This window comes from Miscanthus floridulus, chromosome 7 (genome assembly GCF_019320115.1).
Source record: "Miscanthus floridulus cultivar M001 chromosome 7, ASM1932011v1, whole genome shotgun sequence".
NCBI classification, from domain to species: Eukaryota; Viridiplantae; Streptophyta; class Magnoliopsida; order Poales; family Poaceae; genus Miscanthus; species Miscanthus floridulus.
This window is the reverse complement of record NC_089586.1, coordinates 21,184,897-21,256,265: the sequence shown is the minus strand read 5'-3', so window position 1 is coordinate 21,256,265 and position 71,369 is coordinate 21,184,897. Positions and strand designations below refer to the sequence as shown.

At 45.1% G+C, this 71,369-nt stretch overlaps 4 protein-coding genes across 16 annotated transcripts in view; 3 read left to right on the top strand and 1 right to left on the bottom strand.

Moving 5' to 3' along the window:
• LOC136462779 (14-3-3-like protein GF14-D) overlaps window positions 1-1,246 on the top strand; it is a 4,353-nt gene extending 3,107 nt beyond the window's left edge. For 7 of the 8 annotated variants that reach the window (XR_010760814.1, XR_010760812.1, XR_010760809.1 and 4 more), the window contains 2 exons: window positions 1-308; window positions 901-1,246. The exon at window positions 1-308 is cut by the window's left edge and continues 195 nt beyond it. The gene's annotated coding sequence lies outside the window, so the exon portion shown is untranslated. The remainder of the gene's footprint in view (window positions 309-900) is intronic. The other variant, XR_010760811.1, reaches the window with a different exon arrangement.
• Window positions 1,247-1,844: 598 nt separating this feature from the next.
• Window positions 1,845-6,924, bottom strand: LOC136466696 (glyceraldehyde-3-phosphate dehydrogenase GAPCP1, chloroplastic-like). The gene is made up of 14 exons (XM_066465191.1): window positions 6,458-6,924; window positions 5,902-5,972; window positions 5,747-5,805; window positions 5,612-5,650; window positions 5,108-5,208; window positions 4,354-4,466; window positions 3,761-3,860; window positions 3,510-3,656; window positions 3,312-3,372; window positions 3,112-3,209; window positions 2,895-3,037; window positions 2,406-2,489; window positions 2,231-2,320; window positions 1,845-2,141 (listed from the first exon to the last, which is right to left on the bottom strand). Exons 1-14 carry the CDS (start codon window positions 6,533-6,535, stop codon window positions 2,087-2,089), a joined length of 1,239 nt encoding a protein of 412 aa, XP_066321288.1. The 5' UTR covers window positions 6,536-6,924; the 3' UTR covers window positions 1,845-2,086.
• Window positions 6,925-23,623: 16,699 nt separating this feature from the next.
• On the top strand, window positions 23,624-42,232 carry LOC136466694 (uncharacterized). 6 transcript variants are annotated; one of them, XM_066465187.1, is made up of 11 exons: window positions 23,624-23,861; window positions 24,970-25,147; window positions 27,321-27,371; window positions 30,455-30,585; window positions 30,675-30,791; window positions 30,886-31,008; window positions 31,736-31,791; window positions 31,897-32,066; window positions 35,041-35,840; window positions 40,637-41,559; window positions 41,669-42,232. In XM_066465187.1, the coding sequence occupies exons 2-8, from the start codon at window positions 25,094-25,096 to the stop codon at window positions 31,905-31,907; spliced, it is 543 nt and encodes a 180-aa protein (XP_066321284.1). In that variant the 5' UTR covers window positions 23,624-23,861; window positions 24,970-25,093; the 3' UTR covers window positions 31,908-32,066; window positions 35,041-35,840; window positions 40,637-41,559; window positions 41,669-42,232. The 6 variants fall into 6 exon arrangements, 5 of the variants coding, with proteins under 5 accessions (XP_066321284.1, XP_066321285.1, XP_066321287.1 ...); XM_066465188.1 differs by lacking the exon at window positions 23,624-23,861 and having other exon boundaries at window positions 25,005-25,179; XM_066465190.1 differs by lacking the exons at window positions 23,624-23,861; window positions 27,321-27,371 and having other exon boundaries at window positions 25,005-25,179.
• Window positions 42,233-46,389: 4,157 nt separating this feature from the next.
• Window positions 46,390-47,034, top strand: LOC136462778 (uncharacterized). The gene has a single exon (XM_066461827.1). It carries the CDS (start codon window positions 46,480-46,482, stop codon window positions 46,870-46,872), a length of 393 nt encoding a protein of 130 aa, XP_066317924.1. The 5' UTR covers window positions 46,390-46,479; the 3' UTR covers window positions 46,873-47,034.
• Window positions 47,035-71,369: the final 24,335 nt, after the last annotated feature.

Sequence of the window (71,369 nt, the reverse complement as noted above, 5' to 3'; positions counted from 1 at the left end):
ATTTCATTTTTTTGAGCGAAGATGGCATGGTATGCCTTCCTCTGAGGGCCCCTCAGCCATGTCGATGATCTTTGGCATTCAGTTTTAGGTGTGGACTGCCATGAGGAGGAGCTATGGATTGACAGCTGGTTAGATGGCATGATGTGCCTTAAGATGCAGATAGGTTTGGAGGCGTATCATCATCTCAGGCGAGCCTTCGTTCATTTCTAAGAACCTATGTTGCAGATATCTATATGGATTGATAGCTGGTTGGATGGCATGATGAGCCTTCAGATGCAGATAGGTTTGGAGGCCTATCACCATCTCAGGCAAGCCTTCACTTCTTACAACCTATGTTGCAGATGTCTATATGTTATTAGTATTGTACTCCCTCCATCCCGTTTTACCACGCGCACACCCATTTTTCAGTTTTACCAATATAGGAGGCGAGCTAGGTTATCGAGGGTCATTTAATTACACGGATGTAAAAGCGAAGCGTTGCCTGTGTTGGTTACTCCGCGCATGCAGGTAGGCACTCCGTGCATGCAGGTAGGCAACGGAGAGAAAATGAGCGCCAATTAATTTTGGGAGTGAAAAAAAAAGCATAAAAGGTAGGCAACGGGGAGTTAATACATGGCTGAGTTAGTATCGTCTTGGTATCTGGTGTGATGCCTCTCGCCCTGGGTAAAACGGATTAGAGGGAGTATTATATATGTTCTCAGTTCTCCACTAATACTTGTATCAAGAAACAAACACATAAGGTTCTGTTAAAAAAAACTAATGTATCACACTTTCTTTATGATGCCAGTAAGAAATTAATTATATTTAATGATATCAGTCATTTATTGTTTTTCCTTTTGGGGGTCCTCCGATATGCATTTAAATATGCCATATCTTTATTTCTGTATTATTGATGTTCAGTGAATCTGAAGGTTGAGAGGAGCGGACTCCGGGCTGTGCAAGTGAAGTGTTTCTTGACGTGCTTTCCTCGAGCAAGTGGAGGCAGACCAATAGGCAATGTTGCAGGGCCATCACGGTGGAGGGAGAGTCGAGGCTGGGATGAGCGATGTAAAGTGGAGGACGAAGGGTGGCACGCCAAGCGGAGGCTAGACCCTATGAAAATTTTGATTATATATTTGCTATGAGCTCAACGATATGATAACTCATTTTCAAACATATTGTCTCTTTGTTTTACCGTTAGCACGTGGCTGTAGCTGCAGTAAAACGTTGAAATTATGATTGTATATGAAAAATGTCCATATGAAAATTGTCACAGGAATTTGATTGTGTTTTAGGTTTTACCGTAGCGTTAACACAGGCATTGCCTCGTGGCTTTACATGGTTAAGACTAAGACATAGTTTTTCGGATTATATACATGGTCATATATATTTGTGTGAAAGTTGAACTATGAAAAAAATATTGTCGTTTAGTTGTTTTCATGTGCATCTCTAAAGTAAAGCTGTGGTGTTAGCACGGGCACTATACCATTAGTTTCTAATGAGGTTGAGTTGGTAATTACTTCTCGATTTTAGCTGCTAGTTCGCAACTACACCTTAGTTTCAGCTGCTCTTGATTGTTGGTGTGCATGTCTATTTCATGCTGTTTTCCTTTTCGACACTTTGCAAATAAATAAACGTTCCATTTTCCCACCCTTTTCTGTAAAAAACTTCAGCTTAATTACTATGCATATTCTTGTCGACTTCAGGGCAACAGGCAGATGGTGTGCAAAGCAAGCCAAATACGGTGTAAGTGCATCTCCAAGAGTACCCAAGAGTCTCCCAATCTAGGAATTTTAGCAAGATTAAAAAAAATCATTAAAGGGCTAATTAATATCAACTCATTCAAGGGCTCACACAACATAACAAAACATCAAGTCGATGAACCATACGACTCATCAATCAACAATTCCGCATATAACGATGCCAGGGTACAACGGTGCAAATTTGCCCCCTTCTACAACTAAAATACAGGTCATGGAGCTGAGTCCATTTTTGCTCGAGTTGGAAGTGTTCCAACTTTATCTTATTCCAAACAACAGCTAAAGAAAATGGCCGTCAAAATTGCAGCCTTTTTCCTAGGCTACTACTGGAGGAACGAGTACGAACATCAGTGCTTGGCGCTGACAAGAGCCATGTGGGCGATCAGATCCAAAACCCGGTTGCTGTCAAAGCGAACAAAGAGCATGCATTCTTAGGAAAATGGAAGGTTTAACCTACAAATGACGCTATGAATTAAGTAGCAAACTCTTACCTGTAGCCCCACTCGTTGTCATACCAAGATACGAGCTTCATGAAAGAAGAGCTCAGTCCAATACCAGCCTTGGCATCAAAGATGCTTGACCTGATATACAAAGGCAATGATAGTGATTTCAGCTACCTTCCCAACCGACAGGACAAAGATTACATCACTGGATTGAAGTAGTCACCTAGAATCACCAACAAAATCATTGGAAACAACGTCCTCGTCTGTGTAGCCAAGAATACCTTTGAGTGCACCCTCTGATGCCGCCCTGGAATAAAGACATTGTGTGTAAGGTCCACTCTAGGTTGGCTGATAATGTGCACATGGTTCTCTCTGCACAAATCTTAGGAATACTGCAGTAGAACACACTTCAAATGAAGTTCACACAGAATTTCTAGTGTGGCCAGAGTAACATGAGCATGCAATTGAGATACCTACTGTCCAAGTGTGCAGCCTACAGTGAGCAAGATGCTGAACCGAGATATTTTGTTACCCCTCTCCAGATCTAACACATGCTACAACTACCTCTAGTTGATGCAAATAAAGTGCTATGACCATTATGTGGGCCTTCAAATTATTGATTACTAATTTATCAAGAAGTTGTGCTTTCACTCATCGGAATAACAAGCCAGAAGCTGAAACTAGACGGAAGTAACAAGGTACTTCTACATACTTGATTGCTGCTTTCACATCATCATAGGAGGCGTTTTTCTCAATCCGGCATGTCAAATCCACAACAGAGACATTTGGTGTTGGAACTCGGAAGGCCATGCCAGTGAGCTTTCCATTCAGCTCAGGTAGGACTTTCCCAACAGCCTGACAATAAAGCAAAACCAGTCAGTGCAAATTTGAGTTTAAAGTAAGCATGGTGTGCCTTTGGCTTCAGCTACCTTTGCTGCACCAGTGGAGCTAGGAATTATGTTTTGGCCAGCACCGCGTCCTCCTCTCCAATCCTTCATCGAAGGACCATCAACAGTCTTCTGGGTGGCTGAACATGGTAAAGTAACATTTTCATGACAATTATTTTGAAAATGCATGAAAATGGCAAATGACTTAACAGGTAGACACTGGAGGAAAGCCAGTAACCAACCTGTTGTGGCATGAACAGTTGTCATAAGCCCCTCCACGATGCCAAATTCCTCATGGACAACCTGCACACCGTGGTCAACAAATTAGTTGTTTGGAAAGGCAGAAAATATGAACCACAAGAGCCATTTATTGTGATTGTCAAGAACTGTTGTTGGCAGAAACTGGACACTGGTAAAATGAAAGCAATAAGAAAAATGACCTTGGCAAGTGGAGCAAGGCAGTTCGTGGTGCAACTTGCATTAGAAACAACATTCATCTTTGGATCATAGCTGTTCTCATTAACTCCAACTACAAACATGGGAGCATCTGCTGATGGTGCAGATATCACCACTTTCTTAGCGCCGCCCTGCAAACAAGACAGCAGAAACCTCAACATGTTTTCGATATGAAAAGATATGTAGTTAGTTAATTAGATGCCATGGTTAAAGACTGGTAGTCTGGTATACAAACCTTCAAGTGTGCTGATGCTTTATCAGTTGTTGTAAAGACACCAGAAGACTCAACAACATATTCAGCCCCGAAGCTACCCCATGGAATCTCTGCAGGATCTCTGGAATATTGAAGCAAAAAGTTGCGAGTTCTTAGACATATGTTGGAGTAAAAAATGGTAAAACTGCAGACCAAGAAATAGTAATGCAAAAACACAAGCAAATCATTATATGACTATGAGAAGCGCAAAAGATGGTAGTAGTGCAGTACTCCAGAAATACAACAGTGCCATGGCTGTGCTCCAAAAATAGCATAAGTAATTTTTTTTACAAACATTGTATGTTTACATAAAGTGCTGAACATTTTAACAGATCAAAGAAATTTGGCATACTGCATGGCAAGCTTACAAGTTATAAAGTGTGCTGAGTTGTGCCTTCGAAACAGGCTGAAATAAACATTTCTCAAGTGATTACAAGTAATCCAAGCACAATCCATCCATAGCACAGAAAGAGGTATCTACCCACAAGTATTTACCAAATCCAACCTTACTAGTACAACTGCAATATAACAATGCCATGTACAATAGGCAAATAAGATACTGATGTGACCTTTACCTTTTGCTTGTAATTGTCACCTTCTTCCCATTGATCTCCAGGGTTGAATCATCCACGACCCGAATAGAACCTTTAAATAGGCCATGAGTGGAGTCATACTTGAACATATAGGCCTGGAAAGGGGAAGATTATATAGAAACTAACATAAAAACACAAACAATACTAAACATCATGCATAGACAGAAACAGTTGTTAAACCAACAGTTCAGTAAGAAAATGTAACAGTAGAACTAAAAAATCTGCTAGATTTACATTAGCTGCAGTTCCAGAGGATAATGTGTATTTACTTGACATACAAAATTTGGAAGCCAGTTGGAAAAATAAATAACAATGCTTTTGTAAAAAAAAACATCATAAAGGATCAGTATAGCAGTTATCTTGTAAAGCCACCACTTACATATCATACTTAGGCCTTGTTTGGATGCTTATGTATCCACCTCCACACCTCAATCCATGGATTGAGGTGGATACATGGACATCCAAACAAGGCCTTAAGTTATGTGAAAGCACATGAAACATACATAAATGAGCAAACAGGAATTATGGTTTGCATCAGATTAAAGAGAATTATTTCAATTAATCTAGAGTTGTAGTCTGGACCGTAACTGTGTATCTCTGCCCAGGTAGAGCAGTTCTCGTATAACCAGAAGGAAAATGCAAACAAAACTCTTAATTAGCCCATTGCTGTTAAATGAAACGTCCAGAATCTGAAATTTGAAATATTAACCAAAATAATTTGAATTAGCTTCCTTACCATGTACTTAGCATCAACAAAAGGGTCATTCACAGCCACAACTTCAATATCGTGTATGCTGGTTGCAATTCGCAGGACCAACCTGCCAATCCGCCCAAACCCTACAGTATCAAGAAAAGGGGTAAGAATGAATCAGAAATACAATCTGATATAATTCACCTAGTTCATACTTGTACCGAAGTGCAAAGTAACTCAGAAAGCCAAGAATGGTTTATTTTTTAGAGTACCAAGAATGATCTATTTGCTAAATGCAGTTAGCTAAGTGCAACAAATACTCAACTGGGAGTCTTTGTAAAACCTTAAAACATGACATCTCAAGTGGCGTATTTGGTAGCAATGCACACTAGATATTAGTGAGAAAGGCCAGCCAAGCCTGAAGACAGAACGCATTGACCAGCCCAAGGTGGTCAATGATTGATGAGTTGATCTGTCTCATTCAGATTACAATACGATATTTTCATTCACGTCAATTTAGTTCCTACAATTGTACATAAAAGAACTCACCATTGATGCCAATCTTGGTCTTCTCCCCACTCGAATATTCTACAGAGAAACAAAGTAAGAACAAAATTATAAATCCACTACAGTCTGCGCAATTAACCTGAAAATGTTTGGTCGGTGAGTACAACAGCTACTTACGTGGCACAGCAGGGGGCGCCTGTGTAGCTATCGCCCTCAGCGGCTCGATGTTCCTCGCACTTCAATTCACAAGAAGTTAGACAGACTATACTAATGTCTGAAATTACATTTACACGGCAACAGGGACTAATAAGGCGTGAAAAGTGAGAACTTACGCCGAAGAGGCCGTTATGGAGGGGAAGGCGCAGCCAAAGTGAGCCGAGCCAGTGCTCCTCACGCACGAGACCTACAGTGTATCAGCCAAATCGTGTCAGTGGGGGCACTGCAATGTGCTAGGAATCACAGATCACTGCATCAGGGGTGAGGACAATGCAAACAATCAAACAGGAAACTGATGTCCTCCCGTGGGGCACCTGGAAAGAACTTGGAACTTGGGACAAAACTCCGACCCCAGAATTTTTAAAATAAAATAGTACAGTGAAAAACTCTGATTCCCTGAAGCCTGCAATTTCACACCCAAACAAACGGCCGGAACGCAGTATTGCAATTTATTAGCCTAGCACAACACACGGTTGAGAGCTACATCGAACCACCACCAGACTAGGATCGGGACCAAATCTAGGCGCGGCAATGAATCCGAGAAAGGAATTCGCGACCCACCCGCACGCGAGGCGCGAGATGCTCCAGCGAATCGCCAACAACAATATCGGGGAAAGAAAAAACAGCATGCACGCCGGAGACGAAGAGAGCACGGGCTACGAGCAGGCATACCTTGACGGGGTCGGCCGCGGCGGTGCGGGATCCGGCGGCGACGGCCGCGGCGCGGAGGGGAACGGAGAGCGCCGCCATGTGTGGGGATGGGGAATGGGAGCGGGCGGGCCTGCGCGTACGTGTGCTAGGGTTTGACCGACGCCGCGAGGAGGGGACCGGGGCAGGAGCGAGGTTTTGCCTTTCGGGGGCGCGGAGGAGGCGAGCGGACAGCGGGGGGAAGAGGGGGGAAGGTGGCGGCGAGGCGGAAGCGTTCAGCGCGTGATCGTTCCTCGTTCGTATTATAAACAAGAAAAGAAGAGGAAAAAAAAAGGTGGCCGCGCAGCGCAACGGCCCGCCGGCCCGGGTGGGTAGGTGGCGCCGGCGGGTGCCCGTGCGATCGCCGCTGCGTTCGGCTCGATCGGGACCCCCTGCACGTTCTCCGCTCGCGTCCTGCTGGTGCAGTTTTTGCTTCGCCTACCACCACCAAACCCCCCAGACTCTGGGCTCTAATATACTCCTGACCACTCCGGTGAAGACAACGAGGGGGTCCCATCAGGCTGCGATTAAGAAAAGAGATCAATTGCCATTCGTCTGTAATTGTATGGCCCAATGCAGATCTTTGACTACATCGATTATGTTTCTCCCACCCAATTGATTTCGATTTTGCCTTCTCCTCCTCCTCTGATGTTGGGTGATTGCTTTTCTTTTTCTAATAAGTAGTCACCTAGGGTTTGGGCTCTGATCGTAAGCACCGACATCTTGGGCTGAGCTTGGAGCGCGTGAATTTCGACCCGTAAAAACGATGGGTAGGTGAGTTACTTTTGGAGTTACTTTTTCATGTTACTGTCGTGATGCTATTATAACAATTTTGAGATGCACAAGCGCCCTTGTGTAGTGATGCAAGTTTTTTAAAAAAAAAAAACTGAGTATGATCCCATTACTCAATTGCTAATAAATCGTTAGCAACAATTACATGATCACTTTCATGAATGGAATTGTTCCTCCCCAGGTTTACACAAATGACCCAACACGGCTAGCTTATGAAGGGCTTTGTTACAATCTCTACTCGTAAAAGAGCACTTGAAGCTAATAAAACAAGAAGACACTAGGGACTTTATCTCCGCAATTAAAACACCCACTGCAGTCGTATCATAATCATTTGTGGTTAGCACCTGAACCACCATCTTTGCATCTGTCTCCACAATTATCCGACCATTGACTGTTTTATTCACTGTTTTGTCTGTCTAGAATTTATATACTTCTATTAAAACATATTAATACCCCCCACTCCTATACATGGCGTTTTGGACAATTGAAACTAAGAGACCCTTTGACACAGTTCTAGCATTCTATAGTTGTAGTATTAAATTAACGAACTTGCTAGCGCTGATTCGGGTGTTAGCGTCGACTGGTGCTCCAGGGCCCGTGCATGATGCACCCAGCTCCCCCGTCCCGCACCCATCCCTGCTCCGGAGGTCGAACAGGCCCACACATGCGTGAAGATCTACTTTTAAAACATACAAATAAAAAAAAACTTGCAACATACGTCTGAAACAGATGAAACACTTGAAACATACGTTGTAGGATCTCTGGTTAGCCTAGAGGGGGTGAATAGGCATGTTAAAATAAACACTCAAAATTTCATCAAATTCAACCTGCGGCACTGCCACTCTGACCTCGCGGCACTGTCGGACAGCACCACTGTCGGGCCAGAACAGCGGCACTGCCGCACCTGTAGACAACTTCGAGTCGCAGTTCAAAATCAGTGAATGTAAACTTGAATTGGAGAAATTTTTTAGCTTCCTGTAGGTATGAGATTCACAGATCGAGAGCTAAAAGTGGTAGGATCGACCACAAACGTAGATCGACCACAAACCCTAGAAATCATCTCAACAACAATATGAAATGCAAATGATGTATATCAAGCATAAGGTGACACGATGATTTAACCCATGGTTCAGCTCGTCACCAAGGCTTGCCTACGTCCACGTTGTTGAGGTTAGCCACTAAGACTTAGGGCTTTGCAATCTTTCCTCATTCTCAAGTCAATAGACTTAACTTTTGAGATGAGGGGTGAGTTTACTAACTTCAAGAGGTGGTTACAAACCTTTTAGGGCTACCACATAAGTTGGCAAGCTCCACGGGCGATGCTCTAGCCAGCTAGGAGTAAAGCTCCAAGAGTAATAAACACAACCATCGGCCAAAACGTGAACCAAGTGCTCTTTTGAGTTGGGGAATCAAAGGATCTGCTCTCTAATTGAGTTTGGGACCTTTTTCTCTCAAGGATTGATGGGAAAATCAAGGAAGAATGCTTGAGAGCTCAAGGTCACCAATAGAGGAGAGAGAGAAGAGCACTCTTCTATTCTTGGATGAGCTGAATGAGTGGGAGAGAGAAAGAGATGTTGGGAGGAAGGGAAAAAGGTATAAGTACCCCCAGCCCCAACGGTCACTTAAGTCGCGGCAGTTCCGCGGCTCAAGTGCGGCAGTTCCTCTCTCCAGGTGTGGCACTGCCATATCAGGCAAGACAGCAAGGGTAAGAGTGAAATATTAGTTGTCTTGGCTGAGTAACTGAGGATGTATGTGTAAGTTTGAGTACTTGGTAGCACATGTTAGCTTAACCAATATGCCCCCCTTTATAGTATAGCTTTTCTTATACTCAAATTCAAAATATAAAAGAATTTAAATCTTCTTTAAGTTTGCAGCCATCAACATTTGTAATTGGGGGCTCCTCCGTTTCGTGTATCATCCTCAAACATAGATTCCCTGCTTGTTATCTCGATAAATCTCATTAGTTCTCTAATTGCGTGGTCATTATCACCAAAACCCACAATTAGAGCTTGATTGCACTTTTAATCTCCACATTTTTGGTGATTGATGATAACTCAATTAGAGCTTACAAAAGATACGAAATGAGTACTGAGATTTTCGAGCCATGAGTGTAGAGAATTGAATTCTCAAATTGGCATAAGAAACCAAGGTTCACATTTTAGTGAAAGTGATGGGGCTTCTGCTACATCCATGCTTCTGTGGGATGCTACATACTGTGTCAGGTATGTAGACGTGATGCAAATGACAGTTCATGCACAATAAATTTTCCTGTAACAACTGGGTGCGACATTGCCGCACTTACTGTAACAGCACAGATAAGAACATGCACCACATAGCATGTAATACATATAAAGATATACATTCTAGCATAATTTTATCACCAGCTACAGCACAGATTAATTCATGTCCATATCCCACACATATAAAGTACTTAGGTAGCATTATTACATAAATAGAGTTTCGAATCGTCTCTCAAACTCTCAATCCAACGAAGTCTACTCTAAACGGATAAGAACATGAAACTCCAGCTGCATCAACCTCCTCTCCATGGCATCGAAAAAAGTTCTTGACCCCTCTCTAATTTCTCCCTCTTTGGCATAAAGCACCAAAAAGAGAAGAAAAGAAGAAAGACCAACACTCACTCCTCATCTTCTTCGATGGTGTCCCAATTGACATCATCCCCACCAGCAGCTCCACTAGCACCTGCAACATCCTCCTTACCACCATCACCATCATCGTCGGAGGAGGAGGAAGAGGACACCACTGCCTTCCCTTGGCGATGGGTGGTAGAAATGTGACGCTCACGCCTGATGCTTCTCCTCATGGACTACAAGGTGGAGCTCAACCTCGTGTGAGGGTCAAGCTCTGGCTGCTCCTGCTCCTCCTCCTCATCATCAGCCTCTAAATCTATGTCGGAGATTCTAGGGAGGTTGTCAAACCTCGGCGGTGATTGTACTAGAGAAAGAGGTGGCAGCCCTGCATGCTCTCTAGCCTCTCGGTTGGCTTCACGGTTTTCCAACCGGTCCTCATATGCAGTCCTCGCTGCATAGGTGCAAGTGATGAAAATGGCCTTAAGCCATCTCCTAAACTTCTCCATCTTCTTTTCCTTGCAGAGCGAGAGGATTCAGGCACGTCCTCAACTGATGAAGAGCATCTCATTGCCCTGCTAGCACCTGAGGCTTGGGTCTTCTCAATCTTGTAGACGGTGTGGAGACCATCTTTATCAAACTTGTAACCAGTGACCCTCTCAATCATGAACATGAGATAAAGAGCATATGGCATCTCCTTTCTCCCATCCTCCATGGCATTCCTTAGCTCACACCACATGAAGCGAGGGACATTGAACCTATCACCTCCAGGAGCAAACCTAGCAAGCACATTCCTCACATAGCTATTAAGATCTGAAGCTGCTCCATCCTTGGGATTTATTGTGTGCCTGATTAGATTGTTCATAATGTAGTAGTAGCTCTTCAAGCCACTGACCTTACCATCTACACTTCTCCTATCAATCCACATATATGCAATGTCGTGGATCTCAGCTCTAGTCTCATCATGAATATAAGTGAAGCCCCGCTCCTCCTCTCCAAAACCAAGGATCCGGCTGAAAGTCACAAAGTCAATCCTATAATGTCGTCCCTCAGTCATCTAGTGAATCTCATCAGTGTAGATGTCATAGAAGAAGGTGGCATGAAACTAGGCTAGCACTTCCTCATTCCAATTGTACCGGAAGCTCATGATATCAGTGAGGCCAAACAGCTCACAAGCCTTGATCTCTTTGTTGAACTCAGGCTCATTCTTCCCCTTCATCTCCTCCTAGTCAACATACTGCATCTTGACAATCTTTGACTTTTTGGAGTTGAAAATCACTAAGGCATAAAAGTTGGAATGAAACTCATTCCAAAACCTGTAGTCCACCCTCAAATCCTTTGGCTGCTTATAAGGATTGTTCTCACGTGCTTCTTCCACCATCTTTAGCTTTCCCGCATAGTTGAGCACGGGATGAGCACGTGTGTCAATGGGACGCCTCATGATCACTTCCTCAGAATACGCTCTGATGTAACCTCTGTCAAACTCCTCAAGGTGAGGTGGAGTATCTAGACAAGCACCTAGAGGAATGGTGCGGCTAGCCCTCTCTAAGTTCTCCTCCTCCTAGATCAACTGATCCCTTCTCCCCCTATCACTAGCATCCCCTCTGCCTACTGCACTGCTGCTTCCTCCTATGGTTCTGCCACGACCACGATGAGGCATCTGCTTATCATGAGGCTCGGTCATCTTCCTCTTTTCCCTCCGGTCATCATCACCTCTGGAAGCCATCTATGCAAACAAATATAGGTCCAAATAAGAAATTGTACATAAGTGGTACAAAAGAACACTTGTAAAACATTCTGGATAGATGAAATGATTCAAATCTCGAGTTAGGAAAGCACCCTGAACCAAACTGGTCAGAGGGTGCGGCACTGCCGCACCTAGTGCTTCACCTCTCCCATGATTTATTTCTTCTCAACTATTCAGACTATTTCTCAACCATTCTCCTAAACAACTAGACAATCTCAGAATGAGTAGACCTAAACAAATACATGGAATTGTCTACAATGTAGGTAAAGTAGCTACATGTTTAGGATAGAAATAAATCTAGTGCACAAATCCAACTAAAATAGAGAGTCATCGATAGAACAACATCTGTATTTGCACATTCATTCTGTTGAGTGAGGCACTGCCATGGGTACAGATGAGGCTCAACCCATGAATCTTTATTTTGATTCAATTCATCCATCAAACTAGTTTCTACCCTAATCATGCAGTCACTAGAAACCATCTTCCAACAAAAATAGAACTCCATGACATAGATCGGGATTAGGTTAGGGTTTCACCTTGATTCTCATGGATTGAGGAAGAAAGGAAGAGAATGGCTCCATCCATGACTACAGCGGCTGCTAGCGACGCGGAGAAGAACCAGCAGCACAGCACGACAGTGCCAGACGGCGGTGGCGGCGCGCGCATGAGAGAAGAGGGAGAGAGGTGGCGGCAGGTGAAGAGTGAGAGAGTTGCCCTAGGGCTAGGTAAAATAGGTAGAAAAGTAGGCCCCACGGTAACTGGCTGTTGTGGGCCGAATTCTAGTTGAAATTCAAAGTGTGGCACTGCCGCACTCCCTAGAACAACAAGAATTAGCTACTAACTAAATAGCTATATACATATAGGATATGGACACATATCTCAAGCACACTATGATCAGCAGCAAATAATCAAAATAAACAATGATCATAATGCACTTGTTTCTTATGATAAATCATTTTGAAGCATAATATTTAAACCTTTCCAATTCATTTCTCCTATTCATGCTAGTTCATCAATAAAGGTGTGCTATAGTTCAAACCACGTTACAAGAATCAAGTATATTTAGCTCACTACACAAATCACAAAACCTTGACTCATCGAGCGACTTAGTGAAGATATCGGCTAGTTGCTTTTCGGTGCTCACATGGCGAATTTTGATATCTCCTTTGGCTTTGTGGTCTCTCAAGAAATGATATCGGATGTCTATGTGCTTAGTTCTTGAGTGACTTATAGGATTGTTGGCGAGCTTTATGGAACTTTTGTTGTCACATAAGAGTGGGATTTTGGTGATGTGACATCCAAAATCTTGAAGGGTTTGCCTCATCCAAAGTAGTTGAGCACAACATGCACCGACTGCAACATACTTGGCTTCGGTGGTGGAAAGGGCTATACAATTTTGCTTCTTAGAACTCCAAGACACTAGGGACCGTCCAAGGAATTGACATGTCACTGAGTTGCTTTTTTTATCTACTTTACAACCGGCGTAATCGGAATCCGAATACCCAAGTAGGTCAAACTTAGAGCCCTTAGGATACCACAAGCCAAGGTTAGGAGTATGTACTAAATATCTCAAGATTCTCTTAACTGCCACTAAGTGACACTCTTTTGGGTTAGCTTGAAATCTAGCACACATGCACACACTAAGCATAATATCGGGCCTAGATGCGTACAAATAAAGTAGAGAGCCGATCATGGAGCGATATACCTTAGTATCTACGGCTTTTTCTTCATCATTGAGATCTAGATGTCCATTGGTTGACATGGGAGTTTTGATAGGCTTGGCATTCACCATGTCAAACTTCTTGAGTATATCATGGGTGTACTTTGTTTGGCTAATGAAAGTTCCATCCTTCACTTGCTTGATTTGAAATCCGAGGAAGAACTTTAATTCACCCATCATGGACATCTCAAATCTCTTGGTCATTATCCTACTAAATTCCTCACAAAAAGAATGATTAGTACTACCAAATATTATGTCATCGACATATATTCGGCACACAAATATATCTTTGTCGACTTTGTGAGTGAAAAGAGTATGATCGGCTTTGCCTATTTCAAAGCCTTGTTTAAGCAAGAATTTCTTAAGGCATTCATACCATGCTCTTGGTGCTTGCTTAAGCCCATAGAGCGCCTTTTGGAGTTTGTAGACATGGTTGGGAAACTTGTGATCCTCAAAGCCCGGTGGTTGCTCAACATGGACAAGTTCTTGAATAGGGCCGTTGAGAAATGCACTCTTCACATCCATTTTATATAGCTTGAAGTTGTGATGAGCGGCATAGGCTAGAAGCATTTGGATTGCTTTAAGCCTTGCCACCGGTGCATATGTTTCTTCAAAGTCCAAGCCCTCTACTTGAATGAAACCTTGAGCAACCAATCTTGCTTTGTTCCTTGTCATCACTCTATTCTCATCTTGCTTGTTGTGGAAGACCCACTTGGTACCAATGACATTGGTATTGGGTCGTTCCACCAAGGTCCACACTTGATTTCTTTTGAAGTTGTTGAGCTCTTCTTGCACGGCCATCACCCAATCCGGGTCTCCAAGTGCTTGTTATACCTTAAGAGGTTTTAAAGAGGAAACAAACAAGTAATATTAGCAAAAATTTGCTAAATATAAATGAGTTGTTATCCCCTTTCGAAGACTCCCAATGATGTTGTCAAAGGGATGATCCCATTGTATTATTTGCCTTAGCCTTGGATGCTCAAAGGCCTCTTGTTCATCTTCTGGGCCTTCATCATTTTCTTGCTCAAATATGGGTTGTAGGTCTTGTCTACGAGCTGGAGTCGAATCAATTGCTGCTGACTGTGTAGGTGTGGCACTGCCTCTCTCAAGTGTGGCACTACCGCATGCAGGTGTTGCAGCAGGTGTCTGCTACTGTTTAGCATCAGGTATGTCAGCGGAAATAGGTGCAGCAGCAACTTGAGGAACCTCCACTTCAGTGACTTCATCTTCTTGTGGTCTAATATCACCAATGGCCAATTGCTTGATTGCTTCACATGGTAGATCCTCCTTTTCTACAACACTTGAATCAACTTACTCCACTTGAGAGCCATTAGATTCATCAAATGTCACGTCTATCGCAATCTCAACTTTCTCGGAGGTTTTGTTGAAGACACGGTAGGCATGCTTATTTGATCCATAACCAAGAAGAACACCTTCATCAACTTTAGGTGCAAACTTAGAGGTTTTGGGTTTCTTGTTAAGTATGAAACACTTGCACCCAAACACTCTAAAGTAAGACACCTTAGGCTTGTTACCGGTTAGAAGCTCATATGAAGTTTTCTTCAACTTCTTGTGTAGGTAGAGGAGGTTGATGGCATGGCAAGCGGAGTTGGCGGCCTCGCACCAAAAGATATCTGGCGTCTTGTACTCATCTAGCATTGTTCTTGTCATGTCAATGAGTATATGATTCTTCCTCTCTACTACACTATTTTGTTGAGGGGTGTATGGAGTTGAAAACTCATGCTTGATGCCCTCTTCATCAAGAAATTCCCCAACTAAAGTATTCTTAAATTTGGCCCCATTGTCACTTCTCACTTTCTTGATAGGAAGACCGAACTCCATATGTATTAGCTCCAATGGTTGCTTGGTGGTCATGATGCCCTTTGGTGGGTAAGGTACGTCAACTTGCTTTCTGGCTTGACAAGTGCTACAAATCATATCTTTCTCAAAGTGAACATTTGTTAGTCCAAGGATGTGTTCATCTTTTAGAAGTTTGGCCAAGTTCCTTATCCCAACATGAGCTAGTCGACAGTGCCAAAGCCAACCCATGCTAGATTTTACCACTAAACAAGTCTCAAGCTTAGCTTTACTTTTGTTGAAATCAACTAAGTAAAGCTTGTTCTTTAATCGACCCATAAGAACAATAGAGGAATCCTACCTTCTAAAGACTTCCACACCCTTATCCATAAAGAGACAATTGTAGCCCATCTCACACAATTGAGAAACGGACAACAAGTTGTAACTTAACGAATTAACATGTAATACATTTTGTAATTGAATGCTCAAGGGTTATAGCAACTTTACCGAGACCAATCACATCCCCCTTTGAATTGTCTCCAAAGACAATATTTTTATTTGAGTGCGTCATGGGGGAATATGATGAGAACATACTCCTTTCTCTGGTCATGTGATTTGTACATCCGCTATCAAGCACCTAACTTGATCCACCGGAGGAATATGTCTACAAAACAAGTTTAGTTGCTAGATTTAGGTCCCCAATTTGACTTGGGGCCTTACATGTTAGTCACAAGAAACTTAGGAACACAAATAGAAGTATTCCTATATATGTTGATTTCCTTTCCAACATATTTAGCAACCATTTTTCCACTGTTGTTGCTCTTCAAAACAAAGCATGATGTCAAGCTTTGTCGAGGTGCATAGATCTTTGGTTGATAGGCATACGTATTCTTGTTGCCCCACATTGATTCCTTAGGCTTCTAAAAAACATGTTTCTGCTAGAACACCTTCTTCTTGGGCTTAGTTTGATCAGAAATAGAATTGGTAGCCTTCCCATTTTTACGGGGTGCGGCACTGCTACGGTCTGTGTAGGCTGATCTATACCAATTTTGCCCCTTCTCTCAAACTGCACACACTCATAGCCATTCACTATCCTTCTTCCATTTGTCTTGGCTCCTTTTATGTGTCTAAGCCCATGCTTGATTGAGGGATACCTTCCTTGCTTGAATTGTGGCCCTTTTGATTCATCATTTTTCTTATCATTAGATTGCGTGTCACCCATCCACCCTTTTTCCAATGATTTTATTGAGCCTCGCAATCTCCTTTCTCATAGCCTTTATATTTGCAAGGTTAGTGGAATAGGCATTCAAATCAAGATTAAAACATTTTCCACAACCCTGACTAGTGGAGAGAGTAGAGGTTTCTTTTGCCTTAGGGAGATGTGAGTTGCTATCCCAAAGAATGCCATATTGCATCTCAAGTTCTTTGTGCTTCTCATCCAAGTCACAATACCTTTTCTTGAGAGCTTTATTTGCTTTCTTTGTAATAGCATGGTCCTCTTGCTCTTTGGCCAAAGCCTTGTGTAAGGATTCCACCTTACTTCTCTCTAATGCAAGAGCTTCTTTGCTACCAATGTAGAGATTCTCTTGTTGGATAAGAGTCTCTTCTCTAGATTCTAGCTCGGCTTGGACACTCTCTAAATCCTCCATTAGCTTAGTGATGAATAATTTGGTATTTCCATCTAAATTTTTAGTTATTATGTTTATTTCTTCATCACTAGATTCATCATCACTAGAGCTATCACTAATATCACTACAAGAGATATCACTAGGAGGTGGAGGAGATTTGGCCTTCGATTTGGATTTTACCTTCTCACGCTTTGCCATGAGACAAATTTGAGGGGAGTAATAGTCATCATCGGACATGTTGTTGAAGAGCCTTGGAGTAGGGGATGACTTGTGAATAGCAATGGTTGCAACCTTCTCGTCCTCCTTACTTGTGCTCTCTCTAGTTGAGTCCCATTCATGTCCAATATGAGCCTATCCCATGTACTTCTTGCTCTTTCTATGGTCGGTCTTCTCCTCTTTCTTGTCCTTCTTGTATTTGTTATCCTTGATCTCATATGGACACTTGGCAATAAAGTGATCGGTGCTACCACAATTGTAGCATGTCCTCTTTTTTTGTTTGGAAAGTTTCTCTTCACTACCTTGTAGCCTTGCTTCTTTAGCCCCTTGTGAAACCTCTTCATAAAGAGAGCAACATCATCAACCTTCTCATATTGATCATCATCATTTTCACTTTCACTTGAAGATGATATGATTTTTACTCTTTCTTGGACTTGCTTGATTGCTTTAGGCTTGCTAGTTGAAGCTTGCTTGTTGATCTTGGACTTGCTTGTAGAGCCTTGCTTACTTGATTTGTTGGCCTTGAGAACTACATCCTTGATCTTGATGTCTTCTAGCTTTGCTTGCAATTCACCAAGCTTATTCCTCTCATTTGCTTCTTCTCTTTGCATGTCAAAGGTCAAGATCCTCCCAAGTACATCATTTGGTGTGAAGTACTCAAACTTCTTCTTGTCTCTAATTAGAGTCACTATGGTCTTATTTCTAGGTAAATAAGCCTCCAACATAATCTTGACAACTTTGTGATCATCTAGCTCATCACAACCATAGCCTCTAATCTTGCCCACCATTGTCATCAACCTATCAAACATTTTTTGTGGCCCCTCTCCATCCAAGATTACAAACCGGTTGAGCTTTGACATCAACAAATTAATTCTTGCCTTTCTCACTTTGTCAACCCCTTCATGTGCTAGGTGCAAAGTGTCCCATATTTTCTTGGCAACATCAACCCCAATCACTCTATTGTACTCATCACCATCCAAAGCACTACGCAACACACTTGTGGCTTGGCCATTGAGGTGAATGATTCTCATCTCCTCTAGTGTTGGGTTCTTGGGATCAACTGGTGGCTCAAATTCATTGTAAACAATCTCCCAAATGTCGGGGTGAAGACCTATAAGATAGGCTCTCATCAAGTGCTTCCACTTGGCAAAGTTAGTTCTATTGAAATAAGGTAGCTTGCCCACGGGCACATTGATGAAAGACCTCCAATCATGGTTAGTCATAGGTATAGAAGAATAGTTAAAGGATATGGCGGCATATTTGTTGTTGTTGGCTTTGCCCTTTCCTCTCTTCTCCTTCTTGTCCTCCTTCGACACTTGGTAGGACTCATCATCATCTACATTTTTGGAACTACATGATATGTCACTTGATGATACATTTGTTGCCTTCTCTTCTTCTTCCTTCTTCTTCCTAGCTTCTCTCCTCCTTCTTCTTGCTTCTCTTATGAGCTTTCTTTCTTCTTTTCTTTGCTCCTTGTCTTCTAACCGCTGCTTCTTCTTCTTCCTCTCTCTTGCTTCTCTTTTGAGCTTTCTTGCCTCCTTCCTTCTTCTCTCATTGTCATTGAGAGCTCTTTAGGCATCGGTAGCCTCAAGATGTGGTAGCGTGGTGTTGCTTGCTATTGATGCACTCAATTCGCTGCTGTCCATGTCAATATCTATTGGCTTCACGCCACTAGTTTCTCCTCCGGGCTCCATACCTCACGTGGTGAAGCACTCACGAGGTAACCAGCTCTGATACCACTTGTAGGATCTCTGGTTAGCCTAGAGGGGGGGGTGAATAGGCCTGTTAAAACAAACACTCAAACTTTTATCAAATTTAACCTATGGCACTGCCGCTCTAACCTCATGGCACTGTTGGACAGCGGCACTGCCGCACCTGCAGACAACTTCGAGTCACAGTTCAAAATCAGTGAATGTAAACTTGAATCAGAGAAATTTCTTAGCTTCCTGTAGGTATAAGATTCACAGATCGAGAGCTAGAAGTGGTAGGAACACAACACACAAGTAGATCGACCACAAAACCATAGAAAGCACCTCAACAACAATATGAAATGCACATGATGTACATCAAGCACAAGATGACACGATGATTTAACCTATGGTTCAGCTCACCACCAAGGCTTGCCTACGTCCACGTTGTTGAGGTTAGCCACTAAGGCTTAGAGCTTTGCAACCCTTCCTTGTTCTCAAGTCAAGATACTTAACTCTTGAGATAATGGGTGAGTTTACTAGCTTCAAGAGGTGGTTACAAACCTCCCAGGGCTGCCACACAAGTTGGCAAGCTCCTTGGGCGATGCTCTAGCCGGCTAGGAGCAAAGCTCCAAGAGTAATAAACACCCGCTGGCCAAAACATGAACCAAGTGCTCTTTTGAGTTGGAGAATCAAAGGATCTGCTCTCTAATTGAGTTTGGGACCTTTTTCTCTCAAGGATTGATGGGAAAATCAAGGAAGGATGCTTGGGAGCTCAAGGTATCCAATGGAGGAGAGTGAAGGACACTCTTCTGTTCTTGGACGAGCTGAATGAGTGGGAAAGAGAAGAGAGACATTGGGGAGGAAGGGGAAAGGTATAAGTACCCCTAGCCCCAACGATCACTTAAGTCATGGCAGTGCCGCGGCTCAAGTACGGTAGTGGCGCACTGCGACAGTGCCTCTCTCCAGGTGCGGCACTACCGTACCAGGTAAGACAGCAAGGGTAAGAGTGAAGTATTGGCCGTCATGGCTGAGTAACTGAGGATGTATGTGTAAGATTAAGCACTTGGTAGCACATGTTAGCTTAACCATTGTGCCCCCTTATAGTATGGCTTTTCTTATACTCAAATTCAAAATATAAAAGAATTTAAATCTCCTTTGAGTTTGTAGCCATCAACATTTGTAACTGGGGGCTCCTCCATTTCATGTAACATCTTCGAATATAGATTCTCTGCTTGTCATCTCGATAAATCTTATTAGTTCTCTAATTGCATGGTCATTATCACCAAAACCCACAATTAGGGCTTGATTGCACTTTCATACGTGTATAACCATGGCAACATGTGCAACACCAGATCTGCTTTTGAAACATCCAGATGAAACATTTGCAACATATGTCTGAAATAGATGAAACACTTGAAACATGCGCTTGAAATATGAGTGTATAGCCATTGCAACATATGTAACACACCAAGATCTATTTTTGAAACATTCAGATAAAACATTTGCAACATACGTTTGAAACACTTGAGACATAGGCTTGCAACATGCGCATTTTGTTATTGCAACATGTGCAATATCCCGATCTATTTTTGCAACACCCCGATATACTTTTGCCATATCGATATAAAACACTTGCAACAAACCTCTGAAACACCTTGAACACTTGAAATATACGTTGCAACATGCTCTTTCAGCGTAAACATCTTCTTGTTGCTTCACAAATGGAGGCTCGTCGGCGCATGGAGGTCACCTGTGTGCTCGCTGGCGGTGCGCGTAGAGGGCGGGTGGGTGGCGCATGGAGGTCATCAGTGAGCTTGTCGGCAACGCGGAGCTAGGCGGCGGCGCACAGAGGGCCAGGTGGGGCCGGCGGCGGCGGCGCAGAGTACGGGTGGGGCGGCGCGGGTGACGCAGAGAGTCGGTGTAGCGTTCGGATGTTAGACGCTCGGGTTAGAGCGTTTCCGTTAAACTAAAGTTTTTAAAGATTTTATATTTATATCTAATATAAAGTACTCCCTCAGTGCAAAAGAACAGAATTCTCGCTTTCTGAGAAGCCAATCACAACAAATATAAATAAAATTACTTAAATTTACGATGTGTGATGAGTATCACTAAATTAATTATGGGATATATTTTCATAATAAACTTATTTAAAGATATAAATGTTGATGTTTATTTTCGGTAGACCTAGAATTGTTTGAGTCATAAGGAAATGAGATTTATATTCCTTTTAGGATAGAGGAAGTATATGAACAAAACGAATCAATTCAATCATTTGCCAACTTTAGATGAAAGACTCTGGAGCTATGCCATACGAGACCAAAATAAACTAATTTATTTTGCCACAAAGTCATATGTTTGACTTGAGGTAGTATGTAATACTCTGTGTAGTTCCACATTTTTTTTGTTGTTTCATTCACACAAAGATATTTACTTTGAAGACACTGAGACAATATGTTTAACTGTAACTTTGACTATTAATAACTCAACTTGAGGTAGCGCAGCTCTCAAAATTTGCTTTAATAAAATTGTATATTCTTTGATTTTTTTATACATTGTAACTGAAATAGCCAAAGTTACATTTTTTATAGATAATCTAAAACGTCAAGAATTGTAGACTAGTGGAGTAATATAGTGTGATCAAGGTACTAAAGCAGTACTCTTCAGAAAAAAAAAGATACTTGTTGTTGTTGGTTATTCACCCTCTAAGTTGGAATGCGAATTTAGCACTTTGGAAGCATAACGTGCAACCGAAGGTCACCTTCAACGAACGGAAGCAGACAGGCAACTTTAGTGCAGAACAAATTCGTGGTTGGTTGCCCACGCATAGCATTTCCTTTTCCATCCATGCTAGACATCACAACATATATATAGCTAAAAAATAAGGCAAGCATTAGCACCATCGGTCGCCATTGTTCTTCAGAAAACAGGACACGAAAGGCAGATTCGATTCCCACTCGTTCTCTACCAGAAGGTTTCGTTCACTTCGCTGAAAAAACAAGCTAAAACATCATTCCAGCTGATTTGGTGTAAGAGAAAAACACTGTTTCAGCTAAAAAAACAAGCTGAAAAAGACGGATTATAAAAGAAGCAAACGGGACCGACAAGTGCTCCACATATGCCGCTCGATCGGTCGATCCAGACTATGAGCCACCAGGACAGGGCAATAATAATAATAATTAGCAACAGGATTGTCTTCATCGAAGATGGGAGCAAGCTAATTTTCGCCATCACAGCCCAATCAGAGCCGTGCGGCTTCGGAAATGGGCCGAAAAGGGCCTAGAAACCTCCGTCCGGCCCTCCGGCGCATTCTGCGACGGGCTTCAGTGACGTCGAAACGTGCCTTTCCAGGAATGAAAATTTCTGAACAATGCACCGAGCCACCGACCAAAGAAATGCTCGTCAGGTTTCAGTCATCGTCAGTTCGAATTGATGGGGGCAGAGTAGCTTTCCTCACTGCTTACTCTACTACCCAATGTTTCTGATTTTGAGTTTGCCCAACAAGCGCCAAGGGCTAGACAGATGCAGCAACATACTATATTTATATAACCAAAAAAAAAACCGAAAGATGTTGCAAGGTCTCGCTTTTTACCTTGTTCGGCCTGTTCGTGGTTGGTTTCTGGGCTGATTTGGGCTGACTGGTGCTGGTTTGTTGTGAGAGAAAAATACTATTGGCTGGCTGGTTTGGGCTGGCTGAAACCAACAAGCGAACAGGCTGGTTGTCTCATCTAACCCATCGCACTCAACGGTTTCGTTGGACACAACGTATCATAAGGCGCCATCAGCGGTTCATGTGGGCAAATTAATGGGTCTGTTTACTTCATGTTCCCATATGCCAAGTCAAGATTTGGCCATGACTAGTTTTAGGCAATGCTAGATTTTGATCCAGTACGAGATGTTTGGATTGGAACACTCAACTTGCTCGCTGCAGCTACTTCAGGTTGCGGCTGCGAGGAAACAACTACTACGTACTGTAGCTGCGATAAGCTGCAGCCGCCGCGAGCAAGGGCCTGCTGCAGCGCTGAAAAAAAGCCAGCCGCGCAGGCATTGTTTCACGATATTTTGAAACCGCGACTCCCGAATCTAGATTAGGGAACTGATAAAGTGATCATGTCATATTACACATCCCCAAAAAATCGCAGCAGGCTGATCTATCATTGCAGCCTCCAACGAACAACATCCCGTATATGGCCTTGTTTAGTTCCCTTCAAAATTTCAGTTTTTTCACTCTTTTTCTATCACATCAATTTTTAGCTGTTTGCATGGAGTATTAAATGTAGGTAAAAAAAATAACTAATTACACAGTTTAGTTGGAAATCACGAGATGAATCTTTTGAGCCTAGTTGGTCCACGATTGGACAATATTTATCAAATAAGACGAAAGTGGTACTATTCATCAGGTTGAAAAAACTTTCAATCTAAACGTGGCCTATGGCCTTGTTTAGTTTCCATCAAAATTCCAAGTTTTTTCACTCTCCCTCCATCACATCAATTTTTGGACGCTTGCATGGAGTATTAAATATATGTAAAAAAAATAACTAATTACACAGTTTAGTTGAAAATCACGAGATGAATCTTTTGAGCCTAGTTGATCCACGATTGGACAATATTTGCCAAATAAAACGAAAATGGTACTATTTATCAGGTTGAAAAAACTTTCGATCTAAACAAGGCCTATGTCGCCAAACTACAAAGCAAGCTAGGCTGCACATGCGAAGGGCATGACGGTTTTGTGCAGCGCAGGCGTCGTGCAAGTCTGGCGCACCGCCAATGCTTTAAGCACCAGCACGGAGCACCGCAGCGCCACGCTTTTGTTGATGTTTCAGCTGTGGAGGATCCAACGTCGCTTGGACGTGACAGCTGGTGCTGTCATCACTATTCACTGGTCACTGGAGCGATCAGATGGCTTCCCTCCGAAGGCAGGCGGTTGCGCCGATCAGAAAGACAGAGGCACCCACCAGCAGTGCGCTGAATCGCTCCTTCCCGCCAAGTGTCCCCGCGTCCTGCTCGCCACCCATCCCTGCCCCTCTTCTTCCAATTCATTCACGCGCCTCTCTCTACCTCCCTACCCGGCTCCCTCCCCCGATTCGGTCGGCGATTCCCCGTCCCACCAAACCGTCGCGCCTCCCAAATTCCCGTCGAATCCGAGCTCCTCAAGGCACCCGAGGCGGGGGCTCCCCAATCGCATCCCGACCCCGCGCGCCTGCGCACCGGTGAGCTCGATTCGCGACGTCGCCTCGATTTTATTTCCATTTTCCGTTAGCTTCGTCGATCTAGCGAGAGAGGGCGCGAGGTGCTTGTTTTGTTCCAATCCCCCCATTTTTGTGCGTGTCTTCGTGGTGGTGGTGGGTGTTAGTTGGTGTATAGATTTTTGTGGTTAGATTAGAATCGCGAGGTGCGCTGCCGCACGGGGGATGCTTGCCGCCTGCGCGTTGCTTCTGTTTGGTGGTGCCAATGTTTGGCTTGCCGCTGATGTTCTGGTGGTCTTACTGTTCGGCGGCGTGCGCGTGACGTAAGGTGTGGTGGGTATGATACTATCAGCCTGTTCGGGAGGCCGTATCGTATCGTGGATTATTTACTGCTGGGTGGTTTGGTGTGAGAGAAAAACACGGTTCTCGGCTGGAAATTTACGATCGTTTACGAGCGAGCGAACAGGATAGTCTTTTTTGTTTGTGCGTTTGTCGATGTCGCGAAGGTTTGGTGATGAATGTTCTGTTGTGGTCTGAGTCATTGATTACGAGGTGTCATGTGCATATCGAGCCATTTTGTTTTGGCCTAGTAGGACACCAATTCAAATTGAGGAGGCTGACCAGTTTACCATAGCTAGCATTGTCTCTGCATAGGTAGGCCAAATTTAGCGTGTAGCCCCGCTCCCTCTAATTGTTCAGGTTTCTGCGTGCCTCGCTAATTCTGCATGTTTTTGTTCCATAAGGGTGAGTTGAAATTTCGGTGTCATTTGTGTTCCTCCTGTATCTCTGGTTTTCCTAACTGTCAATTGATCGGTATCATGTTATGTTTATATATGTTTGTCGGATGATACCAACGAGTGTTTTCATCTGCAAGTGAATGCATGTTTTTTTTCTGGAGAAACGTGATTGCGCTGGATATCTGTTGATGAAATGATTGGATATTCTTTATATGTACAACTTGACATCAATAGTTTCCTGCTGAACATGTAAAACCCTTTTTCACCTTATATGTAAGTCCAGGACATAATGCAGATTGGGGCATGGGGTTTTGCTGTTTCACTTTTCCTAAATAATAAAGTAGGACCATATCTCATCTAAATTTCATTGTCTTTTCTGTTTTTCTTCCCAACAGCGAAGAAAACAAAGAACTACTGATAAGTACAAAATGGCTATAAGCTTCAAATACTGGGACGATTGCTTGGATCCAGAGGATATGAAATTAATGTAGCAGGATCCTATTGTAAGTAAAGAGTGGAATGATGCTGGGGAAGAGCAAGGACAGAAGGTTCATCTATCACGGGACCCTGATGGTGAGGCATATCTTACACAAACTGAAATGATGGTGAGTAGCTCTAGAATAATGAAATCACACTGAAACCTGCTAAATAAATGACCACTTTCCAACATGTTATTCCGCCTTTTCAACATTTCAAGTCTGTATCTGTTTGTTACTTGGTTCATTTGACCAAAACCAATAATTGTAATTGTGTAATGGCACTCAAAATTCCTCAAGAAGGCTATCTGTATCAGCCACCGAAATTTCACTCAAGTTTGCCGAACGTAAAGAAACTATCAACACTGTAAATTGAGTTGCCAGCCATATTGTAGTATTTTGCTATAGAGTTAAATGCACCAGCGGCCCTCGAACTTATAAGGGTGTGTCACATAGGTCCACGAACTCGGAAAATACACTTTTGGGTCCTTAAACTTGTGAAGTGGTGGATTGCAGGTCCATATAATACACGTAGGCATTTCTAGTTGACATGGCAAGACAGCGTGTCATGTGTTTTTACATTTAACCCCTCTAATTTTCTCTTCTTGTCACGTCATAGCCCATGACCAGCACGGCGTGGTTCAAAGACGTCCCGCAGGCCTAGTGAAGACACTGGGCGCTGCTGTGGCGTGCAAGCAAAGCTCGGCCTCAACAAGTTCTTCGACTTGACTGTGGACGAGTTCACCGGCACCTTGCCCGAAGTCGACGACCAGCAGGACGTCGCCGGTAGCCTCGCCAGTGGCAGCACGTCCAGGTCCAATAAACAGCCGCCTGTCCCGCCAGGGGCGTGCTCTCCGCATGTGTGAATGAGTCATTCAAAGACGCGTTCGAATACACCATCAACCAGGTGTTAATCGTAGACTAGTGCGGCAAGGCTCCGAACTACCCTAGCTACGTTGCCAGGCAGGAGTCATGCAGATTCGCATGCGTGCATCCATGCATCAAGCACTGCGTTGTTTGCGCTGTTCTTCGTGATTGTGCATGCACTTGCACTGCCGGTGGTGAAGATCGACGACAAGTACCAGGGCAAGTGGGCAACTAGGATGACAAGGCCGCGCTGATGATGGAGCACTCTCTGCACGAGTGCTCCTGCTCCTGGACAGTGCGTGCAGCTGGTACAGCATGGCCTGATCGCTGGAGGCATGGAGCCCAGCAGGTTCGTGTTGTCTGACACTGTTCTTGCAGACACTGTGGCGAGCGGCAGCGCCGGAGGCGTCCACACCATAGAGGCGCTAGATCGCTAAGACGACGAAAGTCGTGGCCATGCCGAGCGTACAGGTGAAGCGTTGCTCGACGAGCACCTGCACAACCAATGAGTGCGCGTGCGGCCACGAGGCCAGCGTCGGCACATAGGACGCTGTCGAGCGTGGCTAGCGCCTTCTCGCTCGTGGCCCAGTCAGCTTCGACGAGGACCTCCAAGAGGATTGGCATCGCGCGCGGAACTCAGCTCCACGAATGTTGACAAGCATGTCGCACATGCCCAAGGTCCTAAGATGTGTGTCCATTGACTGATGACGCGAGCTCGCCAAGCATGACAGCGCGCTTTCCTACCGCTGGAAGCTCGCCGTGGGACTGGGACATGACCGAGAGATGCAAGCGGGGTGGGCCGCGGACAGCCCGTACCACGTCGTGCTGGCTGCCAATATTTTTTTGTGGGTTGTGCGCTGACGAGGTCGCCCTGATGATGGAGCAGGGGGTGCTCGGGTAGCCGGTGTCCGTCCGCATCAACGCCGGCAGCAGCGCCGTCTAGGGTTCAAGGGCCTGCGGGACGTCTCTGAACCACGCCGTGTTGGTCATGGGCTAAGATGTGAGAGGAAGAGAAAATTAGAGGGGTTAAATATAAAAACACATGTCACGCTGTCATACCACGTCAGCTAGAAGTGCCTACGTGTATTATATGGACCTGCGGTGCACCATTTGACAAATTTAGGGACCTAAAAGTGTATTTTCGAGTTCGTGGACCTAAGTGACACACCCTTACAAGTTCGAGGGCCGTCGGTGCATTTAACTCTTTGCTATATTTAACAAAGTGGTTACCGATTAAATCACTAGTTAGGAGTATTTAGTGCAAATCTACTTGAATTAAGTTTGCTAAGGCACTAAGCTATGAAAATAGACAGTAAAGGTTCTTCTATATTCTAAGTTCTGTCTGTTGTTTATGCAGCTGTGGCTTTGAATTGATTCTTTTGTGCATCCATTGATTCTTTCAGGCAGTGGCGGCAATTACCGTTCATAGACATTTCAAATCTCAGCTAGACCCGGTATGCAGTATTAGTTCTATTTCTTTATGTTCAACAAGTAGTTGCACTTCCCTTTTTTCTCTGTAGTCTCACGTCCAACAGTGAGTACAACTTCATGTTAACTTATTGTCATGATGCTGTGATGGTTCTCTAGAGTCTGAAGATAATACTAAACAAATAATGTGAAGCAAAGTGGTGATAGTTAGGAGGCGTGTAAATATCTTATGCGTCTAAGAGACTAAATGGAAGGGGCAGAAGGCGAAGGAGGTGGACAATACCGGCTTCAAGCTCTGGTACACATGGACAACTTCAAATAAAAATAGAGTAGGAGTTTTGATTGATAAGAGCCTCAAGGATGGTGTGGTGGACGTGAGAAGGCAAGGAGATAGGATCATCTTAGTTAAACTTGTCATTAGTGATATGGTCTTAAACGTAATTAGTGCGTAGGCCCCCAAGTAGGCCATAATGAGAGTGCTAAGTGGCTTTTCTGGGAAGACTTAGATCGCTTGATTAGAGCTGTCCCTAATAGCGAGAAGCTCTTTTAGGAGGTGATCTTAATGGACATGTAGGTACATCAAGTGCAGGTTTCGAGGCGGTTTATGGAAGTTTCGGATATGGTAGTAGGAACCAGAAGGGAGAGGAAGTCTTAGACTTCGCCATAGCTTTTGATCTGGTGATAGCTAACACTTTCTTCCGTAAGAGGCAGTCCCATTTAGTGACCTTTAGTAGCAGCCAGTACTCTAGTCAAATCGACTTTGTCCTTACAAGGAGGGATAAACAAACATGCGTGGACCGTAAGGTGATACCTGAAGAATGTGTGGTCACTCAACACAAGCTGGTGGTGGCTGACTTCCGCTTTTAGGTGCAAGCTCGTGGGAACAAACAAGATAGGGTTGCTAGAACGAAGTGGTGGAAGTTAGAAGGGGAGGCATCAAAGGTCTTTAAGGAAAAGGTCATTGGAGAGGGCCCTTGGAATGATGAAGGCGATGCAAACAACATGTGGGAGAAGATGGCAACATGCGTTCGGAAGGTTGCTTCAGAGGTGCTTGAAGTGACCAAAGAGAGCGGATGCGACTCGAAAGACACTTGGTGGTGGAATGAAGATGTGCAAAGGCTACTAAGGAAAAGAAGGAGTACTATAAGCGCTTGTATCATGACAGGTGTGCAAACAACATAGAGAAGTACAAGGTGGCAAAGAAGACTGCAAAACGAGCGGTGAGTGAGGCAAAGGAGCGGGCCTATGAGGACCTTTACCGACGTTTGAGTATGAAGGAAGGAGAGAAGGATATTTATAGGATGACTAGGGCTCGCGATAGGAAGACAAGGGACTTCAACCAAGTCAAGTGCATAAAGGATGAGAGAGAGCAACTCTTGGTGAAGGAGGATAAGACCAGACATAGATGGCAAGAGTATTTTAATAAATTGTTCAATGGTGAGAACGAGAACACCACCGTTCAGCTGGACAACTCATTTGATGACACTAACAGGCGTTTTGTGTGGAGGATTCAAGAATCGAAGGTCAGGGAAGCCTTCAAAAGGTTGAAAGGGGGCAAAGCGATGGGCCCTAATGATATCCCAATCAAGGTGTTGAGATGTCTCGGGGATATAGCTATAGTATGGCTAACTAAGATGTTCAACAATATCTTTCGATCGAACAAGATGCCTGATGAGTGTAAAAGAAGCATATTGGTACCAATCTACAAGAACAAGTGAGATATCCAAAGTTGTACTAATTATCAGAGAATTAAGTTGATGCGCCACACTATGAAGTTATGGGAGAGAGTCATCGAGCAGTGCCTGCGAGGAACGACGCAGATATCAACAAATCAATTTAGTTTCATGTCTGGAAGGTCAACCACAGAAGCAATCTTCTTAATAAGACATGTTAAGGAGAGATTTAGAGAGTAGAAGAAGGACCTCCACTTGCTTTTCATTGACTTGGAGAAGGCTTATGACAAGATACCAAGAAATATTATGTGGTGGTCTTTGGACAAACATAAAGTCCCATCAAACTACGTGACCCTCATTAAGGACATGTACAATAATGTTGTGACTAGTGTTCGAATAAATGATGGTACCACATATTACTTCCCGATTAAAATTGGACTTCATCAAGGGTCAGCCTTAAACCCGTATCTCTTCGCCTTGGTAATGGATGAGGTTACCAGGAACATACAAGGGAATATCCCTTGGTGTATGTTGTTCGCTGATGATGTAGTGTTAGTGGACGAAAGCCAGGCGGGAGTAAATAGAAAACTAGAGTTATGGCGGCAGACCCTTGAGTCTAAAGGTTTTAGATTGAGCAGAACTAAAACCGAATACATGAGATGCGACTTTGGTGGAGTTGTACAGGAGGAGGGAGATGTGAGTTTGGAAGATCAAGTAGTGCCTAAGAAGGATACCTTTCGATATCTGGGATCAATGCTACAGAGGGATGGAGATATTGATGCAGACGTTAGCCATAGAATCAAAGCAGGGTGGATCAAGTAGCGACAAGCTTCTCACATTCTCTGTGACAAGAGGGTACCACAAAAGCTAAAAGGCAAGTTCTATAGAACGTCGATTATACCGGCTATGTTGTATGGAGCAGAATATTGGCCTACAAAGATTCGACATGTTCAACAACCGAGTGTTGCAGAAATGCGTATGTTGCGATGGATTTGCGGTCACACAAGAATGGACCGAGTTCGAAATGATGATATACATCATCACGTAGAGGTAGCACCAATTGAAGAAAAGCTTATCCAACATCGGTTGAGGTATTTTGGCCATGTCCAAAGGAGACCTCCAGAGGCATCAATGCATTGTGGAGTTCTAAGCCAAGCTAATAATATGAGGAGAGGTAGAGAAAGACCGAAATTGACATGAGGGAGGCAATAAAAAAGATATTTAAAAGCTTGGGATATACCTAGAGATATATGTTTGAATAGGAGTACTTAGAAAGCAGATATTGAAGTGCCTAAACCGTGACTTGGGGCTCTTGGTGGGTTTCAACTCTAGCCTACCCCAACTTGCTTGGGACTGAAGTGGTGATATGTTCACCAATCTTGTTATCGGTAGGTATCATTGTGGACTTGCTGAGTATGGTCTTGCTTCTTGTGCAGTATATGAGAAGTGCACTTGCTGAAATTGCAAGTGGAAGGGGACTCTTTGTAGATACTTATGATCGTAAGACTAAAGAAACCAAAGTTGGCATAATGCAGGTGGCACCTGAAGTTGCTCAATGGCTTGGAAGGTAATCATGAAACCTTATTAGCACAATTTAGCAACTATCTTTGTCTTCTATGTTCTGAAGCTACATTTATCATTTTCCATGTTTTCAAGGGAACTAGGTTACAAGAGTTATGACATCGAAGATAATACTAATTTTCTGTACTGGCCTCTTGTAAATGTCTACTTTGGAGCTGCTTATGCAAAATGGCTCTTCTCTTGTGATGACAAGTATGCATTTTTACTTGGCACTGTATGTTTTACTGATATTATCATCTCTGATATTTCAGCAGTTAATAAACAATTATATTACAAAATGCTGCAGACAAAGAACTGAAGAATTTGTTGTTAGAGCATATAAGGGTGGCAAAAAGAAGGCTGCTCACAAATCAACTTCCCCTATCTTCCAGCGTTATCTTTATGTGAAAGAGAACTTGTTGTCTATGAGGTTTCTTTCTTAATACTTTAGTTCTATATCACGTATCTAACTCACTTATGGTTTTCAGTAATGTTCCTTACCTAAATTTATTTCTCTTAGCACTTGTGGCATGTGGAGGAGGAGTACCTGTTTTACAGAGCTTGATTTATTATGAGATTAGTAAACTCAAGCTGGGAGAAGATCCCTCGATCATCCAACATAGCTGGGGCCTAAGCAAAAATCTGACATGGTTGACAGGGTTTAAGAATTAAGAGTGCAGTAGGATTCATGTCCAAGTTCAAACTATTATAATATTTGAGTTCATAAAAAACAATTGCACTTAAGCATTAATGCTGCTATCTAACTAGACATCAAGATCATTTCTGTACATCTGACATGCTAAAGTATTAATCTAATGAACTAAGCAGTTTTGTAAGAAGCAACTTCTGTTTTTGCGATGACTGTATGGTGACTACTAACATATTCAGAACATCAGCCTCCATTCTACATGGACTGTATGCCATCTAAAATCTTCCTTTATGGCCATAAAACTCCCTACATCTCATTACATATTCATTCAGGTCAACACAATAGAAACTACACAGCAAATTAAAGTCCAGATGCTGTTCTTTTGCAGATAAAGATATGTTTTCTTTTTGAAGTTTGAACCTATACCTCAAATTCATCTGTGCACTTTCATACATTTCCTTTGGAAGTTTGCCCCAGTTGAAATATTGTTTCTCACTTTTTTTTGCAGACAACCAGAAATTTGCCACGAGCTTACTCCTGACCTAGAAAATTTGTCAAGCGCAGGTTAGATTTTGCTTTTTTGCTATTTATATTTTCTATATTTTCTTGACTGAGATGCACCCCACTTAAAAAAGAACAGCTTATAACTTGACATGATTTTTGAGTCAGAAGCACAGTAGATATATTGGGATTCCAAGGTATCAGAGGCTGATATGGATGCAATGTGGAAACATCCGGATGTATATAAGGAGTGGATAAAATCTTGTGAGAGACGTGGAAATGTACGATTCTCCCATGATGCAAAGCACAGGCCTTACCTTTCTCGCGTGGAGGTGAAGGTAAATAGGATTATAAATATTTGCAATAGCTTCTCTACTTATGTTCTAAAATCTTGAGTATCATATGTTCTTCTATAAATAGCATATGTTTTTGCATAGAGTTACAGCCTTCTGCTTGTACATACATTTCCCCCTTTTTTGGTCTGAAAAGAAAAGAAAAACTCTTGGGAGTAGAGCTTCCATACCAGTTGAGGGTTGCAACTACCAACTCCTGCACAGCTTCTTTTGATTACGCTACTAACAATCAATGTTTCAAAAACCGCTAGTTGCTAGCCAGGCTGTTAGATTCCACCTAGCGCCCAGGCATTCTAGGCAGCTGTTGTATTCTTTTCAGTTCAGTTGAAGTCCCTTAAATAAAGGGATATGAAATATTACAACTAATTTGTCATTTATCATGCACCTATGAGTTCCATGACCATAAGTTTTTTATCGTAAAATACAGCAGGGGAAACCCCCACTGTGAGATTTTATAAATATAAAAGGGTAAGAATTGTACAGGGAAACAAGCACAACAAAAACCACCCAAGAGGCTGGGAGAGCCACTTGACAACCAGAAAATGAAGAAAAGGCATCTATACAAAGGAGTAAAGAGGAGCGTTTGTCCTCAGACATCCTAAGAGCTTGCAGTCTAGCCTCGTCTAAGAAGGAGCATTTCCAGGAGGAGAAAGAAGGCCATCCTCTGTCAAAAATAAAGTTGTTTCGCTGCTTCCATATGTGCTAGGAAGCAATGATGAAGATCTCCATGAAGAAGGGATTCTAGTATTGTTGTTTTGACTGCATCATCATTTGGAAGAAATCACTTTGGAAGTTCCTGTGCATATTCAAGTGATGCCAGCAGGCCTGACTGAAAGGGCAACTGAAGAAGAGATGAAAAGCAGTTTCCTCAACATTGTGATTACAGAGAACACAGTTGTAGTTGTTGCCCTCTGAAAGCATCTAGGCCCCTAGTTGGGTTTCGGTGATTAATGACAATACTTGATTACTGTGACTAACGTGTGTTTTACAGAAACAATTGAGTTAGGTCATGGTAATGGAGATCGATTGGGCAATCATGGTTGTCATGCCCCTACGATGAAAATTGTTTCGGTTTTCAAAGGATGGACGACAAGGTTAAGGATGAACTAGTTCTAAGTGTCGATTGGAGTTGGAGAGGCACTTAAAGTAGTTTAGGACTTTATTTTTCCTTTGGCCGTACTATTAAGGGGGGTATGAACGGGTAGCTTGACCTAGGTGAGTCTAGTGAGTTAGGTGTGGTGCACACTTGTTAAAACTAGCACTAGATAGCTCCACAACAGCCCTTTGATCCAATGGAGCAAACTTCATTCACATATGTTTGAGAGTTGAAAGTGAATGGAGGGTCAAATACTGACCGAACGCTGGCTCCGGTGTGACCGGACGTTGGCTCAGGGTCCGGTCAGTTCATTTGACCAAGGTGAAAGTGTCTGGAAGTGACCGGACGCTGCGAGGTCATGGTACCGGACGCTGAGGGCCAGCGTCCGGTCGACTCTAGTAAGGTCCCAAAGAGGGAGAATCTTGATCGGACGCGTCCGGTCAATGCTGACCGGACGCTGATCAGGTTTCAGCTACTGATCGGACGCTGCTCAGCAAGTGACCGGACTCTAGGGGTCCAGCGTCCGGTCGACATCATTAAGGTTCCAGTGAGGGGGAAACGTGACCGGACGCGTCCGGTCAACTCATAACCACTGGAGCTCAGGGTATACTGATCGGTGCGTCCGGTCAACATGACCGGCGCGTCCGGTCACCCCGCAGAGACATATAACGGTTCGTTTTTCAGCCGGTGTTATAAATACAACCTCCACTCGTGTGTGGAGGTACTTTTGCTCATTCTAACAGTTGAGAAACACCTTAGAGAGTGCCAAGAAGAGCAAGGTCCTTGTGAGGTGATTGAGATTTGAGAATCCCAAAGAAAGCCCTCATTAGTGAAGATCAAGAGTAGCAAAGTGTGCATCCACCTTCTTATTAGGCTTGTCGTGGTCAAGTGAGAGTTCGTGCTTGTTACTCTTGGTGATCGCCATCACCTAGATGGCTTGGTGGTGATTAGGAGTTTGGTGATCACCCGGCGGAGCTTGTGGGTGACCCAACTCACATTGTGAGCGGTTGTGGGTGATTCACCACGACGGAGTGTCGAAGAATCAACCCATAGAGAGCACTTGATCCTTGCGCGGATCAAGGGGGAGCCACACCCTTGCGCGGGTGCTCCAACGAGGACTAGTGGGGAGTGGTGACTCTCCGATACCTCGGCGAAACATCGCCGTGTTTCTCCCTTTTTATTTACTTTGAGCAATTCAATTTATGTCTTTACATTCTTAGAATTGCCATTATAGATTAGGATTGGAACTTAAGTTGCAAGTCTTTTGTGTGGTAGAACAATTAGAAACACTTTCTAGGCACAAGGGGTTAATTGGGCTAACCATAGGATTTAATTATTGCAAAGAAATTTAGAATCAGTCCAATTCACCCCCTCTTGGGCATCTTGATCCTTTCAATTGGTATCAAAGCCTCGTGCTCACGTATTTAGGCTTAACCGCCTAGAGCAAGATGTCTCACGGGGATGGACCTCCTCCTATCTTTGAGGAAGATGACTTTCCTTATTAGAAAATTCACATGGAGGCGTATCTAGAGGCTCTAGATGTTGGTATACTTAGAGCCGCCTCACAAGGCTTCCCAAAACCTCGGGATGCTACTAACCTACAAGGCGATGAGGTAAATTACAAGAAGTGGAATACAAAGGCTCGAAACACCATCTTTAGAGGCCTTTGCAAAGATGTGTTCAATCGGGTAAGGAACCACAAAGACGCCCACACACTATGGTCGGACGTTTGTGCGCTCCATGAGGGAACTAAGAGTGAGCGTGAGGAACGCTATCATCTTGTCATGACAAAGCTCAACTGTTTTGAAATGCTTTCTAAAGAATGTGCTAATGAAATGTATTCACGTTTGAATGTTCTTGTAGAGGAAGTCAATGGGCTTGGACTCACTCAAATGCAACCATCCGATGTTCTAAGAAAGATCTTGAGTGTCCTCCCCATTGACAAATATGGGCATATTGTGACCGTGCTACATCAAGGTGATCTTTCCACCGCTACACCGACACAAATCTTGGGAAAGATCAATGCTCATGAGATGTACATGCACATCACACCACAAGATGTCTCATCCTCTACCAAGAAGAAAGATAAGGACTTAGCATTCAAAGCTAGTCAAGAGAAGGGCAAGGCAAGACTTGAGTATGAGAGCTCAAGTGATGATGAAGTTGATGATGAAAGTCTTGCTCTCATGGTGAAGAAGATCGTCAAGATGCTAAAGAAGCTCAACAAGAGTGACATCAAGTTTGATGGCAAGAAGAAGTTCTTCACTAGCTCTAGAAGGAAGCCAATCTCCGAAATGCATTGCTACAACTGTGGAGAACTTGGTCATCTAGCTCACCAATGCACAAAGCCCAAGAAAGACAAGTTCAAGAACAAGAACAAGGGCAAGAAAGATGACTCAAGCAATGAAGAGGATGATGAGAAGAAAAAGAACAAGCCATACAAAAAGAGAGATGGCAAGAAGAACTTCCACAAGAAGAAGAAGAGTGGAAAGGCTTACATTGTCGGTGATTGGCTCACGGACATTGATTCATCTAGTGGATCATCCGATGATGATAGTGACAACGAGAAGGTGGCCGCCATTGCTATTGACTCATCATCTTCACCGCCACCACCGCCATCATCTTCTACACATCTATGCCTTATGGCCAAAGGTGAACGAAAGGTATCTCATGATGATGATAGTAGTGGTGGTGATCATGCTCATAATGATGATAGTGATAGTGATAGCGATGATGATGAATATGAGTCACCTACTTATGATGATCTTGCTAAATTGCTAAAGAAATACACTAAGATCATTATAAAAACTAGAGCTAAAAATGAAAAGCTTGAGATTAAGAATGATTCTCTTTTAGCTAAATGTGAGATAGCCGAAAAGGCTAGTGTTAAGCTTAGAGGAGCAAATGATGCTATGTCATCCAAACTCAAGGAGCTCAAATCTTCTAAAAAAAAGCTTAAAGATAAACATGATAAACTTGAGTGGGTGCACAAAAAGCTCATCACTAGTCATAATAAGCTAAAAGATGAATATACTACTCTCAAGATTAATCATGACAATCTTGTTATTGCTCAAGAATTTTTACCCAATGAGCCACATGATGCTACTAACAATGTTGTTAAGATTGATATAGCTACATCATGTGATGATTTAATTGATGAGAGCATTGAGCAAGGATCTAGTGGCAAAGGCAAGCAAGTGATTGAGTGCAATGACTATGATGAGTATGTCAAGCTCAAGCATGACAATGAAAAGCTAAAGAAAGAGTTTGAAGAGTTCAAAATCCACAACACCATTATGCTAGAAAATCTTGATCATGATGGTGACTTATTCTTGAGAATGAGAAGCTAAAAGAAGAAAACCAGAAACTCAAGGAAGAGAGAAACAATGTTGCACTCAAGGAAGATAAAAGTAGTGATGCACTCAAGGAAGAGAACAAGAAGCTCAAGTTGGAAAAAGAGCATCTTAAGATTGGATTGAGCAAGTTCATTAGAGGCAAGTATCTTCAAAGTGAGCTTCTAATGAACACCGCCATGAAGATGGATAGAAGTGGCATTGGGTACATGGCAAACAAAGAGAAGAAGGCTCAAGCTCAACAGCAACAATCAAAGCCAAAGCCAAAGCCAAAGAGATGTTTTGAGTGTGGACAAGAAGGTCACTTTGCTCATGAGTGTCAAACTCCACCACCACAACCCTTGCCCAAGCATGCTAGACCCTTTGCCTTCAATGCTCACTACATGCTTAGAAAGAATTCTAGTGAAAAGATGAAAGTGATGTTCTTAGGTCCTTCCAACAAGAATAGGCCTAAGAAAATTTGGGTTGCAAAGTCACTTGTTGAGAAGGTGAAGGGTCCTCAACAAGTTTGGGTTCCTAAAGCTTGATCTCTTGTGTGTAGGTGAACTACAAGACCGGTGGAAGTCATTGGGTTATTGATAGTGGTTGCACACAACATATGACCGGTGATCCTCGTATGTTCATCTCACTAGATGAAGAAGTAGATGGGCAAGAAAGAATCACATTTGGAGATAACTCAAAGGGCAAGGTTAAAGGATTGGGCAAAGTGGTAATATCAAATGGTCATTCCGTCTCCAATGTGCTATATGTTGCTTCATTGAGTTTTAACTTGCTATCCGTTGGACAATTGTGTGATCTTAGCTTTCAATGCTTGTTTACCGAGAAGGAGGTTGTTGTATCCAAGAAAGATGATGATCATATGATATTTAAAGGATTTAGATACAACAACCTATATCTAGTGGACTTCGCCTCCAAATATGCAAACTTGAAGATATGCCTATTCACCAAAACAACACTTGGGTGGCTATGGCATAGAAGACTTGCTCATGTTGGGATGAGCTCACTCAAGAAGCTTATGAAGAATGATTTGGTGAGAGGGTTGAAGGATGTGAAGTTTAAGAAGGACAAGCTTTGTAGTGCATGTCAAGCCGACAAGCAAGTTACAAATACCCATCCAACTAAAGCTTTCATGTCAACCACAAGAGTGCTAGAACTTCTTCACATGGATTTATTTGGACCAACAATATATAAGAGTTTGGGAGAAAATCTTTATTGTCTTGTGATTGTTGATGATTATTCAAGGTATACATGGGTATTCTTCCTTCATGACAAATCCAAAGTTGCATCTTGTTTCAAGAAGTTTGCCAAGAGAGCACAAAATGAATTTGAAGTGAAGCTCAAGAAGATAAGAAGTGACAATAGGAAATAATTTGACAACACAAACATAGAAGCTTATTATGATGAAGTTGGAATTAAACATGAGGTCTCCGTAACATATACTCCTTAACAAAATGGTGTAGTTGAGAGGAAGAACCGGACATTGATCACTCTTACAAGAACAATGCTTGATGAGTACAACACCCCCGAAGCTCTATGGGCGGAAGCAATCAACACCACATGCTATGCATCAAACCGCTTATTCCTTCAAAAGTTTCTTGGCAAGACATCTTATGAGTTGCTCAATGGGAAGAAGCCGGACGTCTCCTTCTTTAGGGTGTTTGGTTGCAAATGCTACATCTACAAGAAGCAGCAACACCTAGGGAAGTTTCAAAGACGTTGTGATATTGATTTTCTTGTTGGTTACTCATCAAAGTCCAAAACATATAGAGTATTTAATCATGCCACCGGCTTGGTTGAAGAAACATATGATGTGGAATTTGATGAATCTAACGGCTCCTAAGGAGCACATGAGAATCTTGATGGTGTAGGTGATGAACCATTGAGGGAGGCTATAAAGAACATTCCGGTTGGAGACATCAAGCCTAAAGATGATGTATAAGTGATTGATCCAACTTCTTCATCAAGTATGCCATAAGATGGTGAAAAGGATGGGAGAGTAGAAAATGAAGACACTCATGTCTCCCATGAACAAATGGTGGTACAAGCACAAGATGTTGATGCTCCATAACCTCCCCCTCAAGTGGTCCATAGAAGAAATACACCTCTACTTCAAGATCATCCACAAGATCTCATCATAGGGAGTCCATTAAAGGGTGTAATGACTCGATCTCAAAAACTTGCTTCATTTATTGCTCATCACTCTTTTGTCTCTTGCTTTGGGCCTACTAAGGTAGAAGAAGCTCTTCAACATCTGGATTGGATAAATGACATGCATGAAGAGTTGAACAACTTCACTCGCAATGAAGTTTGGACTCTTAAAGAGCGGCCAAAAGGTGCAAGAGTCATTGGAACAAAGTGGGTGTTCCGAAACAAGCAAGATGATCAAGGTGTTGTTGTGAGAAACAAGGCAAGACTAGTTGCAAAGGGGTTCTCTTAAGTTGAAGGTTTGGATTTTGGAGAGACCTTTGCCCCGGTTGTAAGATTAGAAGCCATTCGTATCCTCCTTACATATGCATCACATCATGAAATAAAACTTTATCAAATGGATGTGAAAAGTGCATTTTTAAATGGCTTTATTAATAAACTAGTCTATGTTGATCAACCTCCCGGGTTTAAAGACCCTTGATATCCTAATCATATTTATAGGTTGTCCAAGGCACTATATGGGCTTAAGCAAGCCCCAAGAGCTTGGTATGAGCGCCTTCGGGACTTCCTCATTGAGAAGGGTTTTACCATTGGGAAGGTCGACACAACACTATTTATCAAGAAGCTTGATGGGTATATCTTCATTTGTCAAGTGTATGTTGATGATATCATCTTTGGATCATCAAATAAAGATTCATGCAAAGAATTTGGTGAATTGATGTCGAAGGAGATCGAGATGTCAATGATTGGAGAGCTTATATTCTTTCTTGGTTTTCAAGTCAAGCAAATGAGAGAAGGGATTTTCATCTCTCAAGAGAAATATACTAATGATCTTCTCAAGAGATTCAAGATGGATGAATGTAAGCCAATTAAGACTCTAATGCCAACTAATGGACATCTCAACCTAGATGAGGGAGGTAACCCGGTTGATCAAACTCTCTATCGTTATATGATTGGTAGCTTGTTATATTTGACCGCATCTAGGCTCGACATCATGTTTAGTGTGTGTATGTGTGCTAGATTTCAAGCTAATCCTAAGGAAACTCATTTAATTGCCGTAAAAAGAATCCTTAGGTTCTTAAGCACACACCAAGCATTGGCCTTTGGTATCCCAAAGGAGCTATATTTGAATTAGTTGGCTATTTCGATTTGGATTATGCCGGTTGCAAAGTTGATAGAAAGAGCACATCCGGAGGGTGCCATTTGCTTGGTAGATCACTTGTGTCTTGGTCCTCCAAGAAATAAAATAGTGTGGCTTTGTCCACCGCCGAAGCGGAATACATTGCCGTGGGTGCTTGTTGTGCACAAATACTTTACATGAAACAAACTTTGCTAGACTATGGTGTAGTTCTAGATAAAGTACCACTTTGTGCGACAATGAAAGTGCGGTAAAATTTGCAAATAATCCGGTTCAACACTCTCGCACCAAGCACATAGATATCCGCCATCACTTTCTTAGAGATCATGTTGCTAAAAATAATATATCACTAGAAGGTGTAAGGACCGAGGATCAATTGGCGGATATCTTCACTAAACCGCTAGATGAGGCAATATTTTGTAGATTGCGGAATGAACTCAATGTGCTTGACTTTAGTAACTTCACTAAAAATTGAGCTTGTGTTGTCCTTTGCATTGCATTGTAATATACAACATGTTTAATGCTTTATAATGCATATAGGGCTTGTCTAACATGGTTAAGATAACCGCCGTAAAGCGTGTGAAGAAGCTTAACCTTGGATCAAACTTGACAAGCAACTAGATTTACTTTCACGTATTGCATTGCATATGCATGATTGTTGTTTGTCGTTTGTCTTCAAATTGCCCTCTTATTGTCTAATTTCTTAAAAAGAATTATAGCCTAAGGCAAAATATTTTGAAAAACTTGAGGGTTTGAGAGAGGTCACTTACATCAGTCCCAATTGGTGTTTATTTGGATCTTATTTGAGTTGGGACTTGATTAGGAACAGGCAGCGCGAAGGACTTTGAAGATTCGCTGAAGAAAAAGTGACCGGACGCTGCATCGGACTTTGATGTCCAGCGTCCGGTCAGTTCACAGGAGGTGAACAGCTGCCGAGCAGGAGTGACCAGACACTGAAACCGTGTTTTCCAGCGTCCGGTCAGAAGGAGCTTCAGCGTCCGATCGATCATGAAGACATCAAGGCTAGGTGACCGGACTCTGGCTGCGTCCGGTCGGTGTCCACCGGACGTGTCCGGTCGTGATTCCATAGGAATTGGACCTCTCTGGAATCGACCGGACGCTGGGTGGTAGCATCTGGTCGCTGCCACCGGAGCGTCCGGTCAGTATATTTCGTGTGGTTTCAGGACTCTTCTCTGTTTCCTTTTCTGATCCACTGGGGGACCCTCATATAATTCACGTGCGCGCCGTACCTTGACCTAATCCTCTCTCTCGCCGCGCTGACATCGCCGTTCCAATCGCCATGCCCTGCCCGCGCCACCTCCAGAGCTCGCCTCCATCGCCGTGCTTCACGCTCCCGAGCGTCACTGCGCCCTTGCCTTCCACGCCGTCGCATCGCCCTGCCCGCGCATCGCCGCCGCGCCTTGCGCGCTGTCCGTGCTCGGTGCTACGCCCTACTCGCCGCCCGTAGCTTCCAGCGCCGCCGTCTGTAGCTGTCCCCCACGTCGAGCCAGAGCCACTGTGCTCCTCACCAGCGCCGCCGCCTGCAGCGCCTCCCCATGCCTCTCTGCTCCCCACTGTCGCGCAACCCTAACGCCGTCGTTGAGCCCCTGTTCCAGTGCCCTAGCTACTGCTACCCTCGGCCGTCGATTCACCGCATCGCATTGCCGATCCTCGCCGACCAGCAACCCTAGCCGATTCGATGTCCCCCGATCCGTTTCTCCTCTTGCTGTTTCGCCGGTTCGTCAGGTAGCAAGCCCCGTGTTTCAATTTCGTATCTAAATTGCTTGCTTCCTAGAGTTTCACATCTTTAGATATATTGTATTTATTTGTATATCCTTTCTATTCCATCGTGCAGCGAGCCGGTTCCGTTGAGGTGTTAGTGACAGTTGTCAGTCAACTCGGGGCCAAGCTCGCGAGTACGGAACGAGGCCAAGCCTCAAGTGTCAGCGACAATTGTTTCTTTGTCAGGGGCAGTTGATTCTTCTCTGATCTTTCAGATGGCTCGTACGAAGAATGTTGGAGGTGGTCCCGGTGATGAGGATCCGAGACCCCGCCTCGCCAGCCTGCAAACCTAAAGGCAAGGCAACCAAGAAGCTGACAGTCAGGAAGCGCAAGTATCCAGATGCAGATACAGCGAGAGCCGCCGCAGTTGCAGAGGCCGCAGAGCGTGCCGAGAGAGGAGGCGCTCGCAGTGGAGTCCGGATTGCCGACGTTGTCAAAACATGGACTAATTAGGCTTAAAAGATTCATGGACTAATTAGGCTTAAAAGATTCATCTCGCAAATTAGTCGTAAACTGTACAATTAATTATTTTTAGTCTATATTTAATACTCTATGCATGTGTCTAAACATTTGATGAGATATGGAGTAAACTTTAGGCGGAGGAACTAAACAAGCCTTAGGGTTTATTTATGTCAAATCATCTAAATGTGCTCCATAGTACAGTTGTGCACTGAACTGTGTGCTATATGTGCCTACATCAGCTGATAGGAAGTCGGATGGTGATTTGGTAATGCGCTTGAAACTGGGTCAGGCTGCCTTTCTTTCTTTAGATGACTGATTGAGTGCCCGTCGAACGCCCTTGACAGACCCTGATTACCTACCAAATCAAATCAATGACTGACTGGGATAGCAGTAGCAATAGTAAAATGAGATCTGACACCACTTTCCCCATCTATATCATCTGCTTATCGTTTTCACGAAAATGCAGTTTCTGTTGAGGATCATTTACGAATGCTCATCGACACGACACTCTTGCCATTTTCAGATTCCCTCCCAAGAGTTCCGGTATTGACAAGCAATTTTCGGGCTGGACTACACGAGGTACAGGGTAACAGGGGCTGTCAGTTCGTACATACATTTTGGTCGCTGGTGCCCTGCTCATGTTTAAACCATGATTCACTACTACACAAACGAATATGCGCAGCGTTGCACTTTTGCATTCCGTGATGGACACCTATTTTTGCCCGCTGCGGTAAATCCCACGATTTACCGCGGCGGGCATTTTTTATTTACCGCAGCGGGCACTTTTGCCCGTCACGGTAAATCAATTTACCGTGGCGGACAACGTTAAAAGCCCGCCACGGAAAAGGCCTAGGCCCATCAGGCCCAAGCTGGCCCGATATTCATCTACACGTATATATAGGTATACTTAGGTCCAGGTCAGGCTGCCCCACTCTCTTCCTCATCCGTCTCTTCCTCCCCACGCGCTCCAGGTCAGGCTGCCTCGACGGCGGCGGTGGAGGCCCCGACGACGCCCCTTCCTCTCCCTCCTTCGGCCGGCGGTGGAGGCTCCGACGGCGCCCCTTCCTCTCCCTCCTTTGGCCGGCGTGGAGGCCCCGGCGGTAGCTGCGGATCCGGCGCAAGGTGTGGAGCCCTCTTTCTTCTCTCTCAGATCAATGGTGGATCTTGTCCCTCTCACACTCGCACCCTTGCAGATCCCCGACGACGGTGGCGAGCAGCGGCGACGGGTGCTCCTCCGCGCACGTTGGCGAGCAGCGGCGTGGCCCGTCCGGCGTGGATCCACGGCGGGGCGACGCCAACCCGCCGCGACGGCACGGATCCACGGAGGGGCGGCCCCAACCCGTCGCGACGGCACGGATCCACGGAGGGGCGTCGTCTCCCTCCCACCCAATCGACGGCGGCGCAGATCCGGTGGGCGTGGCACCCACCCCGGCCCTTCCTCTCCCTCCGGCGGTGCGGCGGGTTGGGAGCTGCGGCGGATCCAATCGACGGCGGTGGATCGACGGCGGCGGCGGGATCTAGGTTCAGTGCGACCCGGATCCAAGCCCGTGTGGGCTTTTTTTCTTTTTTTTTGTTTTTCCTGAACGATTTGCCACGGCGGGCGTTCTTATGTGGCCGCCGCGGTAAATCGATTAACCGCGGCGGGCAAAGCTGTCCGCCGCAGGAAGCCACGATTTACCGTGGCCTTTGGGCGGCGGCGGACCGGTTTGCCCGCCGCGGGAAACCCAAAACGCCCGACACGGATAAATATTCTGTAGTAGTGATTGATCCTGTCTCAGTTCATAGAGCTGCCCCTTTTTGTTCATTCCATATGCTTTCTTTTATCCTTTTACCATCAGAATGTTAACGCCCTTCCCGTTCTTTGCGCTTATTGGTGTCTGGCAAACTGATGTACCTCTGTTATATAATAGGAACTGTAGAAGAAAAGGGCCTCTGTAAAATTATGGACGCTCCATAGTACATGTACTAGTACAGGCTGTTAGGCTCTTTACGTTTGTGAACGAACAGTGTCTCTCTCTCAGAACAAATTAGCAAACAGCAGTCATGGCTTTTCAGCGAAGCGATTATGGCCATAGATGCTGCACAACATATCAGTCGCTACGAAAATCCATTTAACTTTTTAGGGTTGTGACTCATCTACCGTGAGGATTGATCCAACACGCTGCTCTCTCTCTTAACCTGAGTTTAAGCTTACTGCGTCCTTACGAGGATGAAGTAAACGCAGCCGTGGTATCGACTAAGGCCCCGTTTAGATGCAAGTCAAAAACCAAAAATTTTTAAGATTCCTTGTCACATCAAATCTTACGGCACATGCATAGAGCATTAAATGTAGATAAAAAGAATAACTAATTGCACAGTTTGCCTGTAATTGGCGAGACGAATCTTTTAAGCCTAAATAGTCCATAATTGGACAATTTTTGCCAAATACAAACAAAAGTGCTACAGTAGCCGAAAGCCAAAGATTTTCGGAACTAAACGCGGCCTAAACAAGTTGACTAACTGACTGGCGTCATAGCATGTGTCAGCCTGTTCGGCTGGAGCTGAAACGATCGTATACGATCATGAATTATTACTGCTGGCTGGTTTGGTGTGAAAAAAAAATACTGTTCTAGCTAAAAATTTACGATCATTTACGACCCAACGCCAGCGAACAGGCTGATGTGTTACTGATAGCAGAACCGTGAAATGGCGTCGCAGTTGTACTGTGAACACATCCACCATGTTACCACTGGTCCTGAGTCTGCAGAAAAGCCAAGGAAATGATAGCAACTGTAATCGTGACAGACAAACCAGCTGATCGTGGGCCAAACTGCGATGCCTGACTCCATGAGGCGTGTATATTTATCGTAAGGTAGCCACCTGTTCACATATCCTTAAACTCGGTTTGATCCACTTCTTTTTTCATTTGAAATAGTATTTTCCTTTTACAAATTCCTCTAAATTTATTCAGATTCCTCCAAAATTCCTCCGAGCGAACAGGGCCAAACTCGTGAGATTCACACTCGGTTGGTTGCCAGATTTGGCCTTTACTGCGACGCTGCTTTTTACGGTACTGCTCCTACATGCCAGTAGGCTGGATGATGGTAACAGTTGGAATCAGCTACATAAGCGCCAAAAAGGAACTGTGCAAGCACGTGAGTGAAGACCCATGGGTCGATCCCATAAACCAGCCATGCACGGGGGCACCCATCGCTGGCTGAATTAGTCACTCACCAAGCATCCAATGCGATCGAGGCCTCAGATTAGCACGCTTGTGTGACTCATCAGCGTGCTGCCGATGGATCGATTGCTGATGGCAATCTTGTCGCGTCCGATCACCGCCCTGCACCGCTGGATGCTGGGATCAGCGGGCAAAGCGCCGGAGCTTTTCCTCGCTTGATCATGGAGCCGTTGGTTTTAAGCAACGCCCCTTTTTTTTCCCCCTTCACTTGTACTAGCTGCCGATATCCAAATATTACCTGCTCGATCGTCTCGGCAGACGGCACCCTGCAGCGGATCGTCCTCCCGGACAGTACGGAGTAGTATTTTTTTTTATCTTGCAAGCACAAGCACGTACCGCCTCACATGCACGTCCGATCGTTCGGGATATCTTGAGGGGAACGTGTGCTGCTCGATTGAGTTTCACGGATGGCTCCGCAGTGCAGCAGACGGCGAGGCGAGGAGCGAGTCCACCGGACGCGCGACGCCGCCGGCTGCCTGCCTGCATTGCACCGGGGGCGGGGGGAAACGCTAGTCCAATCGGCAGAGCGAGCGACGGCGGCTGAGGCTCCCGATGAGAAGCCGACCGGCGGACGCATGCGGATGCGGCGCACGACGTGGCGGCGTGTCACGCTCCGCGCCGCGACAAGTCAAGGAACGCCCGTGAGATGAGGCCATGACGGCATGACGCCCGCCCGTCCGGTCCGGCCACGGTTTGTGTGGCCTGGGTCGTACTCGTACTGCAGCTGTGCCCTGCCCTGCCCACCGTTTTGCTCCCTTCCATAGGCCACAGCCGGACAGCCCAGGCCCCGGCTGGCCTGGCCCCACCTCACAAGCTGACGGCAGCTTCAGTTTCAATTCCTTGGTCTGGGCGTCTCCCCGTCTGGCTCTGGCAGGCATGCAAGTGCCCAGCACTAGCAGGCGCGCCGGCGACCGCGACCACGACCACCATGGGAGATTGATTATGTATCCAAGCGATGCAATTAGACAGAGTATTCATAGTTAAGTTACGCTGATACGCAATATATTTCTCGTGAAATCCGTCACCATGGGAGATTGGTTGTGGTGGTGGTCGTCCCTATAAATCACGGACACCGGACAGGCGGACACGGACACCCCACCCACCAGCCAGAACGCACTCCCCCACTCCACTGTCCACTCCAGTACTCACTCCTCCAGGCTCCAGTCACACACAGAAAGCAAGCAAGCCGGGGCGAGCGGCGCATGGCGGAAGGAAGCAGCTCCACGGCGGCGGCGCGGGCGGCGGAAGGAAGCAGCTCCACGGCGGCGGCCCGGGCTCCGCCCGCGCCGTGCTGCGGGCTCGCGCGGCTGGTGCGGCGCCTGCGGCGGCAGGGCAGGCGGGCGCTGTGCGCGGCCTCGCACTCGCATCAGCCGCGCCGCCACCGCGCGTCGTCGTGCCGCCAGTACGACCCGCTCAGCTACGCGCGCAATTTCGACCTCGGCCGCGACGCCGACGACGCCGACGCCGCGCGCATCTACTACGCCTGCTCCTTCTCCTCGCGCTTCGCGCTGGTCCCGGCCGCCTCCTCCTCCTCCTCGTCCGCCGTCGGCGCCGCCGTTGCTCCGACCGGCCTGCCGGTCGCCGCCACCAGCTAGTGCCTAGTGCTGCCACCAAATTAGATGATGCTAGAGTAGTATAGGCAGGGTCGTGTGGTGCAGCATCCTCTTCTTGTTCCTGTAAACCAAGGGGGGAGGGAACATGATTGATTGGGTATACTCTCTCCCCGCCCCTAAACGTGTGTGTCGTTGTTTCCGGAGAAATAATTTTAACTAAATATATATTAAAAAAATTAATATTTATAATATATAATTAGTATCATTGATATATATTTAAAGCTAGTTTTTTAATAAATTTATTTAAAGATAAAAATATTCTATGTATTTTTTATAAATTAAGTCAAAGTTATTAACATATAAATCGTGGTGACAAACGGATGCAGGACCGAGCGAGTATACAACAAACCGCGGCACCGAGCATCCGTGTGCCTTTTGTCGTTCTTGGTTTCTTGTCACGCTGGCAGTTTACTACTCTTTGCTCCAGCTACTTGGTACCTGTTTCAATTTCAACTTTCAAGTGACTCATCTGTTCGACTGTTCCTGTGTGCAAAAAAATTCTGAACTCTGAACTGAAGCAGCGCTGCCTGCAACTGCAATAAACAACTGAAAAAAGGGGTTCATGTGCACAACGGTATTTGAAAAGATGTTTCTTTTGAGAGGAATTGTCGAACAAATCTGCCAAGGCAAAAAGAGAACACTGGCGGAGGGAATGTGTGGGAACAAGAACAACCCAACGCCACACTGGTGTACGGGTCTTTTCCAATTTCCATGCATTAGGGCATCCGGAGTGTTGCAACGTGGAGATCTCGAGGTCGACCTCATACATACCAGCATACTACAGAATAATGCAATTATAGGATTTGTATCAGTCAAACTAATTCAAATTTATAGTAAATAATATTAGTATTTAGATCTCCAAATAAATTTATTATACAAATATATTCTATAACTAATCTAATGACACTTATTTTGTATCATGAATATTAGTACTTATTTATATAAATTTAGTTAAAGTTCAAATTATTTCTCTTTAAAAAGCAAGAATTGCATTCTTTTTGTAGACGGAGGGAGTATTTCACAAGCTTGTGCATCACTTGGATTGTTTTCTACGAAACATGCATCCTTGAAACAAACCTTCAAGAAAATACAACCCCCCCCCCCCCCCCCCCCCCCCCCCCATCACATACACACAAAGACCATCTTAAAGTAACTTTTTAGCTTTGATGATGTGATGATGGGGCGGAGACAAGGGGCGGGGGGGGGGGGGGGGTGGTGGTGGTTGAAGCCTGGCCCCCCTAATCAAGGTAAGTTTCCACATTTTTTTTGAAATTTGATCAAAATTTGAAAACTTTACACTGTTGGCCCCCCTTAACTGGAAAAAATTGAGTTCCTGGCTCCGCCCCTGGTCACGTGATCTCTCTCTCAAAACATAATTTTTCATATGAAGTCAGATCAGTACAAACTTTATATAAAAATTATAGAGCTTAATGCGGCATACAACTTTGTAGTTTGCAACTTTTTTATTTAAGATCTTCTAGAGGCTCAAATGTTCCGTTTAAGTTATCAGATTTTGAACTTTTCAAACGACCTAGGATGCTAACATGGGCTATACATAATTTATACCTCTCAATACAATCAACACTTTTGTTGTTGATAATTTCTTTCATTTGAGATCGTTTAGAAGCTCCAATATTTATTTTAAGTTCTTAATTTTGATTTTTATCATTTTTTTCAAATAACCTTGGATGTTTATATTATGGTCTATTAAAAAAGTTTTAGCTCTAAATGTGACCTAAAGATTTGTAGTTAACATTTTCATCTGAGATCATTATTATTGAAAGTGGGAGCATGAAAGGTAATTTTCCCGTCCTGTTATGCATTATAAGCAATTAGGGAAAGCCAATAGATGTGATTTTTTTAAAAAAATCTTGTTTGCTTTACTGTGTATCGGTTGTTGTGTGTGTTCTTTGAGGATAAGTGCCTTCTGATTTCACTTGTTCAAGGTAATCGTATCCGTGTTAAATGGAAGTTTCTGTGTTTGTCATATTTAAATCTGAAAGGACCTAGGATGCCGCCTAGAGGGGGGGGGGTGAATAGGCGTTTCTGATAATTAACACCTTTAAATGCGGAAACAATTAGTAAAGGGAGTTTTCAAAATGGAAACTCCAAATAAGAGTAATACCACCCCTCACAAGTTAGCCACAGAGTATATAAAAGATACTAAATGAATCTAGGAGCCAAACGCCTGCAACTAAAAAGTTAGAACACAATGCAATTCAGTTTGGCGCAGGGGCTAATACCGGACATGTCCGGTATTCACGATTTCAGTGGAACAGCCCCGAACTTACTCCTTTTGATTTCTATCTTCAATCTAAATTACAGGAAACTATTAGAGATAGTAATATACACAGAGAACCTGCAGAATAGCTAGAGCAACACAAATATCAAATGAAATGCGAATTGAGACACGATATTTGTTTTACCGAAGTTCGGACTCGTTCGAGTCCTACTCTCCGTTGAGGGGGGCTACGGGCGACCCAGCGAAGGTCAGCCCTAGAGGGTACCACGAAGGTCACTCTAGCCGGAGTCTTTTCCAACTCCTTTTCCTCCTTCCACTAGATGATTCCGAGGCGGTGGAATCGACTGTTACAAACTTTTCGAAGCAACCACAATCTCTCGGTTGCTCTCCGGCGATGCCTAGCCGTCTAGGACCGAAGAGTCCAAGAGTAACAAATGCGAATCACGAGATTGACAATATACACAAGTGCTCAAGTGGTGGCTTGCTCTCTTTTTCAAATTCTCTCTTAACCCACAAATTGATTTTGTAATTTGGATCACACACTCACTAAGAGAGGGTTTAGGAGAGTTGGCAAGGCTCAAAAACGTGTGTCTATCTCAGCAGAATCAGCAGCCTTCAAAGGTGGAGGCATGGGGGTATTTATAGCCCCCTTGGAAAACTAGCCGTTTTATAGCCATTGCAATACCGGACATGTCCGGTATTCATACCGGACACGTCCGGTATGACTCACACTGCACCAACAGTAACTAAGTTACAGTGATGTTGTGAGGCGTCGGAACTCCCGAAGAATGCCGGGACTTCCGACAGTCGGAACTCCTGACCCTCAGCAAATTTGAAAAACATGTAACTGAGTTAAAGTTAGTGAGGTGTCAGAACTCTCGACGCATATCGGAACTCTCGACCGTCGGAACTCCCGACTCACGTCGAAACTCCCGACCCTCAAGGCTTTTGAAAACTAGCCGTTGGCTTCTGGTCATCCATACCAGACACGTCTGGTATGAATACCGGACACGTCCGGTATGACCAGGACAGTGAACCCTCCAAGTCAATTAGAGTGCGAGACGTCGGAACTCCTGACCCATGCCGGGACTCCCGACCGTTGGAACTCCCGACCTACGTCGGAACTCCTGACGAACCAACCCAAGAACAAGAAGGTTTACAGCTGCTGGACAAATACCGGACACGTCCGGTATGAATACCGGACACGTCCGGTATTGCCAGACCAGCAAGAAATCAGTTAGCTTTTTTGTCGCTCAACTACTCAAAACTCACATGGGTTGGCTTGAGCACTTATGAAACATTATCTATCAACATGATGCATCCCTCTTAATAGTACGGCATACCTATTAAACTCAAGATCAAAGGAAAAAATGAATTTATACCACTTAAGTTGATTCCTTTGGAATTGATGCCGTCCCTTTCAATCTTCATCAAGTAAGGGTGCTAACTTGTTGATGTTGACCTTTTCACTTGAGCATAGCCATCTTGAGCATGTGACTTGATTCCATTCATCAAATTTGAATAATCCCAAATGTATCAAGTCACTTCCATCAAATACTTCATTATAGATTTGATCCTTCACATCAATATGACCATCTTAGCTTGATTAGTACCTCAACTAAATGCAAGTACTTTCTTCTTCACCCTAGCTAGGTTCTTCGGCCGCCAAGCTGTCGCTTGCCCTTCACCCTTGCTTAGTACCTCGAAGCCTTTCCTTGCTATTTTCACCATCTCAAGCCATCAAGTCACATCTTGTGTTGAATCATCCATTCATGTATTGTTATCATTTCCATTTCAATTTAGCAAGCTTCAAATATGAGACCAATCCATATGCAATCCCTCATGTCTCATTAACTAATAATCACGAGCTTGCTTTCATATAGTACATGAAAATCCCACAATAATTAAGCCTTAGCATAAATTCCATTTGCATTGTTGTCTTGTGCTTGAACTAGATTGTTTATACAACAACACATCATTTTGGATTTCATTAAGTACCTATGAGATAACCTTTTACCTGTCCACACTTAGCAAATGGGTTAGTCCTTTAATCACGTTGTCATTCAATCATCCAAAACCCTCTAAAGGGCTAGATGCACATTCAAAATCGACCATCAAGATAAATGCTATGCTAATGAGCTATAGAACAGCTGAAGTTGCTCTAAGATGAATTTGTGCTTAAGATGAAATTGTAGAAGCAATCATCTTTCATAATTTCAGTAGGGCCCGTTTGGATCCTTGGGAATTCAATTTAATAATCATAATTTAGACACATATTAATTAAGCTAATATGGTTGTATATGGAATATATTTATATATTATTATTGGTTATACGAGAGAGGTACTTATGTGTTGCATTGTACTGTAGGGGAGCGAGTTGAAGAGCGTGTTATAAGTTGCAATGTTGAAACATAGAATGGTGATCTACAGAATCAACTTCCAGCTCTCACTCTATGAATTTGAGATAGGCTTAAATGTGAATTTTAAAAAGTGGCGGAATGTCAAATTCCTAAATAGATTTTAATTCCTCCAAATGAAAGTATCAAAACGTCATGTAAGATTATTCTGCTGCTGCTGTTGCTATCTGCTGGTGGGTCACAAGCTTATCCTGCTGCCGCTGCCTATCTGCTATGCACCTTCCGCGATGGCACCTGGAGCTCCTGTTGTTACTCCTGGCTCACAGACAGCAGCACCATTCCCCAATCTAGCTCAACTTACTAGAGACACATATACACACAAAAATGTGACACTGAGATGCTAAATTTTAAATACGACCCTACCAAGAAAAAGGCATCAAAATGTATCTATTTGTTATATGCTCTTACATTTACTTTGTCTTGTACCTGGGCTATTAATAGTAATAGCTAATGGGTTTAGGACTTGGGCCTACGTGCCTTTACTGGTTGGGCTTGGCCCATGTATGGAGTACTATATCTACCCTTGGCTGAGAGAGGTAGAGATGATCAATCAAGAATATTGTAATTAACCCCTATCCTAAACTTCCCCCTCTTCTAAAGGAAACTTTTCTCTGTTCTAAGAGAAACCCTGAAATCCTCCTTTCTTACAGTTCTTCTTCCTCTCCAATCCCTATTGATCCTTTGATTCTCTTGCTTTCTATCTTCACAGGCTAACACTCAGCCTTCCTAATTTTATCTCCCCAGTTCGGATTTATTGAACAAGCAGTCATGTTCATAGCTTGGATAAACTTGGTGTCTGTAACTCGATCAAAATAGATATAGTCCTCTGAAAAGTATACCCACCAGACAAGCTATAAGATCCCCGTGACTAATGATTCGTGCATTGGTGATAGTATGCCTCCCCAAAGCCATCTTCTCAAAATCTATGTCGCCTCCATAGAAATTCTTAGTTGAATGCTAGAATCCTAGTCCCCTTCAAACTCACAGTAAGCAACGAGCTTTTTTAGGAAGAAAAAGAAAGTACGAGAAGAATTAATATAGAGCTTTAGCATAGAAAACATAAGGATTAAATTCGTATTTTAAGAAAATGCCTTAAAATATGAGATGTATCCATGTGTAGTAATTAAATACCTACCATTTTTTTGAGAGACTTAATATAGGCCGACAAAACGACCAATGATGCTCTTTATCTTCATCGTCATTACCTTGGGCAAAATAAATAGGGTAAGACTTCCATCTTTTGGTTTCACCCAAAACAAATGTGAATATGGTGTAAATCCCTGAAGTTTTTTTGTTGCCCACATTTCCATTCACAGCGCAAATGAAACTGAGTTCATAGGGCTCCTACAGTCACACATGTAAAATAAAATAAACACATAGGCACTCTGGTGATATTACAGGATAAACATGCCGGTCCTGAATTTTTAGGGGTGAAAGGCGAAACAAAAAATTGGTGCCCTTATGTACATATGAACCACGGAACTCTTTTGGTTATTTGAGAAAAAACACATGAACGACGATGTAGCCACCGTGAAGCACGACTTTAGCAAGGAGATGTTGCGATGGAAGCACATGTTGTAAGTATGTTTCAAGTGTTCCAAACGTTTCAGAGGTATGTTGCAATTGTTTTATATGCATGTCGTAAAAGTTGATCAGGGATGTTGCACATATTGCAAGTGTTTCAGAGGTATGTTGCAATTATTTCATATGGATGTTGCAAAAGTAGATCAGAGATGTTGCACATATTGTAAGTGTTTCAGAGTTATGTTGCAAGTGTTTCAAAAGTGTTGTTCATAATGTTTTATTTGTTCTAGACGTATGTTGCAAGCGTTCTGATCTGGATGCTACACATGTTTCACACATATGTTGCAAGAATATGTTCAAAATGTTTTAGCTGTTTTAACCTTATGTTGCAGTGCATGTTTTCATGGTGGCAAGTTGCAAGTGTTTTATCTGATGTTGCATATGTTTCACACATATGTTGCAAGTGTATGTTCTAAATGTTTTATCCATTTCATACGGATGTTGCATTCAAATGTTTCATGTTGCATGTGTTTCATACTGTTCGGAGAGTCAATGGGCGCATGGAGTGATGGGGGCACGACACGGGTGCCGGAGAATGGGCCGCGCCCCGCGGTGAGCTGGAGGCCGGCGGTCGGGGCACAAGAGGGGTGGGGTGCGCGTGCGGGACGAGGTGGGTGTTGGTGTTTCAAGTTGCCACCGACTAGTAAATTTCTAATATTGCGCGTCTAGCTCGGATAGTGTGTTAAGAGGACACGAGGTTTATACTGGTTTGGGCAGAATGTCCCTACGTCCAATTCATTGATGCTGCTCGTGTTACTAGCACTGAAAGTTCGTAGTAGGAGTTACAAACGATCGAGAGAGGAACAGGTCCTAAGTCTTTGGTGAGAGGAGCGAATGAGTATCGAGAGCTCGGTTGCTTCCCGGCTGTGTGCTTGTGTGTTCTGGTCGGTTCAGGGTTCGATGGATTCGAGTCCCAATTGATGCGATGTGTTGCGATGCCAGTCTCCCTCCATGGGACACCCTGCTTTCCCTTTTATAGGCCAAGGGAAAGCACGGGTTATAGTAGAGGAAAAAGAGGAGGATGAGAAGGATAAGAAGTCCTCCAGGATCGCTGGGTCCTTTTCCTTCATGTGGGTCCCGCCGACCCTGTGGACGTCAACAGGGACAGCTCCACGTCGTGGCCCTGTCCGTCATTAGCACCATGCGCAGGGCGTCGTCTCCCGGTCGTGGCGCTCCACTCTGTCCTGGTGGATGTTGTGGTGAACTGATGCGCCTGTCAGTGCTCGTACAAGGGTTAGGCAGAAGAACATCGATACGCCCAACGCTGTTCCTGATGTGAATCCCCAGGTATGACCCGTCACGGTCACGGGTTATATCGGGGTATGGCGGTCACCTCCCTGGTGTTAGAGCTTTGACCCAGGCCTATTCGCTTGGACATGGAGTGGTTGGCGGCGGTATGGGTCTTCATCGGGCAAGACGGATCCCCTGGCCTCGGAGTCGGTCGAGGCGGAGTCCCCCTAGAGGCCGGGCGAGATGGAGCCCGCGGCCTCGGTGTTGGGCGAGGCGGAGCCCGCTCTCCGAGGTCGGGCGAGTCAGAGCGCAAACCCAAGGGTCACGCGAGGCAGAGCTAGCCCTCAGGAGTCGGACGAGGCGGAGCCCGCCCTCAGAGGTCGGGCGAGGCGAAGCGCAAACCCAAGGGTCGGTCAAGGCGGAGCCCGCCCCCAGAGGTCGGGCGAGGCGAAGCCACCCTCTAGAGATCGGGCGAGGCGGAGCCCACCCCCAGAGGCCAGTCGAGGCGGAGCCCGCCCTTAGAGGTCAGGCGAAGTGGAGCTTGCGCACCTAGGGGTCGGTTGGAGCTGTAGTCGCACTCTTGACTGCTCAGATAAATCAATGTTGGTGGTTATTAGCTCCTCTTCGGGTACCCTAGTAATGGTCCCCGACAGTGGGCGGCTTCGAATCCAAGCGGACAGGGCGTGCTGCGGGGGCGAGGTGAGTCGTCTGGACGCGTGGGCGCTGCGACAGGGTGGGTGCGCGTGTGGGGCGGGAACAAAAATCAGCATCAGCGCACGGGGGCAGGCTGCGCGGGTGTCCTGTCCGGACGTTCGGACGCTAGCATAGCCCGTTGGGGGTGGTTTGGGAGACTTCGGATATTAGTGGATACCTAGGTCATACGAAGCTACGTACGCCTCATTGGAGTCACACTCCGAGATTGGCCGCCCGCCGCTCTGCGCTGCCGTTGAGTTGGATGATCGCATCGAGTTGCTGCGTTGTGTTCGGGATTTATGGTTTGGTTCCGAGATGAGAAGTCGTAGTCGTAGAGTCGACAAATAAATCGTGAACGCCAATCTGCTAGGCTGCTGTGGGCCTTAACGAGCCAACTAAGCCATATACTGATATGGCTACGTACTGAGTGTATACCTGGGGTGGGGGCGTGGGATTGGGGGGCCAGGGCATCCGCCCCGCTTGCGCGCCCTCAGGGCCGGCCGTGATAAACAAGGTGAAAAGGTAAATTTACTCGAACTCCTTAGGTAGAGAATTAATAGAAGTGGATCTAACCTTAATTTGCTCATTAAATTTCTGCAATATAACTTCTTGATTTTCACGAACAAAATTCTGTTGAGAGAGAAAGTTCTCATCGTAGCTTCAAACCATTTCGAAGGCTCCAGTGGTTCATAAGCGTAGCTCGTTGAAGATGACAACAATGCGAAGAGTTGAAGAATATTGCTGGAAGAGAGTGTTTGTGTAGTCAACAGTTCATTGACAGCAGCCTGCACCGTAGGAAGCGATTCCGCAAACTTCACATATGCCTCAGGTTCAGGATGATATGATGCATCTGTAGCAGCTTTGTAAGCAGCAGCATCACAGCAAGTTGTGTCAGAATCCATCCTGCCTTGCCATTCCCAATTGCTTGAGGAAGTTCCAGAAATAAACCATTGCATCATGTTCACTCAGGTTAGAAATACATGCAAGCAACAGGTGGATGAGACCATCCAAGGACCGAGACTCAGCACGTATAAGGATCCGAGTGCAAATCATGTCGAGCTTGAACTCTTTTGGTGCAGGGAATGCCGTGTCATACCAGATAGTGTTGACAATGATACTGAAGATAGGATGGAATGGACCATAACAGTAACCGGCCTTGAGGAGGCCACGATGGTGCCGACTCTGGAAATCTTCAATTGGCAAAGCAGAAATTGCTTTGAGATATACAACATGGATTCTGTCAAGAAGAAGGCCTCGCAGTGATTGTATCGGCATGGCTGAAACCTTCATCTCATACTGATGATACCGCATATCAGCAAGATCCATATGATCCTTGGACTTCTTCATCCTGAGTGGCTTCTCGAGCAATCCAGACATCTTGGCCACGTCTTGAACAGAGATGCTGCGGCGGCTTGTGGACACAATTTGGGTGAGGTGAGACACTAGCGCAGCCGAGCCGGTGAGGAACGCATCAACATTGGGCAGCTGTCAGCAACGCACCGTCGTCATCAGCTGAAGGCGCCGGAAACTCTGACGGCACCGCGCACGCCAACAACTCAGATGGGCCAAGACGGAGCGTGCGCGAGCACCGGCCCAGTACGCGTGTCCAAGGCTCGGAGTGGGCGTGAATCCATCTAGCTGGCAAGTGAGAGACGTACTCGAGTGGTATATGTAACGCATCTGGGAAGAGGGAGAGAATTAACAAACAACAGACTTGTATTCTACTTCCTAAGTACTCCTCTGTTCTATATGAGATTCATCTGAATTCCTACCTCAATTGCTTGCTGTTCTACTATCTTATTCCATCCGTCCAGTCCAGTGCATCTCTATGCTTACAGCAGCCTCGCAGACAGAGCAGCGCATTTGAGAGCCGTCTTGACGGCAAGGTGAGTGGATGCAGAATTTGTCCTTGCGACGCTGGCAGCGATCTAGCTCGATCAGACGGACGGCGACGAGGAGATCGGCTCGGGACAAGCAGAGGTACCGCAGCACTTATTTATATGCGCACTTTGCAAGGAAGGCAAGCTTAGAATATCTAGCTCTCCAGATAGACAGTTTAGACTTACAATTATATATATACACGGAAGTAAACCTTAATTAATAGCAAGGGGGGCCGGAGCCCAGTAAGGCCCTGCACTTGGCTCCGCCAGTGTACCGCAGCGCATCCCATATGGGAAGGTACCGGTAATACGATGTCAGGAGAGTAACAAGGCCTTCTAGAGAGCGCTCTACGATGGTCCGGAGGGATGTGAGTCTGGAGGGGTGTGAGTCTGCACAGACTCCACAACCACCAGCGGCTTGTCTCGGAGCGTCCGCCATAGCGCACTCCCGGGACGGACGGTGGCTAGGTGCCATGTCGCCGATGCTGGAGCCGTCGCTCTTACCCTCGTCATCTGGGAGTTCGTGGAAAGTGATAGGAGCATAGCTCACCATTCCCACGAATTCGGATGTGAGAGGGGATGACGCCAGCGTCCTTTGGAGCCCCTGAGCGCACGCATCCGCGGGGACGCGAAGCCGCAGGGGAACCGACCGTACGGTGTTCGCGGTGCGGGCAATATGGTCCCTTCCGGATAATCGGTGGGAGATAGTAAATAGAGAGTAAATAACAGTATGCACATTACTCACAGCGGGATTTGAGCAGAGAGTTTGCTCGGAATGGAGCGCAGATGCCTCGTCGTTGAAGTCGTCGTGCGTCCCGGAGCCGATGGAGGGCGCCCCCTCCGACGGGCGCCGGAACGAGTGCCTCCTCGTGGAGGTGTAGTACGTCGAGCCGGTCAGGCGACGAAGTCCAGGCTTCCAAAGAGGAAGGCCTGGGATGGCTCGGAGACGGGTGGAACCCACATCCCAATAGGTGGGAGTGCGGAAAACTCCAGTGAGCCGAAGCGAGTCGTATCGCTTGAGCCTGCCATAGCATAGGTGGCGGAAAAGTGGGCCATCCGATGACTAAAAAAGTGTTGAACGTACAACGTCTTGCCCACGGACGGCGCCAACTGTCGGTATAGAAAGTGATCAACACGTAAATATTTATAGTTTTGCCGTACGTTCTGATCGGAGGTGGCCTAGCACTCAATGACACAGGGTTTATACTGGTTCAGGCAACATGCCCTACGTCCAGTTTGAGTCAGTCGATGACTTTATTCCTGAGCCCAGGTGCTCGAAGTTTGCAGTGGGGTTAGAAACGAGAAGGAGAAAGATGGGGGGTACAAGAGGTTCGATCGGACTTTGGTCAGAGGGGCCGAGAGCGACAGGAGCTCCGCTATGTGCTATGTGTTCGAGCGTGTGCTCAAGGTTTGAACCTGGTGGTTTTGTTGATGTGTACTAGTGAACTTGATCGATCTCAATGAATCTCCCTGTTGGGAGAGAGCGCATCCTCTTTTATAGATGAAGGGGATGGCCTTACAAGTGAGAAGGAGAGAGTACGTATGCAACTAAGTCTTGTTGCCCACGCCGGTGGGTACAGGATAATGGTAGGCGCCCACAATACTGTTGAATGTCAGATGCACGTGGGAGGTTGTGTTGTCTTCTTCGGGTATGGCAGACGTCGGCGCCTGCCACACTGTTGATACATGGAGGCATACAAGGGGTTTTACCATGTTCACCTGGTACAGTAAATGTCGGGGCCTACAACACTGTCGATGCCTAGAGGCATGTGGGGGGAGCCATACCGTATTTGTCTGCTATGGGAGTTAATGTGCCCACAACACTGTAGGGAAAATGTTGGCGCCTACAACATTGCTTGAGTTCTGTCGTGCCAGGAGGGTCATAGGGTACTGCCTGGCAGATGCACAGGGTACGGTCCCTGGTATTGCGGTTTGACTTGTGCGCCCTGCCTTACTTTCTCCATTCGTTTCTTGGTCCTTACCGAGCGGACGTCCCTGGTTGGTTGGCCCCAGTCGGCTCTGATTGCGCTAGTCGGAGAGGGGCTATAAACAGGGGTTCCCCGCATTCCCGGTCGGAGAAGTGGGTCGGAGTCATAAGTGGTGTTTTGGCCAGGCCTTCTGGTCAAAGAGGCCGTCGGAGGTGGGCTGGAGACCAAAGCGAGCGCTTCGGTCGGAGAGGCGGGCCGGAGTCGGAAGCGGGCGCCATTCCTTCTCGGCCAGGCCTTCCGGTCGATGATTGGATCGCTCTTCTGGCCTGTCGTTTAGGTACTTGGGCCATCCCATGAGTTGCTCATTGCTTGCAACGTTGTCCGCTGTGCCGAGCCTTTGTTGGGAAGCCGATCCGTGAGGGACCCCGGGTTTATGAACCTGACAGATAGGTTCGTGCTAGCGCCGTCACCGTCGCTCTCGTCGCGCCACCATCATCCGGCCATGATCGGGGTTAGGGTGGATGTGGATCGCCGACGACTGGGATTTCTCATGTTATTAATTTATTTCCTTCACCAATCCTTACTAAGGCCTTGTTTGTTTAGGCCCTTCCCCGCTGGGATTGCGGTCCTTTCCACGTGGATCAACCCGTCTTGAATTTAATCCTGGCACATGAAAGAAGCTACGTTCGGTTAGCCCACGCGAGGTTTCTAGCCCAGTCCATCCAGGCAAAAACCTATCTGCCCGGCCCTGGAACTGTCGATGCGGGACCCACAGGATACCCCGCAAGGGAGAGAGAAGATCTAGTCTAACTAAGATTCTTTCCATGGACTGAGTAGTAGTACTATTCAGTAATCCTACTAGGAACTCTCATTGTAAACCGACTAGGACTCTGACCTCCTGACTATATAAAGGAGGGCAGGGCTCCTGGGGAAGGAGACAACAGAACAATAATTGTACGACACAACACAATCAATCCAACGTAGAGGCTAACGCCGACTGGACGTAGGGCTGTTACTCGACCACAGTCGAGGGCCTAAACCAGGATAAATCGACTGTCTCTTGCGTTCACCGTCGAGTTCCGCATACGCTGAAGCCCGAACAAATACTGCCCCGGGAACCCTCGTGGCAGGCTATTGGTGGTAAAACATCGACAGCTGGCGCGCCAGGTAGGGGCTTTCGACGAATTTGCATCCAAGAGCTCGATGGACCTCAACAACATGATCTTCTCAATGGGATCAACTTTCATCTTCGGCTCATGGATCTGCGAGGTGGACAACAATGGCAAGCTCCAAAGTTGTCCCCTCGAGGATTCGAAACACCATGAAGACGATTCTATTCCGACGACCACGACAGATCAAATCTCTGGAAGATTCGCGTAGCTCATAGTGTCTGATTCAACTCAGGTTCCGCAGCTTTGCGCATCCAACTCAAATTCGAGCTCCGCATTCGAGTTGGAGTCTTATCCGAGTCCTTTCAGGAAACTGAGTTCTTTTCCGATGGGACTTAAGAACGCGGCCCTGACCTATCAAGAATACAACTCGGAGTACGCGCAGAATCCCTTCAAGAAGTCAGATCTTCCTCCACTCGGACTCCTAAACATGGCAACATCTTATCAGGCACGGCTCAGAGAAGTCCTCGATCCAGTACTAAGAATGCCACTAAAGGGAGCTCAGGAAGGTCTCGTCCTGACTGTAACATCTCAAGACTACATCGTTCACTGGCCGGACTCTGTTCCTGAGGATAATAGTACCCGACTGGACAACACGATGACGACGGCTATTCTACCCTACTAAGAAGGAGACTCGATCTGCGACATCGAGGCATCTACTAAAGTCATCAGCAACTCCGACAGTATGAAAACCAACGCCAATAACAGAACGGCTCACGTATGGGAAGTACTCATGGTTCGACGTCCTCGGTCACCGTTAAATCCCCCAGAAGCACCCGATGCCAGGTCATCAGATGAATCAGAATCCAACATATCACCCTTTGCCCAGGGCTACGATGGAGAAACTGAGAGTCAGAAACAAGCTAGAGAAAGAAAAAACAAGTTGAAGCAAGGGCGCCAACACCGTGCTAGGCAGCGCAGGGAAGCCTGAATTAGATACGAGTCAGAGTTGGCTAAATACGACAGAAGAAAATCACAATGAGAAGTCGAAGGAAGACGCACGGCAAATACGTCTTATGATAAGATTCGAGAAGCATTAGAAGAACTCAGAGCAACTTCACATCCCGGCGAGAAGTATGAACAACTCCAGGACTTGCTCTAGTCGATGATCCCGAGAACGCATGAAGAGAGAGCCCAATCAAGACTACCCACCAGATCAACAACCCACAGGCAAGAAGATCAAAATCAAAGGAAGTCCGCTTTTGAAAGACTTGGGCTAGGTGGAAGCCATAACGGAGAAAGTAGGAAAGAACATAATCAAGGCCACCAATTTGAACAACCAAGGAAGACCAGGAGTAGGGTGCCTACCCAGACAGCCTCGCAGAATTATTCCCATCAAAACAATAGTTGGCTAGAAGGAGGTGCCGAATCCGAATTCAAAGAAGCTGGAACACACGACAGATTCCCCTGTTTCGCGAATAGGCTTACATCGGTACGATTACCTCACAAGTTCAAACCGTCTAACCACTCCAAGTATGATGGCAAAACTGAACCAAGGCAATGGCTCAGAATATATTCACAATCAATTGAACTAGCCGGAGGAGACGACGATATCAAGACCCTGTTCTTTCCCATGGCACTAGAAGCCATGCCCCTCCAATGGTTCGACAAATTAAATCCAAGATCTATCAGAAATTGGGAAGGACTTGCAAAGAGCTTTTTGTGAAAATTTCGTAGGAATCATTACACACCCAATCACTCATGCAGAACTAAAAGGACTCAAGCAAAAGGAAGGCGAAAGTCTCAGAAATTACTATCGATGATTCGACGAACTATGGGCTCAAGTGTATGACATCACCGAACGAGAAGTAATTGAAGCTTTCTCTCACGGAATCATGGCTAGGTGGCAATTTCAAGACTTCTACAAAGAAAATCTGAGAAACAATGAAGAGTTCAGATGAACAGTAGAAAGATGATTACTGCAGAAGAAAAAACACGAGTGAGGTTCCCGAATAGAAGCAACCCGGACAACCCGGACAAGCAAAATCATCGAAATAGCAGACATCAAGAAAGAAAATGTAGACCAGACAATACCGTAGCAATGGCCGACAAATCAAAGAAGTTTTCCAAACCCAGAAGATATGACGACATTGAAAACATACGTTGCCCATTGCACCCTAATGGGAGGCACACCATCGGAAATTGCTACACTTTCAATGATCGATACACAAAAAAGATAGTAAGGAGAACACCAAAGAGGACAATCAAAAAAAGATGAAGATAACCATGAGGACAAAGGATTCCAAAAACCCAGGGGAACGGTAGCAGTGATCTTCTCAGGGGCTCCAAATTGCAGAAGCAAACATCAAGAAAAACTAGCACTACGGACTATCATGACAGCAGAACCAGCTACACCAAGATATCTCAATTGGTCACAATATCCTATCCAATTTACCAGAGAAGACCAGTGGACTAGCATAGGAAACGTGGGCCATTATCCACTGGTTCTAGATCCAACTATTGCTGGTATGACTGTCACCAAAGTACTAATCTATGGGGGAGCCGGACTCAACATTATCTTTTCAGAAACACCAAGGAAGATGGGACTACAACTCGCCGGGATGATTACACCAACAAGTACACCTTTTTACGGCATAGTATCAGGCAAGGCAGCCATGCCACTTGGACAAATTACTTTACCCGTTACTTTTGGAACTCCTTCGAACTACCGAACATAGTTTATCAAATTTGAGGTTGCACACTTCGATTCGTCATATCATGCAATCCTCGGACGCCCAACATTGGCAAAATTCATGGCAATACCACATTATCCGTACTTACTGCTTAAGATGCCAGGACCCAACGGTGTCCTTTCTCTTCGAAGTGATTTGAAGCGTGCTTTTGACTACGACGTTCAGGCAATCCAAATCATAGCCAAAGCACAAGCCGACAATGGAAGAAAAGAAATAGCCACAATTGCTGCAGAGATGAGCCAAGAAGAATTAGAAATACTGGCTAAAAAGCCCAGCATCATCGCACCACCAAAAGAAGCCGACGTCAAGCAAATCGACTTGGGCACTTGCGATACCTCCAAGACAGCAACCATCAGTGCTCACCTCTCAGCAAAATAGGAACTCGCGCTCACCAACTTTCTTTGGGACAACAAAGATATCTTTGCTTGGAAGCCGGCCGACATGCTAGGTGTCCCAAGAGAGTTGGCTGAGCACAGAATTGATGTTAATGAAAGCTCCAAACCTATAAAGCAATGGCTACGACGATTCTCACCTGACAAGAAGGCAGCAATTAAAAAAGAAATCACAAAGCTAATGGCGGCCGAATTCATTAGAGAAATCCTTCATTCAGATTGGCTACCAAACCCAATTCTAGTACAGAAAAAGAACACGAACGAATGGCGCATGTGTGTTGATTACACAGATCTCAACAAGCACTGTCCGAAAGATCCGTTCGGGCTGTTACGCATTGATCAGATAGTTGATTCAACAGCAGGATCCGCCCTATTATCCTTTCTTGATTGCTATTCAGGGTATCACCAGATAGCATTAAAAGAGCAAGACCAGAGCAAGACATCTTTCATCACCCCATTTGGTGCCTACTGCTACAAGACCATGTCATTTGGACTCAAAAACACTGGAGCCACCTACCAAAGAGCTATCCAAACATGCCTTGGCGATCAAATCAGTGAAAACATAGAAGCATACGTGGATGATGTAGTTGTAAAAACAAAGAACCCAGATACACTGATTGAAGACATAAGACAAACCTTCGAGAACCTGAAAAAGTGGAGATGGAAATTGAACCCGAACAAATGTGTGTTTGGGGTTCCTTCAGGACAACTACTCGGTTTCTTGGTCAGTCATCACGGAATCGAAGCAAGCGCCAAGCAAATTAGAGCCATAACAGAGATGGGCCCACCCAGAAACATCAAAGATGTGCAAAAACTAATGGGCTGCATGGCGGCACTCAATCGTTTCATTTCAAGGCTAGGTGAAAAGGACTACCTTTCTTTAAACTACTATAGAAGACAGATAAGTTTGAATAGACAGAAGAAGCCAATGAAGCTTTCAAGAAACTTAAGGCATACCTCACATCCTCACCAATTCTCACACCCCCAAGGAAAGACAAAGATATGATGCTATACATTGCGGCGACTACTGCTGTGGTCAGCACGGCAATAGTCATAGAAAGAGAAGAAGAAGGACACGTGTATAAAGTACAACGAGCCATATACTACATCAGCGAAGTATTATCTGAATCAAAAATACGGTACCCGCATGTGCAAAAACTACTCTACGCCCTATTGATCACTTCACGCAAGCTTTGCCACTATTTTGAAAGCCACCAGATCACAGTGGTGACAGACTTCCCGCTCGGAGGACATCTTACACAATAGAGATGCGACGGGACGCATATCAAAGTGGGCAGTTGAACTCAGAGCTCTTAACATCGATTTCACCCCGCGGAAAGCAATCAAATCTCAAGCCCTTGCCGATTTTGTGGCCGAGTGGACAGAGATTCAATAGCCTTTATCAGATATAATCCTTGACCACTGGAAGATGTACTTTGATGGGTCACTCAAACTAGGCAGGAGCCGGTGCAGGCGTTCTCCTCATTTCTCCAGAAGGAAAACAACTCAAGTACGTCCTTCAGATATTATGGCAAGCTACAAATAATGAAGCAGAATATGAAGCCCTCATCCACGGGCTACGAGTGGCAATTACCCTCGGAATAAAGAGATTACTCGTATACGGCGATTCAGTAGTAGTCATCAACCAAGTCAACAAAGATTGGGATTGCACCAAAGAAAACATGGGTGCTTACTGTGCTGAAATATGGAAACTTGAAAAACATTTCCAAGGATTAGAAATTCTACACGTCCTGCGCGATTCCAACATTGCAGCAGATGTCCTCGCCAAGCTCGGATCAGACAGAGTGAAGGTTCCACCCAGCATATTCATAGAAGAGCTATCAGTTCCCTCTATCAAACAACCTAGTGAAACAACCCATGAAATTCAGGCTAAAGGCGTTCAGATCTTGGTAATCAACACTTCATGGAGCCAAGTTTTCATCGACTATATCAAAGAAAATAAATTGCCAGCAGATAAAGCAGAAGCCACCCAAGTTGTCCGCAGAAGCAAAAACTACATTCTAGTAGGAGATAGACTTTACAGAAGAGCATCATCATCAGGAGTACTCCTAAAATGTGTCTCATTTGAAGAAGGCAAAGAGATCCTAGACGAAATACACTCAGGTTGCTGTGGAAATCATGCCGCTTCAAGAACACTGGTTGGCAAAGCATTTCGCACCGGATTCTACTGGCCAACCGCTTTGAAAGACGCAGAAGAACTTGTTAGAAAATGCAAAGGTTGCCAAATGTTTGCAAGACAAGCCCATGTACCAGCTCACAATCTTATCTGCATCCCACCCACTTGGCCTTTTTCCTGCTAGGGGCTGGATCAAGTAGGACCTCTGAAGAAAGCAAAAGGCAGGCTTCGAGTACATCTTTGTAGCAATTCGACAAGTTCACCAAGTGGATTGAATACAAACCACTCACGAAATACAGCGCAGCCAAAGCAGTCGAGTTCATCCAAGACATTATACACCGCTTCAGCATGCCCAATCGAATCATCACAGATCTAGGCTCCCCCTTCACAGCTATAGAATTCAAAAGCTGGGCACAAGACTGTGGTTTCAGTATAGACTACGCGTCTATTGCACATCCAGAAGCCAACAGACAAGTAGAAAGGGCTAATGGACTCATACTAGCCGGATTAAAACCAAGGTTATACGAAGAACTAGTGGACTATGGGTCCAAATGGATTGAAGAATTACCTAAAGTAGTATGGGGGCTACGAACTCAAATAAGTAGAGCAACAGGCTACTCACCCTTCTTCCTAGTTTACGGGTCAGAAGCCGTACTGCCTGCCGATTTGATCTGGACATCACCAAAGATAGAACAATACGATGAAGGAGAAGCAGAACACACAAGAAGATTAGAACTCGACAGCTCAGAAGAAGTCAGAATAAACGCTACCCTCCAATCAGCCAGATACCTACAAGGTTTAAGACGACACTACAACAAGAGTACCCGTCCTTGATCATTACAAGTCGGAGACTTAGTGCTAAGAAGGATACAAAAAACTAACGGATGACATAAGCTACTCAGTCCATGGGAAGGTCCGTTCATTGTCACAAAAGTCACCGGACCAGGCACATACAAGTTAATAATCAAAGATGGAAGAGAAGTCAACAATACATGGCACATCAGCCAGCTAAGAAGATTCTACGCGTAAAAACAACTCAAGAAAAAACAGATATGCAAGCCACAAGGGACCAACGTTCACAATCAACAAGGGACAATATTCCTCGACAACATATGTATTAGTTTATATTCATGATCAATAAAGATGATATTCATCCACAGCATGTCCTGTCATGACTTTCAACGAGTTGTTTTCACGAAACAAAAAGCAAAATGGCTAAAAACATGCCTGAGCATCCCGGCCGAGAGCAAAATAGCTGAAAAGACGCTTGAGCCCGCCGATGAGGGTAGCTAAAAGCTAACACCCGAAACAAAAAGCAAAATGGCTGAAAACATGCCTGAGCATCCCGGCCGAGAGCAAAATAGCTAAAAGACGCTTGAGCCCGCCGATGGGGGTAGCTAAAAGCTAACACCCGAAACAAAAAGCAAAATGGATGAAAACACGCCTGAGCATCCTGGTCGAGAGCAAAATAGCTGAAAAGACGCTTGAGCCCGCCGATGAGGGTAGCTAAACGCTAACACTCGAAACAAAAAGCAAAATGGCTGAAAACACGCCTGAGCATCCCGCCCGAGAGCAAAATAGCTGAAAAGACGCTTGAGCCCGCCGATGAGGGTAGCTAAAAGCTAACACCCAAAACAAAAAGCAAAATGGCTGAAAACACGCCTGAGCATCCCGGCCGAGAGCAAAATAGCTGAAAAGACGCTTGAGCCCGCCGATGAGGGTAGCTAAAAGCTAACACCTGAAACAAAAAGCAAAATGGCTAAAAACATGCCTGAGCATCCCGTCCGAGAGCAAAATAGCTGAAAAGACGCTTGAGCCCGCCGATGAGGGTAGCTAAAAGCTAACACCTAAAACTAGTTGACCGAAATTAAGCTTAAAAAGACCCTCCAGCTCTTCGTTCTAAAAAGCAAGAGGCTCGAGGGCTACATCCAGATAGGAATACTTTTTCCTCAGAAAAACACAAGTGCCACTCAAGAAAGTACTCGGATGCCGAAGTTTGTCAAGGCAACATTCTATGCCGAGTCGTTTTACATAGCGTAGACGAAAGGTTGTCAACACAAAGATCTACATCTAACAAGTCATAGCGCAGTCAAAGCACTCGACGGATCATAAAAGAGGAAGAAAAGAAAAGTACTCGACAAATCGAGGGATTTCGTCAGGATAACGCACATAGTTGTTTACAGGGCAGAGACGAAAACGGGACAAAGTACTCAGCAAGTCAAGTAACTCCGACCACACCCGGGCAAAGAATACATCAACAAAAATAAAGAATCTTCATTTGAAGAGGAGTGTAATATTACAAGAGGCTGGTCAATTGGATTAGGCATTGTCATCAGGAAGGGAAATATCAATATTAAGACTGTCTACAACCCTACTGGCTAAACCTTCGACCTCAGGCTCCATTCCTCTCAACGGCATCAAGGTATTCTTGGCTATCAGCTTCCTCTGCTATCTTAGACAGAGGCGCCTCTGGAGCAAGGACCCAGACCTGGGCTAGCACATTCTTGGTACATACTTGAGCGCACTTCTTCGCGAACTCTTGGAAACGAGTCAGAATCCGAGGAATGAACTGAGCCCTAAGATTGCCCGTCATCCGCTGGAGTCCGGAGAACATCAGCTACTGAACGAAAGGATTTCCACAAAATGTTCCTAATTTTCAGTAGCCGTCGCCAGCTTCCAAGACAAGTCTTCAATAGTTTTTTGGGCCTGCACAAGATCTTTATCAGCTCCACGCCTGATCAACTTAGCAAGTGCAAGTTCTTCTTCAACATGAGTAATTACCTCCTCAGCCTTGTTATGACTTGTACTGAACAAGAGTCTTCATTTCATCAATGCCCTCCTGAGAGCTTTTTTCCTTCAACTCGGAGAGCTGGACAAGACACCAAACAACAAGTCAGCAGGAGGGAAAGGTTTGAATACTGAAAGAAACAGAGAGAACCCGGAATACCTTTACATTCTTTCTTCACGGCTTCCAAGCTCTTCATGGCCTCCGAGTTCTTTGAAGCCTCCCGGATAGCAGCATCTTTTTGTTTCTCCAACTCCTGGGCAACAGTGTCTCTCTATTTCTCTACCTCTACCACCCGGGCACGGAGAGCCTTTTCCTCTTTTTGATGCGACTTACGCTCAGTCTCCAACTCGGCCCGGAGGAGGTCAAGGTCAGTCTTCAGAGAACTTACCTCGGAGGACAACTTCTTCTCAGTTTCAGACGAAAAGAAGAAGCCGGTATGGTCACGAGAGAAAGTCTAAACAATTAAAGAAAGAGAAAAATAAGGCGTAAGGACGAAGGTAAAACAAATGGCCTAAGAAAGAATCTCAGAAAAAACTTACGTGAAGCTTCTCCCCGAAAGAAGTCGCAGAGGACGCCAAGCTCCCCCAGGCTGCGGTCAGCTCCGATAGCCGATGGGTGGCATCGAACTGTTGCACCACGTCATCGGTAAAAGAGGGACCGCCGGAAGCAAGAGAAGGGGAAGGAGAGGCCGGCTGGGGCAAAGAAGGAATGACCAAAGCAACCTCCCGGGAAGCCGAAGCCAATCCCTTAGAAGGACCCGACGCGACGGCCACAGTCACCTCCGGGGCAGCCAAGTCCGCAACTTCACCAGGTAGCTCTGAAGCCCCCGCAGCAACTTCACCAATAGTATGTTGCGAGTCCTAAGGCTCAGAACTCAATGGCACAGTGGAAGGCTGAGAAGAAGTCGATGAAGAAATGAGAGAAGATGAAAGACTGAAAATTGATAAAAGAAATCACCGATGAGAACCAGAAGAAGGAAGACAGAAGCAAAAGGATGAAACCAGAATCTACTCACCCAGCCACTTTCTTCTTCGCGAAGCCAAAAGAAGGCCTCGCAGGGGGGACCACGACGGCGAAAACGTCCCTGCCACCCGACGACAGGAGCGGGATAGCAGATACCAGAGCCACGGAAGAAGCTGGGGCTGGAGCCGTGGAAGAACTCTGCACTGGAGGAGCGATAGGGCTCGGTACCGAGGCTACCAAAGAACTCGACACCGGAGCTTCAAAAGAAGTCAGTGCGGGAGCCTCAGAAGAACTCATACCCGACGTCTGGTTACTTCAAAAAGTTTAAGACTAAAAGTCAAGACAAAGAAGAGAAATTCAATGCAACAGGAATATGAAAACAACTCACCGCCGCATGATGAGGGGTACTTCATCATCCTCCTCTCCCTCTGCCAAGGAAACCTGAGCACCTGCTGAAAAAAGAATAAAAAGTACTCGGTTCAAGAGAAAAATAGGAAAACAAAGGAACAAAGAGTATTAAATGTGCTCACCTAAGAGCATGCTAGCAACAACTGGAGTACCTGAGAGAGTACTTGGTTTGTGAGACTTCTTGGAGACAGGCAGGCCAGATGAAGACCCATCCGTTCGCCCCCTCTTCGAGACACTACGAGGACCGTGAGGGACTAGACGAGGAACATATTCTTCATATACATCAATAAATCCGGAAGAAACTCCAGGAAGCGCTGTGGAGGTTGGGGACTTACTAGTTGCAGAAGTTCCAGCAAGTTTATCCCCAGTCTCTGCCACGGCAGGGAGAACATCAAGAGGGATCGGGTCAATAAAGTTCCGCCCAAGCGCCTACGAAAAAGGATAAAATAGCAAGACAAGGAAAAGCTAAGCAAAAATGGATGCAGCAAGAGTACATAAAGTACCCAAACAAAGAGATAAACAACTCACAGCTGAGGGCGGGTTGTTGGCAGAGAACTCGAAGATAGCAGGAGGAACAACGCTCACTCCTTTCAACATCTTCTGGAGACGCTCGAGTACCTCCTCATCGGTCAGCTCAAGAGCTAGGACCATGCGTGAAGGATCCTCGGCCCCTAGAATACTCGAAGCCAAGGTGCTCCCGCTCTTTCAAAGGCTGAACTCGACGATGAAGAAAACTCGAAACAATACTGAAACCAGTTAAACCCTGCTATTTCAGCATGCTAATCCTATCAAGGAATGGCTGGATCACTTGAATCTCAGTAGGTGACTCAAGTTTCTTAACCCATCGGTCATTCACCATAGGACCAGATCCAGAGTGGACGACAAGGGAAGGGATCAAATTGACAGCATAAAACCAGTCGGCACGCCAATCTTTTACAGAATCAACCAGGTCATAGTCAAAGAACTTGCTCTTAAGACCCTGGCAAAACTGAATCCCGCAACCGCCAAGAACGCTGGTTTCTTCGCGGCGGGGTTGGGGTTTCAGGCGAAAGAAGTAACGAAATAGAGAAAGAGAAGGGGGAATTCCAAGGAAAGCTTCGCAAAGATGAACAAAGACAAAAAGGTGAAGAACTGCATTAGGAGCAAGGTGGTTTAGGCAAATCCCAAAATAATCAAGAAATTGGTGAAGAAAAGCGGAGGCGGGAAGACAAAGTCCAGCGTGAATGAATGAGACAAAAAGAACGATCTCACCAGGAACTAGAACAGGAACTCGATGCTTGCCTGGAACTCTCCATTCAGCAAAAGCCTAGCCCTAGATCAAGCCGTCGCTAACAAGCTCACGAAGCTGCGCTTCGGTGGTTGTCGGAGCCGGCCAAAACTTCTGGGCGACCCTCATGGCAACAAACTCCTAATTCTTGATCAAGGAGAGTGAAGACTCCTCGTCCATGAAAGAATACTGGGACTTGCTGGCGGTTTTCTTCTTGCCCATGTACTAACGAAGGCAAAAAGAAATCAGAGGAAAAAGAAAACCTAGATGGCGGCGCTAAGGACGACGGCGGCAATGGCGACGGCGGATGATTAAGAGCTAGGGTTTGAAGGCAAAAGAAAGGCAGTAAAGAAAAAGAGGACGAAGGGTCTATAAATAAATTTTACTGCGTTAGAAACGGCCCACCAGGCCCGTTAAAACATCGTGTGAGAACGCAACGGTCCATTTACCGACGCAGCTAAAATGACGGAGGGCACAAATCCACACAACGGTACAATCCAATAGGCAGATTTTAGACTTATCCATCCAGCATTACTACGGAGCCATCAGATAACTGCAAGAACAACCCATCCTCAAAGAAGAAAGGGAGGGTAACTTCTGAAGGAACAAAAAAACCCAGTTCTTGATAAAAAGAACTCGGAAATTCCATAAGCAATACAACAGGAGAAAGCATGACAACTAAGAAGGC

What these genes read in the sequence shown, in the direction of transcription:
- LOC136462778 (XM_066461827.1), top strand. Translation starts at nt 46,480, where the DNA reads ATGGCGGAAGGAAGCAGCTCCACGGCGGCGGCGCGGGCGGCGGAAGGA.
- LOC136466696 (XM_066465191.1), bottom strand. Translation starts at nt 6,535, where the DNA reads ATGGCGGCGCTCTCCGTTCCCCTCCGCGCCGCGGCCGTCGCCGCCGGA. An exon ending in TCCATAACGGCCTCTTCGGC is followed by an intron (nt 5,806 to 5,901) that starts GTAAGTTCTCAC and finishes TGTGAATTGAAG; the next exon opens with TGCGAGGAACATCGAGCCGC. An exon ending in AAGCATCAGCACACTTGAAG is followed by an intron (nt 3,657 to 3,760) that starts GTTTGTATACCA and finishes TCTTGTTTGCAG; the next exon opens with GGCGGCGCTAAGAAAGTGGT.
- LOC136466694 (XM_066465186.1), top strand. Translation starts at nt 35,070, where the DNA reads ATGCAACCATCCGATGTTCTAAGAAAGATCTTGAGTGTCCTCCCCATT.